General features: G+C 32.6%; 2 protein-coding genes and 1 pseudogene across 4 annotated transcripts; 2 read left to right on the top strand and 1 right to left on the bottom strand.

The window, feature by feature from the left end:
* Positions 1–39,451: 39,451 nt before the first annotated feature.
* On the top strand, positions 39,452–40,920 carry LOC150028032 (uncharacterized; annotated as a pseudogene).
* Positions 40,921–46,741: 5,821 nt separating this feature from the next.
* Positions 46,742–50,886, top strand: LOC137837574 (S-type anion channel SLAH2). 3 transcript variants are annotated; one of them, XM_068646598.2, is made up of 7 exons: positions 46,815–46,977; positions 47,099–47,694; positions 47,828–47,969; positions 48,145–48,618; positions 48,837–49,607; positions 50,113–50,144; positions 50,224–50,886. In XM_068646598.2, exons 2-7 carry the CDS (start codon positions 47,606–47,608, stop codon positions 50,600–50,602), a joined length of 1,887 nt encoding a protein of 628 aa, XP_068502699.1. In that variant the 5' UTR covers positions 46,815–46,977; positions 47,099–47,605; the 3' UTR covers positions 50,603–50,886. The 3 variants fall into 3 exon arrangements, with proteins under 3 accessions (XP_068502700.1, XP_068502699.1, XP_068502701.1); XM_068646599.2 differs by lacking the exon at positions 47,099–47,694 and having other exon boundaries at positions 46,742–46,977; XM_068646600.2 differs by lacking the exon at positions 47,099–47,694 and having other exon boundaries at positions 46,815–46,983.
* Positions 50,887–61,979: 11,093 nt separating this feature from the next.
* LOC150028031 (uncharacterized) lies at positions 61,980–62,411 on the bottom strand. The gene has a single exon (XM_090301017.1). It carries the CDS (start codon positions 62,409–62,411, stop codon positions 61,980–61,982), a length of 432 nt encoding a protein of 143 aa, XP_090157143.1.
* Positions 62,412–72,089: the final 9,678 nt, after the last annotated feature.

Here is a 72,089-nt window from a genome sequence, read left to right as displayed (position 1 = left end):
GTTAACGTCCAATTAACCACAAAATGCAAAAGCATATGTGATGGTTCACATTCTTTTAGGCACACACCCTTATTTTTAGACTACATTATCTCATTAGAAAAATATTAAATAATAATTAATTTAAAAATTAAAAACAATTAATTTTTATTTTTAATAAAAATTTATAAAATATTTTTTGAATTGGTATCTAACTTTAGTTATCAAAACTTAAAATTTAAAATATAAAAAAGTTAATAATTAAAACTGGTAATTAATATTAAATATTAATTTAAAAATTATTTTAAACTTTTATTAATAATATAAAATAATTTAAATATGAATAATTTTTTAATTTATAAAATAGTGTCTAATTTAATATTATTTATAGTCTTTAAATTAATTATTATTTAATTATTTTAGTGTTTCGTAAAAAACCTACAAATATTTAGGATTTAAGATAACTTAAACCACTATATTTACTTAAGGTATTACAAAAAATAATATAGTTAATAATTACAATATAAGAAATAAATATTGATAAAATTGGAGATTAAACTAAAATTACAGACTTTCTAAAAATAGGATACCAAATGTTTCAAGTTTAAAATAGAGACCGAATTACATGTTCATTTAGAGAGACCAAAATATGTAGGGCAAACTCACCTTATTAACACAGAACTATATAAAAAATTATAATCATTAAAGAAAATCGCACACCCCATCAAAAAACTCATAGGTCTCCCATATGGGCTTGGCCCATCACATGTATGTAACTAATTCTAGGCTGTTTCTTCCTGCACATCCATATGTTCTTCTGACACCCCATACAAAACATGAAGATACTTATTTATTTTTCTTGTGTCACCTCCATAGGAGCTTCTGGATTATATAATCTGGACACGCATTTGAAAAAAGTTTCTGGATTACATAATCCAGAAGCTAGAAAAGACTTTCAGATTATGTAATCCGGAAACTAATCATGCATCTAAAAAAATACTTCCAGATTATGTAATCCGAAAAGTAATTATGAATTTGAAAAATGACTTCCAAATTACATAATCCAAAATATTACATAGGGACATTTTTGGAAATGTGAAAATGTATGGAGGTGGGAGAAGAAGATATGGAGGTGCAGAAAAGAAAACAGTCCCTAATTCTAAACACATATCAGATGTTTCTTTATGTCAAATTTCTCTCTATACCTCATTAATTAAGTAAAATGATTAAAATATTTTATCTAATTTATCATTATTCTGTAAAGCTCTTTTCGAAATATATTCTGGAAAATTTATTCCCAACAAATACATTCTACAAAGTATATAATACGTTCCAAAAGGTTTATTCCAAAAATTCTCTTCTGGAAAACGTTTTTCTCAAAAATATATTTTATGAATTCGGTAACTTTTCAAAAACATTTCAAAAAGCATAATTTATAAATTCTTTTTAAAAATGGAAAACAGTCTTTTCCAAAATTGAGAGGGTGCAGGGAGAAATGTTTTGGGGTGCAGGAAGAACTATCCCAGATAATCGCTCACTTCACAATACACCTGATGGGCTTGGCTTACAGTCCCTTTTTGACATTGGCAATTATTTTCTGCACCATATCAATGTACCCAATTTGAGTATGACAAGACGAAAATAATTATATAAAATGGGGCACATATAAAAATTCATTCTGGATTTTTTTTTTCTGGATTCTTTTTTCTGTAACGAATTTTTTTTATTGTAGATTTTTTTTTTATCTGAAATCGAATTTTGGTTTTTTTTTCAGAATTTTATTTCCAAAACAAAATAATTTCTCCCAAATTTAAATGTATTATTTCTAATTCTGAATTTTCATTTTCAGAATATAAGATATTTTTTGAAATTTAAAACTATATTAGGTGCAGGGTGAAAAAGAATAGACGTAGGAAGAATTCTCCAAACCATTTTCATGTATTTTCTCTCTGTCCCTCTCTCTCTCTCTCTCTCTCTCTCTCTCTCTCTCTCTCTCTCTCTCTCTCTCTCTCTCTCTCTCTCTCTCTCATCTCTCTCTCTCTCTCTCTCTCTCTCTCTCTCTCTCTCTCTCTCTCTCTCTCTCTCTCTCTCTCTCACGCACTCTGATATGTTCTCTCTCTCTCTCTCTCTCTCTCTCTCTCTCTCTCTCTCTCTCTCTCTCTCTCTCTCTCTCTCTCTCTCTCACATATCAGAGTGCGTTGCTACGTGATGAAGGTTTGGTACAGTAATAAATATTAACTATAGAAAGAATACAAAATAAAGTGTTAATAGTCAAAGTAATGCATTAAAATATAAAAATTATTATCATATTTATTAAAAAGTGAACTTTAAGTTTAACTCATTCTTATAAAATCAATTTATAAGGTGAGATTTGTACTCATTTATATATTATGAAATGTCATTATCATGAGTCAATGTTAGATCTCCAACACACTTCCCTCATGTCTAAGCTATCAACTCGTGCGTGAAACTATATATTCACTACGAGGAAAACATATTAGCTGCCAAAGAAAAGTGAAAGTCTTGTAATGGACGTTATTACCATGGGCTCAACCCACACAAACCAAGGACAAAAATAAATTTTAAGAGTAGTGTGGCTAAAGAAATAGTACACCTACACTAATAATTTTAAAAATAATAACAATTAGTTAGCTTCCACATTAGTGATACAAGAAGTATCAAAAATAAATATTAAATATAAGTTTAGATCACGTTACAATTTTTTTTTTTGAAATTATAAAAAGGAGTAACATAATAATAATAAAAGTTAGCATCCAAAACATGTACTCAAACCATGAGGCAACGAATTAAACAAATAAATTTGTGAAGGCTTAAGGGACACGAAGAAATTATATTTTATTTATGTTAGCGTGGGTTTGGGTAACACGATGTTGAGGTGGAATATTTATTAGCTTAACCATTTATTTAATGTGAAAAATAAACATAAAAAGGGTCACAAATGTGTAAAATAATATCTTTGTGTAAGTTGAATCCACAATCCCTAAGGCATATCTTTCTTCTTCTCCCCCGAATCCCCACTCAAATTTTGGAAATCCTAGCATAAACCCTAGCTTGCATGTTTGAATCGGTGAGAGTTTGAAGGTGAAAGGAAGACGTTCTTGGTGAGGAGGCACGGGCACAGGCTTCGCGTGACCATGTTTCATTCTCCCACCCTCATTTTTACTTATTACGTGGAATCCCTCTGTTTTCGCTTTTTGCTATTGTTATAAGTTTTTGAAGGCAGGCAGCTTATGATCCTTGAATTTCTGGTATCTATCTCCACATTTATATTCTAAATTGCGGGAAGGTTGAAGAAATTCAAAGGCACATCTTCAATTTCAGAAAATCAAGTCTGTGAAAATATGTTCTGGAAATGTAGTAACACGAATAATTTTATCTCCATTGTGTTGCCATTGATTATCATGATTGGTCTAAACAAAATAGAGTTCTTACCCATTGACCCAATAACAAAATAGAGATCCATGACAAGCAAGCAGAAAGATAATGATAGACCTATACTTTGTTGCTCTAACCATTCTGGAATCCTAGATCCGGGCAAACAAAATATGGTGTTTCCAACCTCATGCATTTTCTAATAATCATAAATTATTCACCAATTTAGCAATATAAAGTACATTATTGTTCTTGTCGGTTGACTGGGTTGCCGGTTGACTTTAGGTTGAATACCCCCTTTCGTATCTACATCTTCTGGAACCGAGTCTGTGCCTCCTTGTCGAACCAAAATAAGGCTCCGTTGAGATAGAGGGACGCCCTACCTGTTGATTACACTTCGACGATCAAGTCAGCTAGGGCTCACCAAAAGTAACCAGTTAAGAAAGTGTATCAAAAAGCAGCGTACCTTTACTTGGAGACTTACTCTCCTTTTATTGTCGCACATGCAACATGCCACCATTCTTCCTGGAGATAAGAAAATCTTAACCGAAAATATTCTAAGTACATTAATCTTTTATCTGTAACAGAAAAAACCACCTGCCACGGGCACCAATGATCTTCAGGTGCCATTCGCAGGCCCTTTCCGTTACCAATGCATCTCCCTATTTTAATAGGGTTGTAGAAACTAGCCACGTGTAACAGATATGCAACAGAAACATGCAACAAAAAATATTTGCCATATACCCACAACAAACATGTAAAATAACAACAACATTATATTCACCGCCCCCAAACATATCTATAAGCAGGTGTATATACAAAATTACGTTATGTAACGAACCTACCGCGCACTTTGGGCCTTCCCTGAAAAAGGGCCATCTGCATAGGTCTCACCCAAGCCCAATGACCGAGCTGACCTCCCATACCTCAAAGAACCGAGTATTGGTCAGGATATAAGCCCCCAGGCTCAAGTTGAGCTTGGCTAAGTGAAGAGTCTCCTGAGTACCCTTGGCCGTTGACGTGACCATTTCTCAGAGGTAGGTGGGGCGCGACGCTCAAAACTTTGTTTCAGAAAACACTAAAACCCTTCAAACTTGCACCTTTTCCTTCTTATCGTTCAGATCTCCCCACTCGTTCCTTCTCGTTTCTCCAAGCTTTCCTTCTTTCAACCACAAAAGGTACTTTTTTTTTCTCTTCTTAACTATTTATCTTCCATAAACACATGCTCTGCCTGGGACCATACTTTTTTCACCCATTCACGCTTTTGCTTGACACTGATTAATCGCATGTTGTCGTATGAGTTCTCGTATGCATGTTGGGTTCTGTTTCACTGTTCTTTTATTGTTTTCGTCGTATGAATTTATACTTTCTTTGATTATTTCTATGTTGTGCTAGGTATGAGACATTTTTCCCTTTGCTGCATCTAATTATGTTTAGATGCAACCCTCCATGGATTATAAATCCTTGTACCCTTGGACATCGCCAAACCTTCTTATCGAAACCTCTTCCTATACCTCCCACGAAAATATAGTAACCCTTAGAAAATTTTTGAAATTTATGTATGTTTTTTGTGCAGGTATTATTCCATTCATTAATCTCACACTAATGCTCAATTTATATTATTTATTCTCATGATTTTCACAGGTTTTTTTAGTTCACATTCCACTGTCATACATTTGGTCATCTTATCTTTAGGTCCACTTACATTAATTTTCCTATTACTTTTAGTCAATTAAAACTATAAAGAAAAACTTCTATTCCAGTTTGAGATGACATCTTCCTTTATAATTAGTATAATTGAAATTAACTTTTGATTTCAATTTGCTCTGGAGATCAATTGTGCAAGTACATTAAAATTCAATTGTTATTTACTTTGATTTGGAACTTGAAACCAATTGTAGGTGTTATAATTGAACTTCCATATTGATTGCAAATTCAAATTTCGATTGCCTCACTAGTAGAAAAGACCTCATTAACGATGTTAAAAAGCCCATATAAAGACGGTTCCCGAACCTTCGTTATTGTGGGTGCCATTATAAATCAGTTGTTTATAACGACGGTTCTAGAATCGTCGTTATAAAATTACATTAACGACACGTGCTAAAAATTGTCGTTGTTATACCAAATAACAATATTTTAAAAAAAAAATACATATATAACAACGTTTTCCAATAGAACCGTCCTTATAAATGCCTTTTAAAGACGGTTCTAATGGGGAACCGTCGTTATAAGTGTATTTTTTTTAATTTTTTTTTTATTGTTATATATTTACTTACTCTAATCGTGCATAAAATATCAAATTTCCACAACAATAACACATGTAATATCATAATTTAAATATGAAAGTCAACAAAAAGTTCTATAAATATATGAAAAAGTTTTATTTTATGTCATTCTAAAGTGTTATACATGGTTACGTTAAGGTACATCCAAGTGAGTTTCTTTACATTTGCACTTGCACTTCTCCCCCCACTCAACATGTTATATCCAGAATAATCACTGAAATAATAAGATTTCATGTTAAAACACACATAATATGTAATGTAGTGTAATGTATGAGTAATAAATTTGTGAATGTTATGTAATCATAATGGTTTGATAAATCTCTAATTTATACTAGAAAACTTCATGCAAAATTTCAGAATTTTCTGACAAGTGCAGTATGAGAACTAAAACCTTAAAATACCTGAAAAAGACATAAATAATACTTAAATCCTAAAAAACAAATATCAATAAAATAATAATATTTCATTTTTTACGCGTCTCCATCTGACTTCTCTATCAAAAGTTATGACTGTTTGAAGTTTTTTCATGCTAATTTTTGGCAACTCCAAATCTATCATTTTTCTCCTAAATATCAAGACTACTCCTCCATCAAATATAAACTAAATGAAGTTCCCACAAACCCTAAACTATTAACTAATCAACACATACATTCAAATATTTATTAAAAAATTTAAAATCCTAAACCCTAAAAATACTAACCTATAGTGGAGGTGTTGGCGGTGTGTGGAGGTGCTGGCGGTGTGAGGGCGTGCGAAGGTGAAGGGTTGGCACGCTTTCTTAGCATCATCGCAAATATTATCTAATTCAAAATCCTAAATCAAAATTATCGAATAACACCCTGGACTCTTAACCAACCAACATGTTGTATTCACAAATTTATTAAAAAAGTAAAGAGTATTAAAACCCTAACCTGATGGGAAAAAGTCGCACGAATGAGTGTTGGTAAGAGTAGAACCAGCGGTGCGACAACTTTGTTCTCCTTCGATGGTAGCACGCGGCTACAGGAGGAAGGGAGGTAGGCAACACAACCCTTAAGGTTGGTCGCGTGATGAGAGCGTGAGAGGGGCGATAGGTTTGAGGCCGAGTGGTGCGGTCGGACGTGCGATGAAGGTGAAGGGAGAAGATAAGTTAGAGTGAGGAAGGTGAAGGGAATGAGAGGAAAAAGATGAAGTGAGTGAAGAGAGTGGAAGTGAAGGAAGTCCGCGCAAAAAAAAAAGCGCTCCAGGAGCCATATATAACGACGGTTCAACAAGGAACCATCGTTAAAAACACATAAATACATATATAATGATGGTTGAAGCGAGAATCGTCGTTAAAAACATCGGAGTTTTGCAAAAAACTACAAAAATGTCATCGTCTCTTTTAAAACGACTGTTCTTTACGAACCGTCTTTATAAAGGGTCGTAAAATCCATATTTTATACCAGTGCTTATTAAAAAGCATTGTAGGTGTTATACTTAAAATTCCTGTTTAATTGCAAATTGATATTTGGATTGGTTGTTCAAAATAAATTGGGGTGTTATAATTAAAATTTGGATTGGCGGTTGAAAAGAATTACATGTGTAGTAATTGAAATTGACATTTTGACTGATTGTTAGAAAATATTACAGGTCTTATAATTGAAATCACATATTTCTAATTAAAAAAGAGATAATTAAAAAGTGGATTGTAACTTTAAAACAACTTACAAGTATAATTCTTATCTAGTAGTTTTCTAAATTTAATCAATTAGTAGGTGATATTAATTTATAATTACCTTTGTCGTTTTGTTCTTTTAAAATTAGATCATTATTATGAAAGATTAAATAATTTTGCACTTCTATATTTTACTTATAAATTTGGTTACAAGATTGCTTCTTAGCAAAAGAGATTTTTTTTCATTAGTTATTATTTTTTTCTTTGCTTCAATGAGGATATTAAGAAGTGGACTTTAAGCCTAACTCAACCCCATAAAACTGACTCATTAGGTTGAGGTTTGCACCAACTTATATACAATGAAATGTCCTCATCTCTAGTCGATATGGGATCTGCAACAGAGAAGCTTCAAAACTTTGTTGATATATGTCTTCATTGTATCACTTCAAATTTGAATATGTAATATGCATGTATTCTTATTTCGATTATGTAATATACATATATTTGATAAGATATATGTTTTTTTTTTTAAAATTAACGCTTTTATATCATTTTTCTTTTATGAAACGTAAAGAAATATTTGGCAAATTGATACAACTAGATTGTGCGGGTTAAATATGTTAGTTAGATAAATTAATTTTTGAAATTATTTTACCAACATTTTTGAAAAAAATATCAAATTAAATAATAAAGTATTCGTCTACAAAAATATACATGTCACGTGTGGGGCTAAATGATTCTAGAGAAAGAGAACGCTACAAAGATTGTCATTTTATTTAATACTTTAATATATGTGTGGGTTAAGTCATCTCTAAATATTTATTTTTTCATTATTTGGTTCATGTAGTGTCCCCATAGGCAACGCTAAATTTAACTATTTAAGTTTATATTCATTATATAGCGTCCCACAAAATGATACTAACTTTATTATTTTTAATATCTTGTCTACCTTGTGTCAGCTAAATCCACACTATAGTTTTTTTTTTTGTATATAAAAACCCACACTGTAGTTTAAATAATAAATAATTTATTTTACTTTATGTAGGCTTAACGAACACTAACTTGCAAATATTTGTCTCCCACATTGTTCCCTGCTAATGCATTAGCTACCTTTTGATTAGAGTCTATTTCTATTGGGACACTAAACCCACATTAATTGTTGATTTGTGCTTAATCCCAAGTCCCACATCGGTGAGTTCATTGTTTGGGAAGGAGGTTTGAGGGTTATAAATTAAACTCTCCTCCTTCACTGTTATATATCCCAATTTGTAATATCTTCTCCCATAATAATAAAAGCGGGTTGTTTTAGCTGTGCTCGGAGATTAGGCTAAACAGGCCGAACTCCGTTAACAATTTTCGGGTGTGTTTTTTTCTCTTTATCTCTTTTATTATTCCGCTTTATTTATTCAATATTATTTGTCGGGTAGCTCTGTTAGGGTTTTGTTTTAGTGGGAAAATTACCCGTTTTTCCCAACAAGTGGTATCAAGAGCCGAAGGTTCGCCCTTGGGTTGTTTGAAATTGTTTGTAATATTGAATACAATATTTTGAGTTTGTGATGGCAAGAGGTCGTCAGCAAAGTTAGACAAAGGGGAGAAGAGGGAGGTCTAAGTCTAAAGGTCGAGCCGTTGCCAAAGATGAATGTGCTTTCTGTCATGAGAAAGGACACTGGAAGAAAGACTGTCCAAAACTGCAGAAGAAAGGGAAGGCTCCACAAGATGCAAATGTTGCAGAATGCAAAAGTGATATGGAATCAGATATCTCTTTAATTGTCTCGCTTTCAGCATCATCATATCCAGATGAGTGGATATTGGATTCAGGTTGTACCTATCATATGTGTCCCATTCGGGATTGGTTCTTTGAATTTCAAGAACTTGATGGTGGGGTTGTTTACATGGGTAATGATAATCCATGTAAGACAGCTGGGATAGGTTCAATCAAGCTGCGGAATCATGATGGATCCACCAGAATTTTGCGGGATGTACGGTACGGGCCAAAGTTGAAGAAGAATCTCATCTCATTGGGGGCTTTAGAATCTAAAGGCCTAGTTGTGACGATGCGAGATGGAATTCTTAAAGCAACTTCAGGAGCACTGGTGATGTTGAAAGGCGTGAGGAAGAACAATTTGTATTACTACCAAGGTAGTACAGTGGTGGGGACAGTAGCGGCAGCAACTTCTAGCTCTAAGAAGGATGCTGAGGCAGCAAAGTTGTGGCATATGAGGTTGGGACATGCTGGAGAGAAATCCTTGCAAATTCTTACCAAGCAGGGATTGTTGAAAGGTACGAAGGTTTGCAAACTTGAATTTTGTGAGCATTGTGTTCTGGGAAAACAACGAAGAGTGAAGTTTGACACTGCAATTCACAATACCAAGGGTATTCTGGATTATGTGCATTCAGATGTGTGGGGACCTGCCAAGACTCCGTCAATCGGAGGTAGGCATTATTTTGTCACTTTTGTGGATGATTTTTCCATGAGAGTTTGGGTGTTTACTATGAAGAACAAAAATGATGTGCTTGAAATTTTCCTTAAGTGGAAAGCTCAAGTTGAAAACTAGACAGGAAGGAAGATTAAGGTTCTCCGAACAGACAATGGAGGAGAATACAAGAGTGATCCGTTCCTGAAGGTATGCCAAGATTGTGGCATAGTTCGGCACTTCACTGTTAGAAAAACACCACAGCAGAATGGGGTGTCGGAGCGTATGAACAAGACACTTGTGGAGAAAGTTCGTTGTATGTTGTCTAATGCTGAGTTAGGTAGAGAGTTTTGGGCTGAGGCTGTGACATACGCTCAACATCTCGTCAATCGATTGCCATCATCTGCTATAGATGGCAAAACCCCGTTAGAGGTATGGTCTGGAAAACCTGCAACTGATTATGATTCTTTGCATGTTTTTGGTTCTATTACATATTATCACGTGATTGAATCGAAGTTGGATCCACGGGCAAAGAAGGCTCTTTTCATGGGCTTTAGTCTTGGAGTGAAGGGATACCGTTTGTGGTGTCTAGAGGCAAAGAAGAGGATTATCAGCAAGGATGTTACCTTTGATGAATCTTCCATGTTAAAGAAGGTAAATCCAGAAGGAGCTGATAGTACTCCGCAACAGGTGGAGTGTGCCCGAAAGCAGATGGAGTTTGAGCAGACAGTGGTGCTTCCAACACGAAATACCACAAGTGACTCTCCTATGGTAGAAGAAGAGTCAGATGGGGAAGAGGTTCCTACCCAAGAATCTCAACAGCAATCAGCGCCAATTGCAGTTAGAAGACAGAGACGAGATACTCAGAAGCCTGCTCGTTTCATGGATATGGTTGCCTATGCACTTCCAATTTTTGATGACATTCCATCCACTTACCCAAAAGCCATTCTGAGTTCAGAGAGTGGTAATTGGGCAGGTGCGATGGAAGAGGAGATGCAGTCTTTGAAGAAGAACAAGACGTGGAAGCTGGCACAATTACCAAAAGGTAAGAAGGCAATTGGGTGCAAATGGGTATTTGCAAAGAAAGAAGGATTTCCTAATAAAGAAGATGTTCGCTACAAGGCAAGGTTAGTTGCTAAAGGCTTTGCTCAGAGGGAGGGAATTGATTATAATGAGGTATTTTCTCCAGTTGTTAAACATTCCTCCATTCGAATTTTGTTGGCCTTGGTAGCACAGTTGAATTTGGAGCTAGCTCAACTTGATGTAAAGACCGCGTTCCTACACGGTGATTTAAAGGAGGAAATCTATATGACTCAACCAGAAGGATACAAGGTTGATGGTAAAGAAGATTGGGTTTGTAAACTTAGCAAATCATTGTACGGACTAAAACAATCTCCAAGACAGTGGTACAAACAATTTGATAAGTTCATGAAGGATCAGAAGTACAAGAGAAGCAAATATGATCACTGTGTGTATTTGCACAGACTTGAAGATGGTTCCTACATTTACTTACTCTTATATGTTGATGATATGCTGATTGCAGCAAAGAGCCAAGTTGAGATTAACAGGTTAAAGGCTCAGTTGAGTAAAGAGTTCGAGATGAAGGATTTGCGGGAAGCCAAGAAGATTCTCGGCATAGAGATAAACAGGGACAGGGAGAGGGGAAAACTTTGGCTGTCACAGAAGCAGTATTTGCAGAAGGTACTACAACGTTTTGGTATACACGAAGATACAAAACCTGTAAGTACCCCACTTGCTCCTCATTTGAAATTGAGTAGCCGTTTATCTCCGACGACTGATGAAGAACGAGAATACATGGCGAAAGTCCCATATGCAAATGCAGTTGGAAGCTTGATGTATGCAATGGTGTGTACAAGACCAGATATTTCACAGGCTGTGAGTGTTGTTAGCAGGTACATGCATAATCCGGGGAAGGAACATTGGCAAGCTGTGAGATGGATTCTACGGTACCTCCAAAATACCTTAGATGTTGGATTGACATTTGAGCAAGATGAATCACTTGGTCAATGCATAGTTGGATATTGTGATTCTGATTATGCAGGTGATTTGGATAAGCGACGGTCTACAACTGACTATTTGTTCACTTTAGTAAAAGCGCCAGTTAGTTGGAAGTCTACCTTGCAGTCTACAGTGGCTTTGTCTACGACAGAGGCAGAGTATATGATGATTACAGAGGCTGTGAAGGAAGCAATTTGGCTTCATGGGTTGCTTAAAGACTTGGGAGTTGGTCAGAAACAACTTGAGTTATATTCTGACAGTCAGAGTGCTATTCATTTAGCAAAGAATCAAGTCTTTCATGCACGGACGAAGCACATTGATGTTCGTTATCACTTTGTGCGTGAGATTCTCGAAGAAGAGGAGATTGTTCTCCAGAAGATTCACACTACGGAGAATCCTGCAGATATGCTCACCAAGGTGGTTACAAGGACCAAGTTTGAACACTGTTTAGACTTGGTTAATATCTTGCACATTTGAAGTTGGCGCCCGGAGGCGCAAATTTGAAGCACTGCAAAGTTTGTTTTTGTTATGTTTTGAGAAGATTTGTTTTAGGTGGGACTTGAAATTAGGACAAGGTGGAGATTTGTTGATTTTAGCTTAATCCCAAGTCCCACATCGGTGGGTTCATTGTTTGGGAAGGAGGTTTGAGGGTTATAAATTAAACTCTCCTCCTTCACTGTTATATATCCCAATTTGTAATATCTTCTCCCATAATAATAAAAGCGGGCTGTTTTAGCTGTGCTCGGAGATTAGGCTAAACAGGTCAAACTCCGTTAACAATTTTCGGGTGTGTTTTTTTCTCTTTATCTCTTTTATTATTCCGCTTTATTTATTCAATATTATTTGTCGGGTAGCTCTGTTAGGGTTTTGTTTTAGTGGGAAAATTACCCATTTTTCCCAACACTAATTACCATTTAGTGTCTCCCTTTGTCTTTGTGTGGTTTTTTTAGGAGGCTAAAATCACTATATCTTGTAGTGATTTATGGGTGGTTCGATAGCGGCCTGATAATGGATGGCCTGATAAGCCCAACAAATGATCTCGTTATGATTGACTATAAATGAATTTGATATCATATTAGGAAGTGGATTTTAAGTCTAGCTCAACCTTATAAAACCAACTTATAAGGTGAGATTTTCACATGGTTATATACTAATGTCATTATCACTAATCGATGTGGGATCTCCAACAATATCATTAAAATAGCAAGGATGACAAATCTTAGTTCCCATCCAAAAATGTCTTGGAGTTGGACATGATTGTAACACCCACTAGGCTTCCACTACAAACTCTAAAATAACACTTCTCCAATAATAGAATAGAGTATTTGTTACAACTTTTATCATCTTTGTTACAAGGTAATTTTTCCTCTTCACCAAGATTATAGACTCCAAAGGTTTTGAGAGATAGCTTTTATATATATATATATATATATATATATATACATTGGCCTAATGAAATCAAATAGAGAAAAATAGAAAAATGAAGAAGATATTATTTTATTCCTATGTCATGACATTATTATTGTTAATACTAGGAGTCTATAAGAAGAGAACACCAAACAAATATAGTTAACTTATGAATGAAACATTGAAAATTCAAATTTACTCCTAGAATCATCCACAAAACACTACATGTGTCATTGTGCATGCATAATGGAACAACACCACATACCAATAATATAAAAAAAATTGTTCAATACTTCGAAAACATTACCTTACATGAATTCATGATATCAAAATCAATTCTCCATGACATTATAGTTGCTACATACACTCACTTATATATAAAAAAAGAATGACTTGATTATAATAAGAGGAGATAAATTGATTTTTTAAATCTTTTAAAAAAAATATCTCTTTCATTAAGTTTATTTCAAAAGTATTTTTAAACTAAAAAATTAAATGTAATTATCATGAAAATAACATTGATACAAAAATGAACTGCAAGACAATTAAAAGAAGATAACTAAGAAAAGATTAATCAAAATATTTTTTACTGGTTCAAATAACAAAAACTTGTATTCAATCTCAATAATTCAACATTTGAATTGTTGGTTCCATTAATTTCTCAAAGTAATTAGAGAGAATCATCTCCTTTAGGGTTTAGGGTTTAGGGTTTAATCAATAATTTCAAGAGGATATCAACAACAAACGTTGACACTAAGAGCATATTAGTCCAACTCTTAATCACCAAGAACAAATCACTAGAATAATCCAGTTACAACAAAAAAAAAAGAACATATAAAACATTATCATAGTTTCACAACAGAAACTTCTTTATCAACAATTGCACAACCTTGATTTGAAAATCTTGAAAGCATAAATGAGTAAGAGAAAAGCTTCACATATTAAAAACTAAAATTGACGCTTTTAATCTATTATATAAGTGTTTGATTAATTATCATTTGAAAATTAGTTAAACATGTTTTTTTGTTTTAATTGATTAAACTATTCAGATTATATTTTCCAAATTTCTGTTATAATCGATTAAACAACATATAGTTGATTATTATGTTCTAAATCTCATCACAAACAGTTTGATTGATTAATAAAAATGCAATTGATTATATTTTTCCTGAAATTTTTTAAAATAGTTTTTCTCTTTCCAAAATACATTTTAACTCATTTTAAAATGGTTGTGTGCTAATCTTATGAATACCTTAGTGCGAAAGACTCAAACAACAATTACAATGAAAATCAAAGCATTTTCATCCTCAATCTTCATTATTAAAATATCATCACTTGAGGGCTGAGGCTTTCTTCAAGATCAACATTTTTAAATTCTAACTTCTCTTACCAACTCTAACTTTGTTAAGATTGGTTTGGTTCAATATTTAATTTCTTTTACACCTTTATCATGACCAATAGTTATTCATTATTAATTACATTGATCTATTACTCTTCTTCAATGTTGTCTCTCTTACCTTTTCTATCATTCTTCCAACTATTTAAACAAATTATCTTAGGACTTCATTACAACAATCACCAATTTTTTTTTTTGTAATTTATTTGTTATTATGTCTTAATTCAATGAATTCAATTTCTTTAATTATCTTCAGAGTAAGTCAGATTATTTAACACTACAAGAAAAAAAGGTTTTAATAGAGGTTATTTAGTGGAGGTTAATATAACCTTAGGAATTGATTTAATTAATGAAGGTTTTTTCTAAAACTTCAACAAAATAACGGAGGTTTTTTAACCTTAGCTAAATTCCAAAGGTTTATTCTAAAACCTCCACAAAATAACGAAGGTTTTTTTAACCTTTGTTAATTTACAAAGGTTTATTTTAAAACCTCCGCAAAATAACGGAGGTTTTTTTAACCTTTGTAAATTTTCAAAGGTTTATTTTAAAACCTCCACAAAATAACGAAGGTTTTTTTAACCTTTGTTAATTTACAAAGGTTTATTTTAAAACCTCCATAAAATAACGAAGATTTTTTTAACCATAGTTAATTTCCAAAGGTTTATTTTAAAACCTTCGTTAAATTCTAAATATTTATTCTAAAATCTCATCAAAATAATAGAGTTTTTTAATTTTTTTTAAGTGTCAAAAGTTTATTGTAAAACATCAATAAAATATTTTATATTTTCTCAATTCTTAATAAATAGATATAATTAAATTTTTTAGTGAGTTTAGCCTAAACTGGTATACATATTTAAATATGCTTTGAACTTAGGTCTTAGAGGTTGATTCATTAATTGAAGTTAGAAGGCACTTCATTAATTGAAATTATTATTCAATTCTTAAAGATTGTTTTTATGAATTCCAATAAGTAAAAGTAAGTTGTGTGTGAAGTGACATTAACTTATCACATATATACATCATCATAATTTATTTTTTGTTTACATTTGCAGTATCAAATTTTGAATAATATTTATAATAATATTAATAATAATATTTATAATAATATTAATAATAATATTTATAATAATATTTATAATAATATTAATAATAATATTTATAATAATATTAATAATAATATTAATAATAATATTTATAATAATATTTATAATAATATTTATAATAATATTAATAATAATATTAATAATAATATTTATAATAATATTTATAATAATATTAATAATAATATTTATAATAATATTAATAATAATATTTATAATAATATTAATAATAATATTTATAATAATATTAATAATAATATTTATAATAATATTAATAATAATATTTATAATAATATTAATAATAATATTTATAATAATATTAATAATAATATTAATAATAATATTAATAATAATATTTATAATAATATTAATAATAATATATATAATAATATTAATAATAATATTTATAATAATATTAATAATAATATTTATAATAATATTAATAATAATATTTATAATAATATTTATAATAATATTAATAATAATATTAATAATAATATTTATAATAATATTAATAATAATATTTATAATAATATTAATAATAATATTTATAATAATATTAATAATAATAATAGTAATAATATTAATAATAATAGTAATAATATTAATAATTATTAATAATATGAATAATATTAATAATATTAATATAATATTAATTATAATAATAATAATAATAATATTAATATAATATTGATATTAATATAAATATTAATATTAATATTAATATTAATATTATTATAATATTAATATTATTATAATATTAATATTAATATATTAATATTATTAATAATATTAATATTATTAATATTATTAATAATATTAATATTATATTATTATAATAATATTTATAATAATATTAATAATAATATTAATAATAATATTTATAATAATATTAATAATAATATTAATAATAATATTTATAATAATATTTATAATAATATTAATATTATAATAATATTAATATATATATTAATATTATATTAATATGTATAAATTATGTTAATAATAATAAGTTAAATAAAAATGATAGTATGATCAAAGAAGTTTTTTGGTCCAGTGGTTAGCCCTTTCCTGGTTATTGGAAGGACTTGTGTTCAAATCTTTGGCTGCTGCGCTTTTCTTGCAATGGTTTTTTTAAACCCCAGGAAAAAGTTTTAACCTTTGGTAATGTAAAAATAAACCCTCGTTAAAACTATTTTTTCTTGTAGTGTAAGAAAACAACGGAAACACTTGGGTTTGCTTTTGTCTAGTAGCACTATTATGAATATATTGAATGGTAGATTCTTATTTTGGCAAATTCTAAGTGCAATCATTCCAAAAGAGGATTGATTTTCTTTTCCTAGTTTTTTATGTTTCTAAGTTCAAACAATTGACATATAAGGAAGATAAAAAATTTCATCACTATCTATCAATACCAACTTACATGTAATAAGATATCCAAGATAAAATTATTCACAAGATTATAATAGGAGTTAAACATATAAATCACTTGGCCAACTCAATTAGGACAACCTCTAATATCACCTTTGTTAAACTTAGAAAAAACATACTTAATTCCAATAAATATCTCTTATAAAAGTATTTACTTTATTAATAATAAATTAATCATTACACTCTTATATCCAATTAAATTAAATTATTCAAAAATATATACTAGATCTTTAAAATAAAAACATCTTTTAAGTTCTACAATGTTATACACAACAAATGTCTCTTTAGGTCTTATAATGAAACAAATTAAAGAATTAGTTAACAATCATAATCATTGATTTTCTAATGCCACAAAACTCTAAAGAGTTTTTTGTAATGGTTGCTGATAACTTTTCTACGACAAGTGCACTATGTTATTAGAAGTAATAATTTGTCCCTAAGGATGAATATAGAACCATATGAAACAGTTGAATAATCAAGTAAAAAATTCACTAAATAGAAAACAGAATAATAAAGTTTGTTGGAGTTTGTTATGATTGCAATGATTAAGAAGAAAACAAATCAAAAAGTTTGTTGCTTTAATTGAGAAAACAGGGATTGAGATTCATCTTTCTCACTCTTTTGTATTTTGATTAGCATGATAATATTGTGTCCTTTGATTGATATTGATGCCCGTATAAAAATTATTTATATCGATTCCTCACATATAAAATTATTAAGATGTCTCCAAAATATCGATTCCTCGCATATTTATAAAAAAAATCTTATCAGTAAGATTAGACATTGATATATGTTAACATTTCAAATCTATTCTTAGCATTCAAATATGTTAAGCATTACCATTTGGGTCAGAAACTTAGAAGTACTTTATAGTCAAATCTAAATTTCTAGATCAAGGTGAACAAGCATTACTAACAAAATGATAATACCAACCATCAATCAAGAACAAAATATTATGTTTAGATATCACCTAAACACATAAGAGTTTGAATAGATTACTAGAATTAGCCACACAACTTGGTTGTTACAAACAGGGAGAGTAAGAAAAGAAGATTTTGGATGTTTCTCCTTGACGAGTGATGAGAATCACATAAAGGAGGCTTTTATTAATGAAGGAAGAGGTCATTCACCTTCACATTTAAAGTTCTTCCTTCTAGTCTTCTCAAAATTAAAAGAAAACATAAAATAAAGAGAGGATTAAGCCTAAAGCCAAAGAAGTCTACAAGCTTTCAAGAATAGGCTTCATTTAAATATCTCTCTTTATAGTTTCTTTTGTATTAAATTGTAAATAATATAAAATAGTGTTTAGGAAGGTGCTTAGAGGAAAATCAAAGAAACCTCTTTTGTAAAGCACCTTTAGGCTTTAGTTTAGAATTTTCTAGAAGGTGACTCTTCATGAGTCACTATAGGCGTTAGCTTAGGAGTCTTTTGGTTAGCTTGTGGTACAAGCTTTGTAAGCCATGACCGGCCCTTGCTCCTATAAAAGGAGGGCTTAGGTCCTTCATAATGGAGAATTGATATTTGAAGTAACAAAACTCTCCCAAATTGGTGATTGAGTGTAGTGAGAACTTGCCTTCTCCTCTTCCTAGTCTCATCTTGAGTGCCTTGGTTCTCTCAAGTTGCGGCATTGCACACTTATCTTGGAGCATTCACACTTCAAGTGGCGTGTTCATCAACCAAGAACTACAACCACATAAGTCATCTTTCTTCTCCATCTTCTCATTCCATTTCCGTGCCTATTTGAATTCCTAAACATGTCTTAGGTTCCTTTCTTGCTTTATATTCGGTGTTCTTGCTTAATTTCAAGTTTCAATTGGTTCATCTTCTTTCTCCTTTGATTTTGTTCGGTGCTTTTCAGTTTTGAAGCATTTTAATCGGTTCATTTCATTTCTTAAGCAATTTAATCGGTTCATTTGCTTTCTTGCTCTTTTTAATCGGTTCAATTGACAAGAAATGGAACTTCCATGTGAGCTTTGGTGTTTGGTGCAAGTTTTGGTGAGTTCTTGAAATATAGAACATTGATCCAATTCTATAAAAGTGCCTATTCTATCTCCAACTCAAGTTGATTCCATAAATGTCAAAGAATCATCTATATCTTGCTAGTGGAATCATATCATGTGGTATCATGAGTTTAGGTTTCTTTTTGTTTATGTTTTGAGTTGTGTTGCACTTTTAATTCAAGAACTTTCAATTCTTGTTGTTTCATTTATGTTTTTAGGATATTTTTGAGTTTTCTTGCTCTTTTCCTTTTGATATTACATTGTGTTTGTGTCATTTTAATTTTTGAATCCATACAAGTTTTGTCATAGTCATGTTTTTCCAAGAATGTCATCACTTCTTTGTAGTTCTTTTATTGTAATTTTTGTTTCTTGCTTTTGTGTAATACAGTTTTCTGAGTTTGATTCTTGATCCTTTGTGCATTTTTCTTTTTAGAATTGAGTTCATACTTGTATTTTAGACCTATACAAGTTCCTATACATCATTTCTATTATGTCTTTGCTAGTTCTTAATTCTGTTTTTCATTCCTATTAGGATTCCTCTGTTTTTAAGAAATTGTGCTTACTGTTTTGCCTTATTGCAATTGATTTACTTACTGGAAAATTTTGGATTTGTGTTCGTCAAAGTGTTATAAAAAAGTAGAAAAAAGAAGTACTTCAAAATTCAAAGTAAAAAAAATGATAAATCAAAAACAAAAAGTGTGTAATTCTGCCGAAAAAAATACGGTAATCTGGCAGCGATTTTAGAAAATTTATCTCAATTAATTGGTTTACTGTTTTTAAGTAATTCCAGTGCCATTGTTGAGCTAAGATCTTGAACTTTCTGTGGTTACAATTTCATAATCCAGTTCACTTTATATCATTCCAGATAAATCGGTGAACATCAAGCACAGTTTGCATAATTTTATTTTTTTTCAGTAGTTCTGTTTTTGTTTTCTTCATCTACTCTAGTGCTTTTCTTTAGGTATCTTTTGTGTGCCTTGTTTTTCATTGAGTACCTTATTTTCTTGCTTGTCTTTTCTTCATTACTGTTTGAGTTTGTCATACATCTTGTATTCCTTTTGTTATAGCCTTTTCTTGTTTATACCTTTTCTTGTTTGTCTTTTATTGTTTCTTTGGTTTTGTGGTGATTAGCTTTGAGATTGTGTGTTCTTGCTTTGACATATTTCATTTGAGGTTACTAAAGGCCTCAAGATCAGATTGGTAAAGGGGAGTATTCTTTCCTTGGAGTGTTTTAAGTGACACTTCACTTCGGCATTTTGATTTAGTTGTTGCTAATTTTGTTTTCTTACCTTTTTTTGTTCTTGTGTTTGCTGTTTTTCTTTTCTAATGGATACCTATTCAAGTGCTGAATCTTCAAAGCCACACTCTACTCATAGAGCTTATGTTCTTAATGAATTGAAAGAAGCAAGGAAGGTTCTTGCTCAAAAGGATGAAAAATTGCAAAGATTAGAAGCACGTTTGGCCAAGATTGAATTACAAGAAGGAGTTGTCCATTCTTTGCATGAGAGACAACCTTCTCCTAGGCATTCTTCCAAGAGCTCTTCAAATGCTCACGGCAATGGAGAGGATACTAGAAGAAGGAGGCATCATCATCCTTCCAATGAGAGAAACCATCACCGTGACCAAAGACATCACCAAGACTCCAAGTCTCACATTCCTTTTATGAAAATTCCTACCTTTAATGGGGATAGTGATCCTAATGTGTATTTAGATTGGGAAGCTAAGGTTGACCATTATTTTCATGTGTATAAGGTCCAAGATGACCATAAACTTAGGATAGTTTCTTTATCCTTTTTGGACTATGCAAAAGAATGGTGGCATAAAATTGTAATGGACATTGTATATAACAAGAGACCTCCCGTGGTTTCTTGGAATGCTTTGAAAGAGTCTATGCACGCAAGGTTTGTTCTTCCTTCTAGGAAGGAACACTTGTTGAAGTTCCAAAGGCTTCCTCAAGGACATAAGATGGTATATGAATACTTTAAAGATTTTGAAACAACTTTGACTAAAATGAATATGCATGCTAATGAAGAGTCAAAGATTAAATGGTTTGTACGTGGTTTGAGAAGAGATATTAGAGACTTTGTAGAATTAAAAGAGTATTCTTCTTTAAAGAGAGTGTTTCGCAAAGCCATCAAGGTGGAATCATATCTTTTGAAAAAAACTTTCAAAAATACTCATGATGATGATTTCTACAACTCTTCTAGGAAGGATGCAAACAAAATTTCTACTCAAATTTCTCCTTCCAATTTTTCCAAACAAACCATGTTTCCAAAAAAAGTTTCTACTACAAATCCTTCTACTCCTAAGTCACCTACTAAATCTTCAAATATCAAATGTTTTAAATGTTTAGGTTTTGGGCACATAGCTCTTCATTGTACACAAAAGCAAATCTTAAAGATAAACAAAGTAAAACAAGACTTAATTCACCCACCCACCACAAGTAAAAATGAAAAAGACAAAGAAGGCCAAATTGACATGGGTCTTATCCTTTCACATCCAAGGTGTTTTCCTTCCTTATCTTTTTCATTACCAAAGGTTCTTACTTCACCACCATCTTGGTTAAAAAATGTTAGGGATGATTTTTTCATACCTCCTAATGGTTGTCCCCATTTAAAACGCCTTTTTCCAAAATATATCATCATTCCCAAACAAATTTTTCCAACTTGGTCGATTTATAGAACCTCCTTTTCTGAAATCCCATTGTTTACAAATGCTAAGTCATGTTTTCCTTTTTCTTCCACTTTTAATTGTAAAAATAAACTGACTTTGTTATATGCAGGGATTCAGAATTCGTGGTCGAGGAGTATGATGAGAATCAAATAAAGGAGGCTTTTTTTAATGAAGGAAGAGGTCATTCACCTTCACATTTAAAGTTCTTCCTTCTAGTCTTCTCAAAATTAAAAGAAAACATAAAATAAAGAGAGGATTAAGCTTAAAGCCAAAGAAGTCTACAAGCTTTCAAGAATAGGCTTCATTTAAATATCTCTCTTTATAGTTTCTTTTGTATTAAATTGTAAACAATATAGAATAGTGTTTAGGAAGGTGCTTAGAGGAAAACCAAAGAAACCTCTTTTGTAAAGCATCTTTAGGCTTTAGTTTAGAATTTTCTAGAAGGTGACTCTTCATGAGTCACTACAGGCGTTAGCTTAGGAGTCTTTTGGTTAGCTTGTGGTACAAGCTTTGTAAGCCATGACCGGCCCTTGCTCCTATAAAATGAGGGCTTAGGTCCTTCATAATGGAGAATTGATATTTGAAGTAACAAAACTCTCCCAAATTGGTGATTGAGTGTAGTGAGAACTTGCCTTCTCCTCTTCCTAGTCTCATCTTGAGTGCCTTGGTTCTCTCAAGTGGCGACATTGCACACTTATCTTGGAGCATTCACACTTCAAGTGGCGTGTTCATCAACCAAGAACTACAACCACATAAGTCATCTTTCTTCTCCATCTTCTCATTCCATTTCCGTGCCTATTTGAATTCCTAAACATGTCTTAGGTTCCTTTCTTGCTTTATATTCGGTGTTCTTGCTTAAATTCAAGTTTCAATCGGTTCGTCTTCTTTCTCCTTTGATTTTGTTTGGTGCCTTTCAATTTTGAAGCATTTTAATCGGTTCATTTCATTTCTTAAGTAATTTAATCGGTTCATTTGCTTTCTTGCTCTTTTTAATCGGTTCAATTGACAAGAAATGGAACTTCCATGTGAGCTTTGGTGTTTGGTGCAAGTTTTGGTGAGTTCTTGGAATATAGAACATTGATCCAATTCTATAAAAGTGCCTATTCTATCTCCAACTCAAGTTGATTCCATAAAATGTCAAAGAATCATCTATATCTGACTATTGGAATCATATCAACGAGTGCCTTTTATAGGGTTTCTAACACCTCCTATTCTTCCAATTGGATTACAATTCACTCAATGGTGTTTTCCTCTCAATCTTGCTTGTCTATGGTTTTGCCTCAAGACTCCTATTTAACCCAATTGGCTTCAGCTAAGTGACTTCTCGCTTGGGCGTTATTGGTCTTGCCTAGGCGAGTTGCACGAAAAAAGGTCCAACACTTTTGGAGAAAACTCGCTTGGGCGAGATCCTCTGGGGGCGTCTGGCTTAGGTGAATTTGGGCGAGCTTTGGTGAGTGCAGATACTTTCTAACTTTGTAGATTCTTCTTTTGCCCAATCATCTTCATTCTTCCCTAGAATCCTTAAATTAACACAAATTTGGGAATAAATCGTTCTTAATCAAATTAAAATAAAAAAATATGTAAAAATGTATAAATTCATAAATTAGGGGTTATTTTATGTTTATTTTATCAATTGATACCCATAAGGACCTATATTTTAATATGAAATATTACTTAAATCTGGCACTTATCAGTTGCCTTGATGCAGAAAGCTTGGTATATGAAGTTGATTTCAATCTTTACCACTTTCAAAGCATCTACTGTTGTTTGATTGAACAACTAAGTGACTTGTGTTCATGGAAACTGAAGATTCACTACGTGAAATGAAGCTATCCTCTAGAAAAGTTAAAGCAGAAACAAAGTAAAATAAAACACTCAATGAAATTGATAAACACCATACAATTCATACAACATAGAATTTTATGAAGAATAAGATGGTTTATATAGAAAAACGAATGAATGTGTGATTTCATTTAGGTCTTTAAAAAATGTTTTGAAACAAATAATAAGAAGAAAAACATTTGGAATATGTCAAGTTGACTTATCCAAATATAGTATAATAGTATTACAAGAACAAGAGAAAAAAAAACATTAGGAATATGTTATACGTTGATTTCACACCCACAATTCAATTCGTGCAATTTGTAATACGTTGATTTTACAGATTATGGTCTAGTCCCATTGTCCTTCAATTTCTATCTATCTTCTATCCCTTTAATGATCTTAGTCCTTACCATTTTTTATTTATAGCCATGTACTAGAAGTTCTTCCCACAGGAAAAGCTCTTTTATCCATATAAACCTCCATTCATAAGTCTCATACCCACTTAAACTAGCAAGTATGCAGAAAAAACTTACTCTAGCACCTTATGAACTACCTTCTTCCAAACCTAACCACATCATCTAACCCGCAAACACAAAACCACAAACCACACAACAACTCCACCACTTTACATAAAAGAAACATTGGTTCTAATTGCTTAACTTCAGATGGTGTGGTGCCTTTGTACTTAAAGCCTTTTGTACTCTCTTTCTTGCATGTCATTTCACTATTCCAACCTGCTATCATTCCCTGCACCTGCATGGACTTTAAGCATACATCTCTTGCCCTGGCTACTTAGTACATACCATTCCATATGAGATTGCCAATCCCCTCAACTCGTCAGCTTGCCAAGACCTACAAAACCACACCCCTCTCAACCGCCATCTGCTCCACACACCTGATACTTTTTGATTGATTTCATGCATATCAGCGAGTCAAGGCACCAATGTGAGTAAGAAAAAATGCTAAATGTACTTTCGAAGTTACCCAGTTCAATTGCACCACTGTGAAAATTTCAATATGGTCTATTCTACTTCTTTTATAAATTTTCTTATTCTTATATTTCCACAATTATCCTACAACTGCTAACCACACACAACCCCAAATCTAATTTACAACTTCATTGACATTGCTCATCTTAAAATGTAAGAAATTCCTTTTTGGCTCCCAATGATTTATCGATGTCAACCCTACCCACTCATAACACTTAGACCAAACAAGCCAAGCAACTCTACAAGTAAAAAATAGGTGATACATTTTTTCCTCTTCCTCCCCACACATACTACATATGTTGTTTACCATACTTGTTTCCCTTCTCTCGAAATTTTCTTTAGACGCAATCTTATCTTCTATAACCCTCCAAGCTATGATATGAGATGATGGTTGGACCTTTATCCTCCCAAAACCCTCATATAGAGCTACACCATCCCCTTGAACTTCTTTTGTAGAATTTTGTATGTAGATTTTATCGTAATTCATATTGTCTCGCTTTCTTTCCAAGCCCATGTATCCTACTTTTCCACATTAATACTCTTACCTTCCATAAGTTGTACCAATTGTTGCACCTGATTCCTTTCCCATTCAAACAAGTTCCTTCTCCATCCTATCTTCCATGACCACTCGTTATTATTATTCCACCCCTCATTGTCATAGCTTGGATTCCTTATAAGAACAAATAGAAAAAAACCTTAGAAATTTATCCTTTAGAACCTCGTTGCCCACCCATTTATCCTCCCAAAGACTTATCTCCATCCTGTTCCCAACCTTCCCAATGAAGTTAGCCTCAAACTTACCTTTCCAACCCTCAAAATTCCAAACCTCCTTTTGATCCCTCCACCAGAGTGAATCTAATATGTTATTCCTTTGAGTCTTTAGATTCCTCCAACCTCCATACTTTGATTCTAAAACCTCTTTCCACAATCCTTTCTTATCAGTGCCCAATCGCCATATCCACTTTCCTAATAAAGCAACATTGAATCGTCTTAACTCTATCATTCCTAGCCCTCCTAGTTCCCTTGAATCACAAATCTTTTTCCACGAAGTCCACACAATTTTTCTTCCTTCTAAGTCCCAGCCCCACAAGAAATTTCTATGTCATATTTTATATGTCGTTATATAGAGAAGGTATAACTCGTTATACATATTTTCAAAACTTGGCAGGGCTACAATAGGTGTTTATGAGTGCATAATGTTTTTATTCTGGTTTTTTGTTCAATTGTATAATTTCTTTTTTGGAAGGTATGTACATATTATAGTTTTTATTCCCATCTAGATCTTGTTCACTCATTGTTCACTACAAGAAAATCATGAAATAGAAACCAATTTTTAGAAACAAAAAATAATTAGTTGCTATAGTGACTAAATTAGAGACCATTTTAGACATTAAAAAAAAATTGGTTTCTAAATTGGTGTCTAATTAGCAACCAGGGTTTTAGCTACCAATTATTTAGATTCTAAATTTGGTAGCAAAAACCTTGGTTGGTAATTAGACATCAATCTAAAAACCATTTAATAGTAATAGAAACTAATTTAGAAACCAAAATTTTTTAAGTCTCTAAAATGATCTCTAATTTAGTTACTATAACAACTAATTATTTTTTGTTTCTAAAAATTGGTTTCTATTTCATGATTTTGTTGTAGTGGTTGTTATCTATGTCCATCATAAAACACTAGTTTTAGGATATGATTTTTGTACAAGGGTTGGAGCATCCCTTAAATCTATTTTGTGTTTTAATTTTTTCATTGTTGATAAAAATATATATTTTCAAAATTGTCCTATCCATATCATTTATCTAGCCAAAACTTTGAATTAATTCCCTCGCCAACTTTTCTATTTGCAAACATATCAAATGATCTCATTTTACTATCTCTTCTGCTACATTTTTATGTCTCTCCAACTTGAGTGATGTTCATGCTCCACATGTTGACGGTATAATCTTTTTCTAAATAGAATTATCATTCTGTTGGAAGTTCCACCTTAACTTATTCAGATTTGTTACCTGTCAACTTTCTAGACACTCCAAAGAAGGATAAATAAAACAAAGATTGTATTAACAAAATTGAACTTATCAAGTACATCCTCCCTACAAAGGATAATCAATTGTATTTCTAGGAAGATAGTTATTTTATAAATTTGTTGATGACTGACTATCATGTTTTCTTCCCCCCCAATGGGCAAACCAATATATATATATATATATATATATATATATATATATATATATATATATATATATATATATAAAAGTTGAGAATCTTATAGTTATTAAAAATATCCTAACATCCTGAGAAGAAACGTGAAACATGCTTATGAAACCATATTTATTAAAACTAACAACCTACAACGAAAAAAAAAATAAAGAAAAATTTGTGCTTACCATATACTATTTTTATTTAGAAAAATAAAAAAATAGCGTTTCTCATACAAATTTCTATATAAAACTTCAACGATTACAGGTCAAACGTGCACCATAATCAAAATGAAAGTTATCTTCCCTTAACACGACTTCAATCCTTCAGTAAATTTATTCAAACTAAAGTTTTACATACTAAACACAACTTTGATGTAAAAAAAATCATATTTCACAACTTTTATATAACTTCTAATGTTAAAGTTGAAATGGTATTTTTTAACAACGATTTCTTTATTATAAAATGATAAATCACTATTTATTATATGTTTATATAATTTTTTAAAAATATCTATTATGATAAATTGGGATAAAAATAGAATGTAAAATTTTCCGTTCTATGAACGTTCTGGAAACTTAGATATGGTACAGCTATATGAGTTCATGAGATCCCAGAAATTTAGATACATTGCATTTTTTGGTACCACGCCAACTCATTACAGATCACATGGCGTGTCACAAATTAAAACTACAACTTTTAGCCTATCATTGCTTACAAAATTTATTGCAAATAAATGTCACATCTCATTGTTTTATTTAGAGTAGGTTGGGGCTGCAATGTACCTTCCTCAGCCAGCTTTGGTGCTATCGATTCACACCACTCATTATCAAGTTTTCCATTTTACCTTTTTCTAAAACAAAATGTTGTTATATCCAAAATTGGCATTATTCAAATTAATAATTTCAAAAATTTCAGTATTTTTTTATTCGCATATTTAATAAATGTGTACTTTAGTTTTCATAGTTAATATTATATATATATATATATATATGTATATATATATATTAATATCAGTTTACTTATAAATATTTAATTAAATAATTATATTAATTTAAAACATGAAATTCAATACAGACTAGTTTTTTAAAGTTGAAATACTGTTTTAATATTTTTTTTAATAATATATATGTAATGAAATATCAATTAATTCCATTTTTGCTAAAAGATTTAATTAATCATTTTAATTAATCTTCCTGTTTAGTTATATTTAATCTATAATGTATCATTCCGACCAAGAGTATCTGACAATCATGCCAAACTCTATTATATTCCTTGGTTGTAGGAAATTCACCCCACATGACAATATAAAAGAAATTGAAGTGTTATTGCGTTCAACTTTTGACATTAGTGCTTTATTATTGTAATACTATAAACTTACTCTATCAGTTATTTAACATTATTTTTTATTAAATAACAAAAAGTAAGCAGCTTTATTCAACTAAAGTAAAAATAGAATAATGTTTCTGTTATATATATTATTAGTATGTTTAGATAAAAAAAAATGTAAACACCTTTCAGAAGAGCAAAATAAAAATAAAAATCATATTAATGTGTACAATTTTTCTTGAATTTATACAAGCTAATTTTAACCCAAAACAACTCACTTTTCTTTCTTCTATTATGAATGTATTTATTGATATATAAACTTCTCCAAACAAAAACGTGTTTCAATTATAGATATATATATATATATATATATATATATATATATATATATATATATATATATATATATATATATATATAACACAGTGGAAACATATTTTTCGGTGAAAAAGAATAAAGCATTAGCTAAAGAAACATTAAACACAGCTAAGAGTGATGTCCAGTGGTGGGAGAACGACCACAAAGACATCCAACATGAAAGATTAGAGACGAATTGAAAAAGACAAAAGTCAAACTGAATGTGAAAATGAAGATGTGAAGGATATATAGATAAGAAAATTTACATTTTATTACACTTTATTTTTAAAAGCTTGGAGTGTATTATAGAAAATAAAGTGGGCTAGTTGGTGCATTTGCCTTGTATTATTTATTTATTCATTCGTTTTTGTTCTCGTTGACAGTGGTTTTTTAAAAGTTTATCTTTTTATAGACAGATTTTCTAGAAGTTATCATCACCTTAATTTCAGGTATATACATTAAACAGTTTTTGTATGGATGAAGATTAGTTTCCATGGACATGCATGCTATCTAAAGAATCCTTGATTTTTATTTAATTGGTTTTGTTGTAATATTATGAATTTGAGTAGTTTAAAATTTAGTTATTAAAATGTGAGTTGGTGACATCTAAAATTCCGTGCTAAACATGTCTTCCCTTTAAGATAAAATTGTGAGGTTCAAACCTAAAACCCTCCGTTCAAACCTTAGCAACAATTGCAACCGTGTCTTTGCTGTATTGATAAAGACAGCACAATGTGAAAATCGAAACCGTGCTAATCCTTTGACTTTGGCTGCTGGTGCTGACTTCACACTAGCTAAACACTTTTACATGCTTTGTCAATAGCTATTACCATAAAATTTTCATTATTTAAACGTCAAATAGTTGGCATATTAGGTATGAGATGATATATAAATATTTTAGCTTCTACTCTTTGTTTTTGTAACATGCATGCATCATATCTAATTAAAGGTGTAAAATAGATTTGTGGATAGGCTTGAAAAATGTGATTTAAATTAAAAAGATTCTTTAGTTCGTTTGGTATATATAACTTATACTGATTTAGGTTGACGTTTAAGGTTTAGTTTTATGGTTTGAATGAAAAATAACTATCGTAACTATCAAATATTATGGATACATTCAATTTAACACATGCCTATTGTTTATATATAATCAGATTGGAGAAATATGCTCCATATAATTCATTACTCTATATTATGTCTATCTATCAATAATTACACCAAATTATTGTCTTATTTTTACTACATATATTATACATTGATACACTTTCTATATACATCTACATAGAAAATATAATAATTCCAATACTCCCCCTCAAGTTGGTGAGTAAATATATTTGCTAACTGACAATGCGAAGAGACATGTGATGGAATTATCATCCCATCTTGCAACTTTTTCCATATGATGTGATAGTCTACCTCGATATGCTTCATACGCATGAAATACAGGATTTGTTGCAATATCGAGTGTCGTTTAGTTATCACAATACAAAGGTGTAGGCATGGTAATTAGGACCTTCATGTCTCATAGGATATAATGTAACCATGTTAGCTCCAGACAAGCATTTTCCTTGACTCGATATTCTGCTTCGACAGATGACCTTGACAAGTTGGTTTGTTTCTTAGACTTCCAGGATACCAATGAATTTCCCAGGAAAATGCAATAGTCGCTAACTGTTCTTCGAGTAATACGACATCCTCTCCAATCTGAATCGCAATAGGCTTTCAAATTAAGATAATTATCAGAGGTAAGTAATAATCCTTGCCCGAGTGTCCCCTTGATGTACTTCATAACCCGTGACGTTGCATCCCAGTGTGTTTTGCGAGGCTCTTGCATAAACTGGCTTAAAGTTCTAACCGAGTAGACGATATTTGGCCTTGTGACGATGAGGTAAATGAGTCTTCCAGCTAAACTGCGATATTTAGTTGGGTCATGTAATAAATCACCATCAGTAAGAGTGAATTTTAAATTTTTCTCCATGGGGAACTTCTCCGGTTTTGACCCAGTTAGACCTATATCGTCTAAAATGTCCAACATATATTTTCTTTGAGACATAAAAATCCCATGTGTAGACCAAGAAAATTCAATTCCCATAAAATATTTTAAGGTGCCAAGATCCTTGATTCAAAATGTTGGAGCAAAAATTCCTTGAGATGCTTGATTTCGACATCATGATTTCCTATTAAAAAGTGTATCATCGACATAGAACAAGACAACTATAAAAGAGGATCCAACAATCTTCATAAACAAAGAATAGTATGCTTTTGATTGAATATATCCTCCCTTTTGAGTAACCTTAGAGAAAGTAGCAAACTAGTTTTGAGACGCTTGTTTTAATCTGTACAAGGACTTATGAAGTTGACAAACCAAATTTTCTTCTTGTCGGCGAAATCCAGGAGGAAGCTCCATATAAACAGTTTAATGAAGGTCACACCATGCAAAAATGCATTTTTTGCGTCTAATTGGTAAGTGAACCAGTTTCTAGCAACTGTAATAGTCAAAAAGACAACGTAATGTCATACGTTTAGCAATAGGAGACAAAGTCACAATATACCCTTCCACTTGCGTGTAGCCTTTGGCGACTAAGCATGCCTTATATCGTTCAGTGCTTCCATCAGACCTGTATTTTATTATATAAACCCATCAGCATCCTATGGGTTTGTGTCTAGCTGGTAATGAAACAATGTTCCAGGTGTTGTATTCTGTCAATGCTGATAACTCAGATTCCATGGCTTCCTTCCAGTGGGGAGAAAGAATGGTCTGATCATATGATAAAGGCTCTCTATGTGTAGAAATGTTAGCTAAAAAATTGCAGTGAGCAAAAGATAAGTTGGAATAAGAAATAAAATGAGAAATGGGGTATCGTGTACCTGGGAGAGAACCTTGGCTAGGAGTGGACTGATTGGAGCGAGGTGGCAGCAAGTAATCTTTATTCCATGTAGGGGATGTTTGAGATGTGTAGAATGTCGAAGTGGTTGTACAGAAATATCAGGGGATAAATTAGGCACAAGAGATTCAGTGGTCATAGGTTCGGGAATAGGCTCAATGGGTATAGGTTTCGTAATGGGCTCAATGGGTATGAGTTCAGTAATGTGCTCAATGAAGTTGGTGAAGCCGATTGTGAGTTTGGTAGTGTGGTAGGAAATGTAGAATTTTAACGGTCTAAGTCAGGGACCAAATTTGGTAAGACAGAAGAGTGTGAAGGTGATGTTGTTTCATGAAAAGGAAAAATGATTTCGTGAAAAACCACATCCCTACTGACAAAAATAGTGTTGTCTTAAAGATCATATAATTTGTAGCCTTTATGATTAGGTGGATATCCAATAAAGACGCACTGTCGAGCGTGGGGATCAAATTTGTGTTTGGGATGATTCACTGTTGCATAACATAGGCTGCCAAAAATACGTAAATGTGTAACAGATGGAACTTGGTTGTATAATAGTTGCAAGGGTGTTTTATCTGAAAAAATGGGGGAAGGTAAGCGGTTAATGAGGTAAATCGCAGTTAAAACACAATCTCCCTAAACACGAATAGGTAAATTAGAGTGATAAAGAAGAGATCTTGCAACTGTGAGGACATGACGGTGCTTGCGCTTAATCACCTCGTTTTGTTGGGGGTGTAGACACATGTACGTTGACATTCAATACCGTGATTAAGAAAAATTGACGCATAAAAAGAAATTTTGTACCATTATCTATTCGGACAGCTTTAACACGAATGTGGAATTGTGTATATGCAAATGTTATAAATGTTAAAATTGAAGGCCTTAAACAAGAGGGGGGGGGGGGGGGGGTTGAATTGTTTTCAAACGTTTTAAGAAAGTTTTGAAGGTATGAAGAAAGTCAAAGAAGAATCACAGCCAAAGGAATCAAAGAACAGAAGATAGAAAACAATATTAGTTGAATTCCATAAATTCAACCGATTGTTTTTATCAGTAGAGTGTAAAAACAACTAAAAACATATATACAAGAGTTAAGGGAGAAAAAGAATCACACAAACAATTTTATATTGGTTCACTCTTATACCAAGAGCTACATCTAGTTCCCAGAAACCTCTAGGTATCCACTAAGTAATAAAAAACCAGATTACAAACACACAACCACCAAAGAAGTGATCTTGATCCCCTCAAGAACATACACTTCCTTTGGCACACCACAAACACACCACATATCATAACACCCTCTGACTCTGTGAACACCAGTACTTACAGAATTACAAATCAAGAAGAAATAAGATTGATCACACCTGGTACAAATCAAATCAAAGTACATAACAAGTCCTACTTCACTCTTAGGGCTTGTTTGCTTTTGGGGGTGGCACTATAGGCGCAGACGGATGTTGGGTGCCACCCCCGTTTGGATCTGTAGATGAGTGAGGGTGAGGGTGAGGGTGAGTGGAAAGGAGAGTGGTTTTTGGTTCATCTATGATATGAGGAGATAGGAGAGTGAGAAGGGTGGAAAGCCACGTAGGATTCCTTCATTTACCATGCTGCCCTTTATTCACGTTACGCACAGTAACTCTTTCTGCCACGATGAACCATTATATAAGTGCCTTCGAAGACCACCATATCTACACCACTTCGAATACCACCATATCTACACCATATATACATCTGGCTAGCCTTGACAGAGAAAGAGTTGCATTGATATAGTGCTTGGAGAGGGTCTTTAGTGAGAATAAAGGTAGGAGAGTGAGTTTGGTGGTTCATGTGTGCCTTGGGTTATGTTTTTTTATTTCAGTTTGAACCTAATCGATTATTTCAGCTTCATGTTTGCTCACATAATCGGTTATCTGGAAATTTTTGGCAACCATAATCGATTATGGGTCATGTGTTATTTTGACCATAATCGATTATGAAACTAACATAATCGATTATGTTAGTTTTTGCACTACAAGCATAATCGATTATGTCTGTGGATAATCGATTATGTGGCTTTTTGAAGGGAACTGATAATCAAAGGTTTAGAGAAGAAAATGATAGAAAATGATAAAATTATACTTATATTTAAAATTATATTTAATTATTTTTTTGAATTTTACATTTTTTTATTTTATTTATAAATAAAATTTTAAATTATTCTAATTAACTAAAATATGCACAAAATTAATAATTATTGTAGATAGTTATTAGTGTTTAAAAATTAAATTGTTTATAAGAAATAGCTTTTTATTTGTAAATAATAGTTTTAGGGTTTAGGATTAGTTAATATTTTTTTGATTGGACATAAATTCATATTTCATTTTTATATTTTATTTTTTTAATTAATTTCAATTTTATATTATTTTTTAAGTTATAATTGAAACTTACAATTATTTTAATTATGAAAATTATGTATAAAAGTAATAATCATTTTTTTACACATGGACAAAAAAGTATACTTTATTATTATATATAATGTAATAGAAATTAAATAATATAATACTAATTATTTTAATTAACTTAAATATCCTTTAAACTAATTAATATTTTATTTTCCTATTTATTTATATAAGGGTAAATTTGTAATTTTATAATTTACACTATTCAAAATATATTAAAATACTCTCACAACTATCACATCATTCACACTTTTCAATAAATTTTCTTCACACATCCACTCTAACATCTCCCAATCCAAACACCCTCAACTTTCTCCACACTTTCTTCACACTTCCACTCACCCACACCCTCAACTTTCCACTCACCCACAACCTCTAATCCAAACACACCCTTAGAGAAATATCCAAAGCCTTAAGAAATCTTGGAGAAAACTTGATTTGAAAAACTGATCTTGTAACCTTAATGCTAGGAGCGTATAACAGGACATTTATACTCCAATTAGCAGTTGAAAACATTTATTGTAAAAGCCAAATCAGTTTCAAATAATTTAAAGCGGATTTAACAAACTTAATAAAATTTTAAGACAGTTAAAAAAATAGTCAGTTGGTTTGTCGAAATAACAGATTGAATTGGTTTGATAGCAAAGTCAACCAAATTCAAATCTTCCAAAACTAGTTGCAAAAACCTTAAGTATGAAACAATCGATTGAAACGATAAAATAACTGGTTGTTTTTCTGCTTCTTCATAAAACACTATTTTCAAAAAGATTTGAATTAAACTAACTTTGGATTCAAACTACCCCAGAATACACACAACTAAGCTAAAAACAACCTTCAAGCAATCCATGTAGATTTGGAGTCATCAAAGCTCTTCTTCGACAATAAAAGATTGTAGTAGACGTTGAGTATCTAATTTGTGTTGTATAAAAACTACCCAAGTGCATCTAGTGAAATCATCGAATATGGTTAAAAAAAATTGTGCATTTGCATAAGTAATATCTCAATGTAACAAATCAAATAGACGTTGTGTATTTATTGCACTGGAACTAAAAGGCATTCTTGTTTGTTTAGCAATAGGACAAATATTGCAGTTATTATGAGTAGAGATGTTAAAAGAAAATAATAAAGATGCCAATTTTAAATGGGATGAAGACGGATGACCAAACCTCATATGCCAGAGATCCATGTTGCTGGAAAAAAGAAAAGAGTCAGACAATTTTTTTAAAGTTTTCATGTAATAAAGACCACCTCGTTGTTCACCTGAGCCAATTATCCTCCCCGTAGCCAGATCCTGCAGGAAACAACCATTTGGAAGTAAGACAATACAACAATTTAAAGCTTTAGTGAGTTTACTTGTTGAAATAAGATTTAAACAAAAAGAAGGGACACATAAAACATGCTCTAATTTGATATCCCTATTAAATTAGATGGTCCCTTTGGACGTGATTGGGGTTGTTGATCCTGCAGAAAGGTTTACTAAAGAAACTGGTGATGAAGTTGAATTAATAAATAGTTTTGCATTTGAAACAATATGATTAGTTGTCCCACTGTCCAAAATGCATGGTTTTGTGAAGACAAAATTTACTGAAGTATTAAACTTCATGAGAAAACCTGTTGCATTTGCATAAACATAATGGTTACTCGAATTAATCATCGAAAATTGTTGTTGTGTCTCTTCCTGTATAATTAATGAATATGTCTGTCAAATGTTAAACAAGACATCATCAAAATATTAGGTCGGACACCTTTACAGGTGTCATTGAGACCCATAAGAAATTGCACTAAACGGTCTTCTTCCTTCTTATCATTGTGTGCTTTCATTTGATTACAAGGCGATGATGAACGATATGTGTCTAACTCGTCCCAAAGGCTTTCTATTTGTATGTAATATGACGAAACAAACATCATACCTTGATTAATTGTGGCAATGACTTTCTGTATATGAAAACTTGCATGAGTCATTGATTTGCTCCTTGTTGTGATACAATCCAAGCCAACAAGGAGATTACCAAGGACTCACATGACCATTCACACTATGAGAAGTCATCTCAACTTTCAAGTGAAGACCCCATCAAGGATCTAGTCGACCTCACCAGAAAAAGAAATGGGCAAAGACCAGAACATCAAATGTTCTTCCTGCTAGTCTTCTTAAGAATTAAACAAGTTGTTAATAAATTGGGCTCACTCTAGAGGTCCAAATAGCAAGATAGGCTAGAGTAGGTTCATATATCATAATAGGGGAGGTGTGCTTATCACTTTAGCTTGTTTTTTTACCTAGTTTATAGAAGAACAAGCCTAAGGTGTGGTTTTGACTTAGTCAAACCCTAAAGGCAGCCCCATTTTTAAGTTTCCCATCCTACCCTTGCTTCTCGTTTTCCAAGGCAACATCTCCTATAAATAGGGTGTCATACTCCTTGTATTTTTCATGTTGAATTTGAATAGAAAAGTTACTTTACATAATTTATGTGAGGTGTTTGTAAGACTTGTTTCCTCTTAGCATTAGGTCTCATCTTGAGTGATTTGAGAGCTCTCAAGTGGCAGCCATCAACAATTATCCTGGAGGAAAAACCACACTTCAAGTGGCGTGATTCATTCTCAATCCCTCACATAAGCATTCCATTCCTTCATCTCTTCCATTTTTCCATTACTCCATTTATCTTCGTGTTCTTATGTTCTTATTTTCCTCTATTGTCAATTAGTTTTCCATCATGCTTTTATGTTTCCTTCCATGTTCATTTAATTTCTACCTTTCATCATCAATCACCATATACTTGTATTTTTCCTTTGTCCTCTAGAAGTGAACCTTCATACATACTTAACCACTTGGTTATGTTCGTGGATCTTCTTTAGGTTCTCACCATATAATTGATAACAAACTCAATCCTAAGTAAAGTGTCACATCTAAATTCTTTGAGTTGATTTGGCACTTTAATTTTCATGCACCTTTACATTCAAGAAAATTTAAATTCTTGCCTTTACATTCAAGCAAATTTAAATTCAGCCATTACTTTCTTGTCTTTACTTTTTGGCATTTTTATTCATTAGCACTTCTTTTTGTTTTTTGAATGTTTATGTTATGTCCATTTTTGTTCTTACTCTTTTTGCTTGAGTCATATGTTCATAGTGTTTCTAGGAGTCCTTAATTTCTTTTACTTACTTGCTTTTAGTTGTGAAGGTATAAAAGTAACTAGAATTTGTTTGAGTAGAAGTAGATTTAAGTTCCAAATATAGTTTCAAGTGTTCATTTAATTTGAATCCGAAACTTTTTGTGATAATTGGAGGTAAATGAAAATATGCATGACAAAAATTATGGACATTTTATTTCCATAAACCAAAAACAAGTATAAAAAAAGGAAGGAGAGAAGTTGCACAAATTCTTTGTTCCAATCTTTTCAAAAGCAACATTTCAAAATAGTGGGTTCATTTTATTTGCCAAATTGATTTCAACATTGTGGACAAGTTCTAAAGAAAAGAAAGCTTCATTGTTAAATGTTTAGTAAGTGTCTTAGAGTCTTTTTTATGGAAGAGGCCCCAACACCAATCCATTGAAAGGCCACCAAAATATCAAATTGAGGCAACCACTAGAGTTATGGTCAAAGAGGGGTCAAGATGACACATTCTACATGTCATAAACTCTAGTGTAGAATAGTTTTTACAATTTTTGTCAAAAGTAGCATAGTTTAATTCTTTTGTAAATGTGTTGAAACATGCAAAGTGGTACTTAGAAGGTTAATCTTCATAAACTTCCCCTTTCCATGTAGAGTTGGCCTCAGCACTCTCAAATCCTACTTATCATGCACCTTCAAGGTCACCACCACTCCTAGGAGAACCTTGTTCCATCTCCAATTCATGAAGCTTCCACAAATCACCTTCAAAACCGAAAAGAGGAGGACACAAATCCATCATTTGGTATCAGAGCTATGGTTCTTCAAGAGCTAAGTGTGCCTTCTTCTTTTCATTTTAATTTTTGTGTTTGATTCTGGATTCCTTGTTGTTCATCACTTCCATATTGTTTTGCTGTTTTTTTTAATTTTCGTTTTGAATTGGTGTGCTGTTTGGAAATTCCAATCGGTGCATCTTGTTCAATTGTTCTTGAGCAATCCTTGTGCAATTTTGTGTAGGAATCCATATAGAATTGTGTTGTTGTGCTGTTTTTAGTTTATTTAAGTCTTATTTGAAATTCTATTCAGTTCATTATATGTGTCTTGAGTCATTTTAATTTCTGAATCCAATTATGTTTTATCTAAGTCATGTTTCTCCTAATTTGTCATCAATTCCATGTAGTGCTGAATTTGTCGATAATTTTGATTTCTTGATTTGATTTGAGTCCAAATTTATAATTATGTGTTTGTTGATCCTTTGGTGCATTTTTCTTTTAGTTTGAGTTCATATTTGTATGTTAGATCCATACAAATTCATATACATTCACTCCATTGTGTTTTTGAAGTTCTTCATTCTGTTTTTAAATTCCAGAATTAGGATTACTCTGTTTTTCAAATTTTGTGTTGGCTGTTTTTTGTTATGAGTTTCAAATACATTGAAGAAAAATTATGAAAATCTGGATCTATACAGTTTGATGTGTTAGAAAATCAAGAAAAAAAAAGAATCAGATCAAAAGACAAAATAGAGAAAAAAATGATAAATAAAACAAAAAAAGTGTGCATCGTGGCGCCAAAATATACGGTAGTTGGACAATAATTTTGAAAGATTTATCACAATTATTTGGTGCATGATTTTGGTGTGATTCCAGCGCCAAAAGTTTGCCAAGACCTTGAATCATTTGTGGTTAAAATTTTAGAATCAAATTCAAAATAGCCAGCTCAATTCTAATCAATTCTAGTGCCTTTCTTTAGGTTCCATTTCTGTGTCATCCTTTGCTGAGTGCCTATTTTTTTTATTGTTTGTCCAATATCATTCAATACTCCTTCTAAGTTGTGTCATATAATCCAAATCCATTTGCTGTTGTCCTATTTTAAAATTTGAATTGTTTCTTGCTTTCATTTCTTGACCTCTAAAATTGATTGGAGAACAAAAATTCAATTGGTGCTTGTTAAGTGGAATTAACCTTGTGGTGAGTCTATCCCTACTTAGTAGGTACTGTTTTGAACATTTTAATTGGCTAACCATAAGAGGTTAAGGCAAGGAGCTGCAGCAAATATAACTACAAACACATACACATCAAGGAAGATCAACCACAAGCCAAGGAGTGCATAGTTTAGGAAATCTGAATTTTATATTGTGCAATTCAATTTCTTTGTATTTCTTTGAGTTGTAATTACATTCAACCTTGATTAATTAGTGGATTAATTGCGTGTAGACGGTGAGTGTGTCTTCAATGGCTCCAAGTGTCTAGAAGCCTCACCTTAGGAATCGTCTAGTTTAAAGCTTTGTAGTTAGCAATCTTTAATTTGTGCTTAGTTAATTGCTTTACTTTAATTACTTGTTTTGTATTGTCAAACTTGATTTGCATTGCTTAATTGCTTTGCATTGTTGTCCTTTGCATAAAAATTGACTTTTCATTCCTAATTGTGATCTAAGTAAATTACTTAGAAAAAGAATTGTGTGAAGTCTTGAGGGATACGTTTTGGCAAGGAAAGACTTGGTACTTAAGAGATCTTAGTGATCCACAACTCTTTCCTGGAAAGCTACCTTCATTACTTTCCTTTTTCTTTCTTGAGGTAAAATACTTTTAACACAAAGCTTTAGTCATGTCAAATCACTCTTCTAAATCTAGTGAAAGTGATATAAAGTCTATTAAATCTCTTTTAAAACAATTAGCCAAGGACTTTCAATCATTCTCATATAGACAATTGGAACATGAGGTACAAATCAAAGAGTTGAAAATGACTAAAGAAAAGGATGAAAGCTCTCAAAAATCTAAAAAAATATGTTCACATGCATCTAGTTATCACAATCATGAATCTTTTGGGGAAGAAAGTCTTAGGATAAATGAATATTATCAACCACCCCCTAGGAGAACTAGAAGAGAAAGAAAAGAACAAGAGAGCCCGAGAGAGGTTAGGGTAGATCTACCTCATTTTCATGGAAAAGAAAACGTAGAAGTCTATTTAGATTGGGAAATGAAGGTAGAACAATTATTTGCTTGCCATAGAGTAAGTGAAGAGAGGAAAGTACCCTTAGCCACTCTAAGTTTCCAAGGCAACGCTATGTATTGGTGGACGATCCTTGAAAGAGAGAGACGCCTTCATAAGGACCCTCCCATAGAATATTGGAATGAACTTAGGGGAGCCTTACGACGTCGCCATATTCCCTCCTATTATAATAGGGAGTTAATGGACAAGCTCCAAAGACTCCAACAAAGAACCATGAGTGTAGATGAGTATAGGCAAAAGATGGAACTATATATGATGAGAGGCTCCATTAGGGAGAATGAGTCCACCACCATAGCTAGATTTTTAAGTGGGATAAATCTTGAAATAAGAGACAGAGTTGAACTTCTACCTTACCAAGACTTGAATGACTTGGTTCAACTATGTATCAAAGTTGAACAACAAAATTTAAGGAAAACTTCAAGTTGTAAGGAAAGTTCATGGTCCAACTCCTACCCAAGAAGAGAATTTGAAAGGGAGGAGAGTACACTTAAGGAAACACCAAAAGAGACTCCCAAAAATATAAGTAAAGATATGCTCACTCCACCCATTCGCACTAGGGATGTTAAGTGTTTCAAATGTTTTGGAAGAGGCATTTGCAAGCTCAATGCCCAAACCAAAGAACCTTGTTCTTAAGAGGCATAGATGAGTATACAAGTTATGATGAAGCACCTAGTGGAAAAGAAGAGGGGGAGGATAATGAGAGAGTATATCCTTTAAAGGGGGAATTAATGATGATCCAAAGATCCCTCAACAACCAATCTAGTATGAACCAAGAGACACAAAGAGAGAACATTTTTCATACAAGATGTAAAGTTTTTGAACATGTTTGTTCTCTCATTGTGGGTAGTGGCTCTTGCTACAATTGTTGTAGCACTAGAATAGTTGAAAAGCTAAATCTATAATTAATACCTCATCCTAAACCTTATAAACTTCAATGGATCAAGGAAGGTGGGGAATTAGTTGTAGATAAGCAAGTGAAAGTCGAGTAGTCTATGGGAAACTATAAAGACAAAGTTTTATGTGATATAGTTCCCATGGAAGCTTGTCATATTTTGTTGGGTTGACCTTGACAATTTGATAAAAAAAACTATGCACAATGGTCTTACCAACGAGATTACTTTCACTCACAAAGAAAAGAAGTTTATACTTCATCCTTTATTACCTTCACAAGTGGTAGAGGATCATGTGCAAATGAAAAAAAAAAAGAGGAAGAAAAAATAATAAAAATAGAAAACCAAGGAAAAGCCCTTGGGGAGAAAAAAGAGTGGGAGAAGAGTGTTCTCTCCCACAAGGTCATTCAACAAGAAGAAACAATTAAAAACACATTTGAAAATATGATTCTTGTTGAACAACCTTCAAGTCTTATAAAAGGAACACATAGAAAAATTCTTAAAGAGGTTAATTTAGGACAAGGGAAGCAAAACTTAGAAAAGAAAATTATGTACTCCTCTCTAAAGAAATCATGTGACAAGTTGCCAAAAACAATAGAAAAACAAGAAGGGCAACTTAATAAAATTGATTTTTATACAACAGCTCAAACTAACATATTTGCTTTGTTTGATAAATCCCATAAATGGACGTTTGATCTGGGAGGACGAGCATGGTTGTCAAAGCAAGAGGCTGCTATCCGAGATCGACCTGTGGATCTGAGGATAGATTTTCTCAAGAAAGAGGAGATGATGGACACCATCCAACCATATACATCCACCTACTAATGACGAGGATGAAGCCTTGGATTTGAGGAAAAATCCTTTTCAAGAGGGAGGGGATGATGGAAGAGGCCTAAGCACCAATCCATTGAAAGGCCACCAAAATATCAAATTGAGGCAACCACTAGAGTTATGGTCAAAGAGGGGTCAAGAGGACACATTCTACATGTCATAAACTCTAGTGTAGAATAGTTTTTACAATTTTTGTCAAAAGTAGCATAGTTTAATTCTTTTGTAAATATGTTGAAACATGCAAAGTGGTACTTAGAAGGTTAACCTAAGTTCAATTAGAAATTCTTATTTCTAATTGAACCTAGGTCCAACCCACATTTAACCTAGAGTGAGTGAAAGGTTCTAGAGTTTCTAGCACATGGAAGCATTCTAGAATCTACCTCACATGGGCTGAAATAGGCGCCACCTCACATGTGCCAACACTTTTGAATTTCCCTCCAATTCTCTTTTCATTTTCAGCCCACTCTTGCTATATATAGAGGAGCTTGAGTCATGTAAATTCAAGATTAATACATGAGTGAATTGCTGCCAAAATTGTGCCAATATCACTCTTTGCCCAAAACCTCCTAGGTTAGGCTCTTAATCTTCATAAACTTCCCCTTTCCAAGTAGAGTTGGCATCACCACTCTCAAATCCTACCTATCATGCACCTTCAAGGTCACCACCACTCCTAGGAGGACCTTATTCCATCTCCAATTCATGAAGCTTCCGCAAATCACCTTCAAAACCGAAAAGAGAAGGACACAAATTCATCACTTTTTGTGTGCTTTTCTTGCTTGTCTTTCTTTAAAGTTTTGTCATCATCTCTTCTTTCCAACTTGGTTTAACTTCTTTGTTTTGAGCTTTTCTTGCTTGTCTTTTAAAATTCTTTTAAGTTTTGTTGTGGTTCTTTAGAGATCAAGTGTTAAGGGATTTGTCCTTTTTCATTTGAGAGATTGCAATACCAAGATAGTCCTTTGTTGAGAGAATTTTATTTTTGAGTTCTTTGTTCAATTCTCTTCTTTGCTACACAAAAGAGTGACACAAGTGAGAAGAGGGTTATTAACTTTTCTTTCACTAATTGTTTGTTCTCTTTGTGCAATTTTTTATGGCTAATCTTTCTTCGGAGGAATAATTCAAACCTCAATCTCCCCCAAAGGCCTTTCTTATGGGTGAGCTTGCGGCAACCAAAAGAGCATTAGCCCAAAAAGAAGAATACATGCGGAAATTGGAAGAGAGATTGCAAAGGCTTGAAACGGCATAAACAAGACAACCAAGAGGAAGGAGGTGGGAGCAAAGGAGATCCTCAAGGAGTTACTCCCATTATGGTAGCCAAGAAGAAGAGTAAGAGTGGAGGATGCACCAATATGATGAAAGGCGCCACCCATACCAACAATCCAAGCCCTCTTTCCCTTTTATTAAATTGCCAAGTTTTAATGGAGAAAGTGGTCCCAATGTATATCTAGGATGGCAAGCTAAGGTAGAACAAATTTTCAATGTGTATGAGGTCCAAGATGATCAAAAGGTTGGGTTAGCTTCCCTAGAATTTTTAGACTATGCCATGCAATGGTGGCACAAAGTTGTGATGGACATTGGGCTAAACAAGAGGCCAACCGTGGTCTCTTGGGACGATTTAAAATTATGCATGCGCGCACGGTTTGTTCCTCCTCATTATAGGAAGGAACTCTTGTTGAAGCTCCAACGGCTTCAACAAGGACCTAGAAGTGTAGATGAGTACTTTAAAGATCTTGAAACTACTTTGACTAAAATTGACATGCATGAAAATAAGGAGTCAAAGATAGCTAGATTTGTAAGTGATTTAAGAAGAGAAATCCAAGATGTCGTAGAACTTTATGAATTGGATTTAAAATCCATATCCACTTTAACTAGATCAAATTTATTTGGATTTTTTCCAATTTATTTAAATTGGATTAAATCTAGATTAAATTCACTTTATCAATTAGATTAAATCCATTTCGATCTGGACACGGGCTAATCTGACTCGACATGAGCCTAAGCTGACTGGACCTGAACCTGGACCGACTTAGCTAGATCTATACTCGGGCCCATTCGGCTAAACCTGGACCCGAGCCCACTTAGCTAGACTTGGACCCGGGCCGAATCGGGTCGACTTGGACCCAGGCCGACTCGCGTCGACTTGGACTCGGGCAGATTACGCTTGATCTGGTACCAAGAAGGCTCAACTCGACATGGGTCCGAGTCAACTCGACTCGATATGAACCCAGGCCAACTCAACTCAACATGGGCCCAGACTGACTCAACTCGACATGGGCCTAGGCCGACTCAACTCTACTTGGGCCTATGGGACATGGGCCTGAGCCCACTAGGCCTAACATGAGCTTGAATCGACTCGACCTGACCTAGTCTCGGTAGCGACTCAACCAAGGCTTTGGCCCATTTGGCTCGACATGGGCCTAGGCCGACTCAGCTGGACATGGGCTCGGATCGACTCGACTCGACATGGGCCCGGGTCGACACAACTCGACATCGACCCAGCTAACTCGACTCGACATGGGCAGGGCCGAATCGGCTCGACATGGGTAGGACTGATTCGGCTCGAAATCAGCCAGGACCGACTACGCTCGACATGGGCCAGGATCGACTCGACTTGACATGGGCCTGGACCAACTCGACTTAACACCGATCAGGACTAACTCGACTTGACAATGGCCGAGATCGACCCGGCTCGACATGGGCTCGGGCCGACTCGACTAGTCATGGGCCCAGGCCGACTCGGCTACACATCAACTCGGGCCGACTCAGCTTGACAATGGATTAAACCGACTCAACTTGACATCGACCCAGGCCGAGTCGGCTTAACATGGGCCTTGGTCGACTTGGCTCAACATGGGTTTGGACCGACTCGGCTCGACATGGACCCAGACCAACTCGGATCAACATGGGCCCGAGCCGACTCAGCTCGACATGGGCCCGATTCAACTTTTTGTGCATGGGCTCGATACGAACTCAACCTTGTCCGGGTGCCGACTTGACTTGGTCTCTAGCCCAATCAGATCAACTTCGGGCAGGGTTTACTCGGATCAACTTTGGCCTGGGCCAACTCTGCTCAACTTTTGCCTGGGCTGACTCGGCTCAAGTTTGTCCCAGGCCGACTCGGCTCAAATTTGTCTCGGGCCAACTCGGCTCGACATGGACTTGGGCTGACTTTGCTCGACCTGAGCCCGAATTGACTCGGCTCAACCTAGGTTGGGGCGAAGTGAAAATCAAACCCAAAATTCATTTTGGATAATCCAAAAATCTATCCAATATCTAATTCATATCCAAGTAAATGGATTGGACTTAAAATCCAAATATATGGATTTGGATTTGAGATAAATCCATTTAAATGAATTAAAAGTAATATGGATTTGGATAATTATAGATTGAGTTTGGCAATTTGATTTTTTTGCCCACCCTTAATTTCTATGTATGTTTCCATGTTGTTTGGAGTTGTAGTTTGTTTGAAAGCCAACTTGCAACTAGTGGTGGCTTTCTGTACTACTTAAGTAGAGTATATTGCACTTAAAGAAAGGGTTAAAAACATTTTATGGTTGAAAGAAATGATAGAAGTGTTGGGATTTAAGTAAGATTGTGTGATTATTCATTGCGATAGTCAAAGTGCCATAAATTTAGAGATATTATTGAGTATTGGGAGATTAGGATTATGAAGATATCTTTAGAGGAATTTTTTTGGATGTTTTTACAAACTCTACAAATATTAAGATTCCAACGTTACTTAGAGAAGATTAATTTTTCCTTTGAGAACGGATGTGGATGGTATGGAAGCTCTTCCATGATTTATAGTTAAAATGGAAAATTGTGATGTTTTGACTCTAAAATCATTATAGTCTTATGAAGAGTGCAGAAAACCATCTACTATCTAGTAATCTTAAAAGTTTAGATAGATTGTTTACTATTACCCTTATATTCTTGTAGGCGATACTTTGTCTTAATGCTTTTCTATTTTTTTCCTAGTTCTATATATAGAGAAACATGTGAACCTCTATAGAAGTATGAAATATTCATTTGTGTATAGATTTCTTTATAATAAAGTTTTTTTTTTCACTCTTGTGATTGTTATGTGAAGCTAATACTTTGTAATTAGAGGTGGTGAAACAAGACTGTCCGACCTATCATTAGCTAAAAAAACAATATTGGGTGAGTTAATCACCATGATTAGGTGGGTTGAAGTCTTGACCCATCCTACACAAGAGGTCAACTTGCCAAATTTTTTTATGATTTTGTTATTTTTTATTTAATAAATATAAAATGTAAATATTTTATAAGTCTTTAATTGGTTAATTAATATATTTAATTAGAGAAATTAAAAGCATTATATATTATCTTTAGAGGTTAAATTCCTCCATTATAATTATTAATTGGAACTTAATTTGTAAGTATTTTAACTTACAATATTATAATATATTTGCATTCTTCAAAAGTTAATATTTTAAATTATTTTTTTCATTTGTAATTTTTAATTTAAAAATAAATTACCAATTAGATAAAAATATCAACCCAAACTAGTACTAGTGAAGGACTAGCATAGAAGTCCGTTTTACAACCCCTTTTTGGATTTAGACAATCCTATTTGAGTTGTTAATGAATAGTAACTTTTCTTCCCGGGAAGTAATGTAGCAACATACATGACTCAAACTTGTAATTATTAATTAAACAAGAATAACTTAGTACCATTTACACATTCCGTGGTTAACACACTATTTTAGACACAACCTTCCTTATAAACTAATTAAAATTTATTGAAAGCCTATGAAATGGTGTAACGTTCACTCTATAATTATGAGTAACAACTATAATTTTGCATGTTCAAGTAAATTTTACCCAAAATTATAGAAAAGAAATTGTATTACAACGTGTAGTACAATCTCTTTTCACAGTTTCATCATCATTCATCATTCCGGAACGCACCATTGTATTCAATTGTAGGACAACTACGTAACTACTCCATAGTTTTTTTTTTTTTATTATATCTTGTCAAACACAGTTGTTCATCACTTCATTCATCAAATAAGTTGGTATTTCAAAGTTTGTATCTTCTAACCTGTCCTACTATATTTTATGCTGTTTTGTCCTCTTCCTCGGATGCGTCTTTTTCAAACAAATAAGAAGCTGTGATTATAAAAAATGTGGACCTTTCAAGGTTACGGAGGCAAAGTACACTTGGCCTACCTTGGTCTTGGACCATATATAATCATCTTTTCTAATTCTATGACTTCAAGCCACATCTTTTTCCATCTTCATTTTTTTAAGCATATGCTGCATTTTCTCTGCTGAATTCAAATTTTGTTCATATTCAAATTCCATCTTTTTGATTATCAGCTTACTAGGACTTTGTCCAAGCTTTCTAAAAATCAGTCCTGTGGCAGAGAAGAGAAAAGGGTAAAGGTTACTTCTCCATTATCCTGCTATATATGTATTATGTGAATATAGTTTCACTAATCCAAACTTCAAGTCTGCCATGTGTTTGAGGTTGCATTAGCCTTTGATTTCTTTTCTGCAGAGATTGATCTGATTTTCATGTCACCATTATATGGAATATGGATCCATGGCCAATACGGATTAAATTAATAGCTGGGGCTGCTGCATTTATGGCTTCGTCCAAACAAAATTAATGTTAACAGTGTTTTGGAGAAGATGGAAGGGACTCAGATTTGACACTCTGCAGTCATTATCCAATAATGCTTATTGATTTTCATTCACTCTCTTTGTTTTGTCTATTTTCTGTGGGGAGGGAAAAAGGACCTTTCCTTGTTTTATTAATTTAGCAGACAAGCACCATTCAGAAGAGGGAAGGCTTTTAAATTAGAGAAAAAGATATGCATATTCACTGATTTTGAATGAGCACATACTTAGAAATTCAGTTCGGATTTGCTGTGTCTGGCAGGAACGTAGTTTCAATGAAAAGAATAAGTACTCTGTGAACTAAGTGGATGAATGTTATCATCTTATTGAATGTAAAGGGTTGTCTTTGTCTCTGTAATGAGAGCAAAGATATAAGTGATGGGCGATGCATAATTCTATGTCAACCAATACCGTCTATTCATTTTGCTCATCTAATTTAGATCTGGATTTGACCAGTTCCACTTGTTCCTACATGTATGGTTCTATGCTCACCAATGAGATTCTCCTAATTGGTGGCAAAGCTTTATGTTATATTTGATTGAATCTTATCTGATGTAACTTTTCATGCATTAGTAAAAAGGGAGTCTAACATATATATCTTTCTCAGGTCTAGTATGGAAAACAACACAAACATTGAAATTGTAGAACAAGGCTCTCCAGAAGTTCCATCACTTATTAAGTATATATCATCAAGTGAAGTTGCTGGCTTTGATACTTCTGACTTTCAGTTTCCCAGCCCATCCACCAAAGTAAGACTCTTTCAGTATTTCACCAGCAAAATTATAAACACATTCCAAAATTTGAGTTTCTTTTCTGGCATATAGGATTTAGAGTGCCTGTGTGTTTGGTAATTTACAATATAGCTCTATTATGTAAAAAATTTGAGAGATTAGTAAAATCGAAGTGCTTCCATGTTTGCAATAGGGAAGTGGAGCAATCTCACAAGGAAGACAGAATAATGCACCTGTAGTCATCAATCATCAAAGGAAGTATTCTATTAGCATGCCACTTTCTTCTGAAGAAGTGGAGCTTCCACCACTGGACACCAAAACAAATCGTATTCCTGTTTCCTCTTCTGAATCAGGACCTGCTACCTCTAACCATCCCCAAGCATCAAAATGTTACTCTCAACCAATGCCGAAAGGCCATGTGCTACAAGAGGCAGCTAATAGAGAGAACATAAACAACCATCCTGGCATCAAAGCATTCAAGGACAAGAGGTTTGACTCTTTTAAAACATGGTCTGGAACACTTGAGAGACAATTAACAATTCTACGAGGAAAGTCACCCAGAGCAACTGCACAAGATGGTAACGACAACCCCAGGAGCACTGAGAGGCCTTTACCAGTCGATCGGTATTTCGATGCCTTGGAAGGTCCAGAGTTAGAAACTCTCAGGGTATGTGATTACTTTCTTCTATCAATTCATATGCAGTTGTGTGATATAACTTGAATATAATCCATATGGGGTGTCTAAGTCTCATGTTGAATGGTATGAGATGCTCAATGAAGTACTTGAGTGACTATTATCCTCCTAAACAATTTCTGGCGTGGTTGCTTTTGCTTATTAGTTATTGAAGATTATAACATATTTTGTTTTCCTACCTCATCAAACAGGCTTCAGAAGAGACAGTGCTTCCTCAGGACAGACAATGGCCATTTCTTCTTCGGTTTCCTATTTCATGCTTTGGTGTTTGCCTTGGAGTTACCAGCCAAGCAATTCTTTGGAAAGCACTTGCTACATCTCCATCCACTCAATTTCTTCACATAAGCCTCAAAATCAACTTAATCTTATGGATCATATCCATTGCTCTTGTTGCCATAATTTTCACCACCTATCTTCTCAAAATGATTTTCTACTTTGAAGCAGTTCGTCGTGAGTACTACCATCCAATCCGTGTTAACTTCTTCTTTGCACCATGGATAGCTCTCTTGTTCTTAGCTCTCGGGGTTCCCCCATCAGTGACCAAAGACTTGCACCATGCCCTTTGGTACATTCTAATGATACCAATATTCTGTCTTGAAATTAAGATCTATGGACAGTGGATGTCAGGGGGTCAAAGGAGGCTCTCGAAGGTGGCCAATCCTTCAAATCATTTATCAGTTGTTGGAAACTTTGTGGGGGCTTTACTAGGAGCATCTATGGGTCTTAAAGAAGGGCCTATTTTCTTTTTTGCTATTGGACTCGCCCACTACATAGTCCTGTTTGTAACTCTCTATCAGAGACTTCCAACAAATGAGACCCTCCCAAAAGAGCTCCATCCTGTATTTTTTCTGTTTGTTGCAGCACCAAGTGTTGCTTCCATGGCATGGGCCAACATTCAGGGTTCTTTTGATAATGCATCACGGATTGCTTATTTCATTGCCCTCTTCCTTTATTTCTCACTGGTAACTCTTTTACCTTTTTAAAGTTAGCATTATTTATACTTACTCCCTTTCTTATTTTAAAGATACTGTGTGTACTATTAGTACATAAAGAAAAGGTGATGAACGTTTATTTTTTTTAAAGAAAATGCAAATATTTATGTACTGTGATTGTAAAAAATTTTGTTATTTACTGATCAGAAATTATTGTCGACATAATTGTTAGGATAGTAACTATAAAAGAAAAACTTTTTTTGACAAACTTGTTATGCATAACAGTGATTAGATGATAGTATAAAAACTCTATATATGCTTAAACTAGTTTCTCATTTCTAAATATGTAGGATTTAAGTATAACTTTCACAAATTTCAAGAAAACTCAATGTAATTAGCCTTTTAAAATACTCAAATTTGTATAGCTTTCATATGTATTCTTGAACAGGGCATTCTATAATTTTCATGTACAACACTTGATAGAATTTTTATATCAAAATTTCTTAGTACTTAGTACATTCATATGCTTTTGCAGGCTGTCAGGATCAATTTCTTCAGAGGATTCACGTATGTTTCATATCCTGTTCCTCTTATATTACTCCATTGAATTATCAGATAAACTCTTTTTGATGTTATTGTTCTGCAGATTTTCGCTTGCATGGTGGGCCTATACTTTTCCAATGACCGGTGCAGCAATTGCAACAATAAGATACTCAAACCAGGTCACAAATGGGGTTACAAAGACACTCTGTGTCATACTGAGTATCATCTCCACACTCATAGTAGTAGCACTACTTGTATCAACTATATTGCATGCCTTTGTGTTCAAAAACCTCTTTCCCAATGACCTTGTTATTGCCATCAGTGACAGAAAGAGAAGGCCACAAAGAAAGTGGCTAGGTCTATACAGAAGCCATGAGTCCAAAGAGATTGAAAATTACTTGAAATTTGTGAACCAGGATAAATTTGATTTAGAAGCTTCAACCCCCCTACCAAATGTTACAGAGGATTCACCATCTATATGAGGATATTTGCTTTGTTACTATAGTAATGTGTGTCCTTCAAAAGACAGAATATAATATTCTGAGTTTCTTCCCTGATAATCTTCATCAGCCAAACATGTGAGGAGCAGAAGTAGGAGTTTTGACTGTTCCAGTGACCATGTATTGTGGAATACGAAGGTTTGTGCAGGAAGAGCAGTTTATTGTAGAACCCTTTCCCTCCAATAAAGAATTGTGTTACTATGAGTAGATAATCAGTATCATTGAGACAAGAAATGAATAGCACAAATGTGGTGTGTTTTGTACCATCTTCGGATACAAAATTAAGAAGATCTTTTTGAAAATTTTTGCAGTTCAAAAAATATTATATTTTACATAAAAAAATTCTTAAACAAATTTATATCTTGGGTACATTTTTCTATTGTAAAAAAGTTATAGGCAATTTTCTCTCTAGTTCCAACCTTATCACTCTGTCTTGCGAAATATTATGTCCCTAAGTCCTTTGCTCTTTAATGCTTTGTTTGTTTCTAAGAAAAGATTGAGAGGAAAGAAAGACGATAGCAACTAAGACTGAAAAAGTGAAATATGATTTAAAATTAGCAAAATTTAGTCACTTAAACTTTCTATATAACAATGAAAAAATTATGAAGAACTATTATAGCTTTCAGAAATAATCGAATTATAACTTTTATATAATTGATTATTATTTTAATATTTACGTTTTTTAAAATAAAATAAGTATATTAAATTAAAAAAATATTAAATTTTATTTTAGTTATATTTTTTAAAAATATTTTTTATTTTAAATTATTTAAAAAAAATATTTTATAAATCACATTTTAAATATATTCATTATACTATATCAATCAAATCATATATAATTTTTTCACTTATTTTTATTCATTTTTTCTCAATTTAAATAACATCATTTTTTAATCTTTTTCCCATAGTTTTTTCCTCATCCACTCCCTTCAATTCACTCTTTAATCCAAACACACATAAGGGTATCCTCGGATGTATGAGGATTTCAGAGCAAAGTGAGTGTGTTTAAATTATGGTATATTAGAGTGAATGTGTGAGAATATTTTTTTGAAATCTGTAAGTGATATGATAGTTGTGAGAATTTTTTATTTTTTTTAAAGGTGTAAAATATAAGTTTACAAATTTACACTTATCTTTAAAATATTTGAATAATAAAATATGAAGTATTTTTTTAAAATTTAAGTTAATTAAAATTTTGTAAATTATTTTCAATACCATTGAATAATTATTTTTTAAACAAACATGAATTTCTTATTATCATGAAATTTTTTATAAAAATAATAAATTTGTGAGTGATTAAGATTAAAAATTTATTTTTATATTTGAAAAAAAAACTAATTAATTAATTTATATATTTATTTTTTTAATTAATAATAAGATGATATAAATTTATTTTTGATATGAATAAATATATTTATTTTATTATATTATAATTTTATTTCTATTAATAAATAATTATTATTATAATATTATTAAATATTTGATATAAATAGAATAAAATAAATTTAATTATTTTTAATAATTTTATTTAATTTATGTTTATTATCATTATTTTAAAAAATTATTTTAACTAAATTATCATTTATAAATTTATCATTATTTTATAAATTAATTTTTATTATTATTATTTAAATAATTAAATATTTATATTATTAATATTAATAATATTTTTTATTATTATAAATATATAAATATTTTTATATTACTATTATTATTTCATTATTATATTATATTATTGTAATTAATTGTATTATAAAATTTATATGCATAATCATTATGTATAATATATTATCAAATTTATATACTATACTATGCATAATCAATCAATTATATATATAATTTTTATAATATAATTAATTTTTTATTTTATTTTTATTAATATATATATATAATATTTTTTATTTTATTATAAATATATATAATATTTTTATTTTTATTATAAATATACTTAATATTTGTGTTTTATAATATGATTTTTTTTGTTATTTTTTTTTTCCTTCAGCTTGTCAAAATATTGAATAAATAAGATAAATAATTAATGTTGATGTGTTTTTCCGTGGTATTTCCGCATGTAAGGTAAGAAGGACATGATTTCCACTGCTCACAAAAATATTCTTCCTCATACTTCGGCATACATCAATATATCTAAATAATTGATATGACTTATATATATATGTTCATAGAATAATTTTTAGATTAAATTAGGTGTTTAAAATCAACTTTTTCAATTTTATACTTTTCTTTTCTCAAGAATATTTAGTTTAGTACTCTGATTTTCATAATAAGTTTAATATTATCCTTTGGTCCAAGTTGAGACAAACACGTTTATAGCATTTCGAAACGTGTCACTTTTACACTTTATCATGGTTTAAAAGTGCCACCAACGGTCGATGCAAGCACTAAAAATTAGTGTTGACGTATTAAAATCTAATAAAAAATTATGATACCTTTGAAATCGTCAAAATATGAAAAGGTGCAAAATTGATACATTTAAACTGGTTTATAATGCTGTTTGTTTCAATTTGGACAAAAGAGTTGCGTGATCCATCTTTTAAAATTAGAGGAATTAATTAATTAAAACTTTCTTTTATTACACTATTTAATTTGTTTACTTTGAAATAAATTTTGTGTATATTGTTTTTATATTTTATAGGGTTTACTACGAAGTAAATAACTTCCTTCTCTTTCTTACGGTCTTTCGGTATCTTGTTGAAAGTTTGGGCTTCTGGCTATTAGGCTAGTTGACTTGGATTCTTACTTGGTTGAATTGATTTGGACTTTCTCTCAGCTAGGTGGACTTGGGTTTTCTCTCGACTAAATGGACTTGGACTCTCTTTTATAGTGCTCGTTATTGGGCTTTATTAATTTTATTGGACTTTTACTTTTTATACCTTACAATTACTAAATGTATTTTTAATGTTTTGAGCATATTCATTGGGCTTTGATACCGTATTAAAACTGTTTTATTATTCCTTTATCTTTTTCTCATTTTATTGATCTTTAATATGATAACGGTCTTTTGGTCTCTCGACCTTTCGACCATGTATTTTGGAATGACAAAATGTCGATAAGAATTCTCATAATTTTTTATTTTTTTTAATAATGTTACCATTTTTGTATTTATAATATCTTTTACATTAAATGCAACTGTACGAAAAATTGTGTTGATTCGCATGCGTGATGATTAATATTGGCATTGATTTGAAGTGTCTCTCAACCTTGGCCATAGGATGCATTTGAATCTAGCGATTAAGAAATTGCATCGTTTCGTTTGCCAAAGATTATTTACTTCTATAAATAGATTTTCCTTCATGACAATGACCCACTGCTTTTGTTGTGGACGAGAAGTATTTTTGCAAGATTTTTAAGAAGGTATTATGTCTTCTTCAAGCTGTATTTCCGGTTTTGATGGGGATTCATAGTTTTCGAGCACAAGTGATCAAGTTGCCGAGAGAGTAGTTGAAGAGATTGGTAGGAATGTTCATTACGCTTCATCTACAACTATATCAGTTTCAAGAAATAAAGCTTCTTTCGGTTTGCCTTCAAGTGAAGATTCTCTTGATATAGAAGCTGAACATCGGGCCGAAAGGGCGAAAGAAAATTGGAGTTTAAGATGAGTTTATAAATCGATTGATTATAGAGTTCGAGAGTATTTTTCACGGTATCGTTGGTCTTCAACTCTTCGTAGTTTTTTGTCAAAATATTTCCATTTACTCCCCTTAAGACACTGAAGATGTTATATCTTTTTGACATTGTTGGGCTATTGACAATGCTTGTCATGGTCGTGAAAGTGAGTCTTGTGATTTTTATTTTTATTTCTACGAGTGTCTGTTTATCGACATTCATGTTCGGTTTCCCCTGGATGAACTCCAAATGGGTGTTCTTCGTCTTTTGAATGTAGCTCCCACCCAACTGCATCATAATAGTTGAGTTTCACTACAAGCCTTTCAGATCGTTTGTAAATATCTTTCTTTAACTCCTACTCTTGAAGTTTTTTTTTACTTTTATATCTCTCGGCCTGACAAGCGTTCCGGTTGGTTATCCTTGATTAGTTAGTCTAAGACTTGCTTATTATCACCTTTTACTTCTTCTTATACAAATTTTAAAGGAGGATTTTTTTTAAAATTCTTATAGAAGAAGCTGGGAGAAAATATTTTTATGATGGAGATGTTCCAAAATTTCCTTTTTATTAGACTAACATTCCTTTAAAATTCAACTTTTGGTCGCGCCATTCAATGAAGCCGATGTTGAACAAGTAGCTTTGATGTCTCCAAATCCAAGAGGAATACTTGAAGACCTTGTTGTTGGTTGTGTGTGTGTCTAGTAGTCTTTGAACTGTTAATTCACTCTTTAAGATGATCCAAGGTTAATTGAATCTTAATCTCTTTGAAAAAATATGTGTTTTCTAAAGAGTGTGAAATTTCAACATATTGAAATGTCGATTCAACCGATTGTTTAACACTTAGTTGTTTTTAAAATGAGTTTGGACAGCTTGACTTTGTTGTCAAGCTGATTCAATTGATTGATTCGTGAATTCAATCGATTGTTTTTCTAAAAACCTTAACAGAATTTTCTTAAGTTGGTTGAACTGTTTTTTAATGGTCCTAACAGCTTTTGGTTTTTGATTTAAATGCTTTGACCATTTGATTGGAGTATAAAAAGGTTGTTTTATGCTTCTATTCTTGAACTAAGAAAGAGAGATTAATCAAAATCACTTTTCAAGATTTCAAAGAGCTTTTGGATCATCTCAAGTGTTGAATAGGATTGGGTCTTGTATTCTGAACTTTAATCTTTGGATAATCCAAGTGTATTTTGTTTCTTTCTTTTCTTGAACATTGTATTTCTGTGTGATTTAGTGTGGTGCAGTTTCAGAGGGTTGTTCTGAAAATTGTGTGGTTTGCCAAGGAGTTGCGTGTGTTCTTGAGGGGTTCAAGATCATCACTCTTGGTGTGTGGTTTGTAATCTAGGTTTGATTACATAATGATTTCTCAGTGGTTAGCTGAGGACTGGATGTAGCTCTTGGTTAAGAGTGAACCAATATTAACATCTTATGTGAATCTCTCTATCCCTACACTCATTAAACTGTTTTATCTTTGTTTTTTAAAACTGCTAGTATAAACAACCAGTTGTTTCGTAAAAACAACATGTTGATTTTCTTAATCAAACTTAAAAACAGTTTTCTACTTGGCTAAACGAGTATTTAATTCATTGTTTCTTCATAGCTTTTTCACTATACCTTCAATACTTGCAAAAAATTCCCAAAAATTCACCTTCCTCTTGTTTAAGGCCTCTAATTCTAACAGCCAAAATGTTTGCAAGTCCTTTCAATTTTAGATCACTTATCCCAGAAGCTTCCTACTCATAGTTTGCTACGAATCTACCTCTCCCCCAAACTGGAAAGTAACTTCAACGGTATGCATTTTTTCTAATATTCTTGTTTTTATAACTGGATTTTAACATTGCTATGTTTTCTCTTGAATTGTAGGTTTGATGGCTTTTGTTCATCCAAAAGGTAAAGCTTATTTTCAAAAGCTTATGAATAGACTGAGTGGTTCTACTCCTGAACCGAGAGCAAAAGTTGAAGTTGTAACACCTATCACTCGTGTTAATCCTATTCCTGCAACCACTCATCTTGAACCTCAAAAGAAATCTAGGAAAAGAGATAAGAGTGGTCGACACTCTCATTCATCACCTAGGCGTCATCGTCATGGTGCTGACGATTCTTCACAACCTCTTTCTGAAAGTCTCTTTGGTCCTTCTATGAGGCTTTTAGAATCTGTTAGTTTTAATTTAAGTGGACCAAAAACACAAGTCTTTCATTCAACAACAATTCCTTCATTAGCGCATGCAACTATTGAACTTTCTATTGGTCTTTGTTGATTTGTAAAAGATTGAAAGAAAAGATCAGGAATGGTATCTCTTCTACTGAGCATGAAAATCTGGAAAGACGCTTTAATCTTCTCTTGATACGAACACGACTTTGCTAGCTCAAGTTAAAGAAATTTTGGATGTTCACTCTCGTTGTGATGTCGAAAAAGAAGCTTTGAAGGATGAAATCACAGCCTTGATTGCTGAAAGACTTTCTTTGCAAACCGAAAATGAAAATTTGAAAAAAGTTTTGAATGATTTGTCCTCTTCTAAGCAAGTTGATGCCGAAAAAATAGTTCTGTTAGAGAAAGAGTTAGATGAAGCTTAGAGTTTTGTAATAGAGCAACACAAGCTTGTTTCTTCAAAAGCTCTTCAATAGGCCAAGTATTTTTACAAAATTTCACTTAATAAAGGAAAATTTGATGTTCAAAAGGATTTTCACATAAAGAAATTCCTTATGAAGAAGAAGGTGAAGGTGATGTCGCCAACGTTGAAGATGATATTGTAGATATTTAACTAGCTTAGTTTTTTCTTTTTTGTGTGTCTTTTGACCATTAGTTTTCGATTTTTGTTAATTGGTTTGACTTTATTTGTCAAACATTTGTAATGTTGGTTCAGGCATTTAGACTTGTCCGTTTTAATATTAATGGTTTCTTTATTACTATTTTGCCTTCACCAAACAAGTAATATTGTTCAAATACTTAAAAAGAAGTTAACTTACTTGAACTTCCGGCTTGCGAAATAAAGAATTATGAAAATTATCAGAATTTTAAGCCAACAACTTAAGAAATATTTTCAGTTTAGCGAAATGAATATAAAGTAGTCTATTCGCCAAGTAATGGAATGGATCTTTTGATGTGAGTTTATTTTAGATTTAGCCATTTTAGATGTGACACTTTACTTAGGATTGAGATTTTATCAATTATATGGTGAGAACTCAAAGAAGATCCCCACTAGACACGAACATGGAAGATCCCCAAGTTATTAAGTAAGTGTGAAAGTTCACTTCTAGAGGGCAAATGAAAAGTACAAGTATATGGTGATTGATGATGAAGGGCGGAAATTAAATGAACATGGAAGAAAACATAAAAGCATGATGGAAACCGAATTGACAATGGAAGACAATAAGAATATAAGAACACAAAGATAAATGGAGTAATGGAAAAAAATGGAAGAGATGAAGGAAGGAAAATGCTTAGGAGATAGAAGAGAGTTGATCATGCCACTTGGAGTGTGGTCTTCCTCCAAGGCAAGTGAGATGGCTGCCACTTGAGAGGTCTCCAATCACTCAAGATGAGACCTAATGTTAAGAGGAAACAAGCCTCACAAACACCTCACACAATTTGTGCATTGTAACTTTTCTAATCAAATTCAACATGTAAATACATGGAGTAAGACACCCTATTTATAGGAGATGGTGCCTTGGAAAACAAGAAGCAAGGGTAGGATGTTAAATGTGTGAGGGGCTGCCTTTAGGGTTTGACTAAGTCAAAACCACACCTTAGGCCACTTCTTCTAGAAACTAGGTAAAAAACAAGCTAAAATGATAATTACACCCCCTATTATGCTAAAGGCACCTATTCTAGCCTATCTTGCTATTTGGACCCCTAAAGTAAGCCCATTTTATTTACAACTTGTTTTATTCTTAAGAAGACCAGAAGGAAGAACATTTGATGTTCTCATCTTTGTCTATTTCTCCTTTTGGTGAGGTCTGTTAGATCCTTGGTGGGGTCTTCACTTAAAAGTTGAGATGACTTCGCAAAGTGTGAATGGTAATTTGAGTCCTTGGTCATCTCCTTGTTGGCTTGGATTGTATCATCTTTGGTGAAAAACTTCTTACATTGAAACCTTTTTGTATAGTAAGATGGATATCTCTCGGGACAGATTCACTTTGTTGAAAACTATTGAACTTAAAGCTTTGATGTCTCCAAATCCAAGAAGATTGATTGAAGACTAGGTTGGTGCTTGTGGGCATGGGTTCTAGGTAGATTAGAATTTGTCAATCCACTCTTAGCTTAATCCAAAAATGAATCAATCAAGTTCTTTCAAAAGAAAAGTGTTTTTCAAAGTAGTGAAAAACAACCTGTTGATTTATCGTTTCAATCGGTTGTTTTACACTTAGTGGTTTTGAAAAGGATTTGGAAAAGTTGAAATTGTTTGACCTCACAGTCAAGACCAATTCAATCGATTGAATCGATTTGTCAATTGATTGTTTTTTAAAATTCTTAACAGAATTGGTTAAGTCTGGTAAATTTGTTTTGCATGATTCTAAACTGTTTCGGGCCCTGATTAAAAGTCTTAAACAGATATTTTTTAGGCCATAAAACTAGTGTTTACATCTCTGAAAAAGGAAGAGAGATCAAATTACTAGAAAGATTAAAGGTTTCCAAGATTGCAAGATTGCTTAAGGCTTTGCTTTGGTTAAGAGTGGAATAGGAACTGCTGTAATCCTTTTGTATCAGGTGTGATCTTTCCTGTTCTTACTTGTAATTCATTTCATATTTTGTTAAACTTGTAAGGTACTGGTGTCTACAATCAAAGGGTATTCTGACTTGTAGTGTTTGTGTATCAAAGAGGGTGTAGTATTTGTGTATCAAAGAGGGTGTAGTATTTGTGTATCAAAGAGGTTGTGTGTTCTTGAAGGGTTCAAGATCACCTCTTTGGTGTTTGTGTGTTGTAAGTTGTGGTTGATTACTTAGTGGAATACCCAGGGGTTTCTAGGGACTAGATGTAGCTCTTGGTGTAAGAGTAAACCGGTATAAACATTGTGTATGAATGTCTCTATCCCTCATTCCTTAAAACTATTTGAACTGTGTTTTTACAAATTGCTGATAAAAACAATCGGTTGATTCGCATAAACAACCGGTTGATTTTCTGGAATCAATTAAAAACAATTTTGTTTCTTGGTTGATCTGATTGCTTGTTCTATGCTTCTTCATTAATCTTCATTCGTGTCCAGTATTTTCGAAAATCTTTCATTAAACAATTCACCCCCTTCTTGTTTAAAGCCTTTAATTCTAACAAAAACATCATAAGTTGAGAGCTTTTTGTATAATGAAGAAGGATTTCTCTCGAGAGGGATTCACTTTGATGAAAATTTCCTAAGTCAAAAGCTTTTTCTATAATGAAGATGGATTTCTCTCAGAAGGGATTCACTTTGGTGACAACTTCCTAAGTAGGGAGTTTTTTTATTTATTTAAGATGACTTTCTCTCAAGGGGATTCACTTTGGTGAAAACTTCCTAAGCTAAGAGCTTTTTATTTATTGAAGATGGATTTCTCTCGAGAGGGGTTCACTTGGGTGAAAACTTCCTAAGTCGAGAGCTTTTTATTTATTGAGCAAGAAGTTTCTCTCGGGTGGGATTCACTTTAGTGCAGACTTCCTAGGCTAAGAACTTTTATTCGAGAAGAATTTTCTCTCGGAGGGATTCACTTTGGTGAAAACGTTGGGTTCAATAGTGTCAAAGTTCAAGAGGGGGGGTGAATTGACCTTTTAAAACTTTCGCACAGATTCAAATTTTATTACAGTACACAAAAATAAATCGATTTATTTAGTAATGAACAGATTTATTTTTACACTGTTTATGTATTCAAAACGATTATACCTGCTAAGTAATTCTTGAAGTTATGCAGATTGATTTGCAAGCTATACACACACTGATTTTAAGAGGATATTATGAAAAACAAAATCAGTGACCTCCAACTTTTTAAGCAAGTGATAAAGGTTCAATTACTAGCTTGACAATCAATTGGGTAACCTATCACAATTAAACTGTTCCAGTTGTATTTAACAGATCATATATCTTCTTAACAGAACCAAACTAATTTTCCAAAAAATAAGAACAGAATGAACAAGCCTAGAGAGAACAGATTTATTTTTAATTGAAACAGATTCAATTTCTGACAGATTAACAGATAAGCAAGAACCGAGTGCATGGATGAAGAGAAATTGAACACACAACAATTATACTGATTCACTCAAATGAGCTACATCCAGTCTCACCTAATCCAAGGTGAAATCCACTAAACAAACGTACCAAACACATTTACACAGCCACTGTTCTTGAACCCTACAAGAATCTTGGCACACTTGCTGAAAAACACTATTTCAGCACACACACTCTTCAAGAAACACTATCAAGAAGAGTTTACAATCACACTTTACAAGAATTTGAAATATGAAACGAATACACCTGATAGAGAATGCAAAAATCTGCCTTAGACCAGTAGAACAGATTGCTCACACAGTAGCAGCACCTCTAACCAAGTCTTAGAGTCAACTAAGAACAAGCACAATTTGTGATTTGGAAAATCTTTTAAGAACACATGCTAATCCTTTGAAAATCCTTATTTCTCTACTGTAAACTTGTTTTATCAATTGTATGATTAATTTTTAAACGCAGGAACAAACTCTCCTTTTATAGAAAAACATCTTATAACAGATTTTCAAAAAAAAGTTAAAGCTGTTATAAAAATAACAGATTGAAAATAAAATGAACAGATTTATTTTCAAAGGCAGATAGAGAATTTGTTATGTGAAGGAGACTTAGTCAAACACCCTGGTGTAAGGATAAAACGTAAAAATCCTTTTAAGGTAAACATGGCACCAGACAAAAAAGAATCTATTCATTACATATGAACAGATTTATTTTCAAAACGATAACAAAAACTTCTTAACAATTGAAACACAGTCGTTTTGATGGAATGAAGAATTTGTTAAAATACTTGATGCCCAAAACATGATTTTCAAAAACACTTAATCAAGGCATCAGCATAAGAAAATAATCTATTCATTTAGACAAGAACAGATTCATTTTTTATGCAGTAAGGAAATTGTTGCAAAACATGTGAAAAACAGTTTCATAAAACTTGTGTTTGCTCTTATCACATGGTCAGAGGTTAAGAGGTGAGTTACCTAGCAAAAAGCCTACTCTAAACTATACCTAAGACATTCTTAAAGCAAATGTAAATACAAATGAAATTTACACAAATGGCTTCATCAAACACATGTCTTGAAGGGGCAGCAACCATCTTCAACAAAAACTTCTTAGACCGAGAGCTTTAAATTAATAAAGACAAATTTCTCTTGGGAGGGATTCACTTTGGTGAAAACTTCCATGACCGAGAGCTTGTAGTTTTTCATTCATTTGCCTTGAGTAAGAAAGTAAGAATATAATTTTGTAAGTTACTTCATTTGATGTGATACCATCTCAAGAGGGATTCACTTGGAGTGAAAAACTTCCTTAACCAAGAGGCAGTATGTACATTGATTGATTGTCTTCAAACAAGATTTACAACTTTTAATTGAAATAGAACTTCAAATGACTTGCATTCCATGTTCTCGGAATTACTTTTCCATCCAATTGTTCAAGTCTGTAAGCATCGTTTTGTAGGTTTTCAATCACTCTAAATGGTCCTTCCCAATTTGATGCAAACTTTCCTTGAGTTGGATCTTTTCTTGCTTTCGTCCTCATTTTCCACACTAAATCTCCTTAATTAAAAGTTCTTGGTTTGACTTTAGCATTGAATCTTTTTGCTGCTCTTTGTTTTACAGCTTCTTCTCTAATCTTTGCCTTCTCTCGGAGTTCTTCTAGTAAATATAAGTCTTCTCTGAGACATTCATCATTTATTCCCAAATTTTCAATTTGTCTTCGTAGTGTTGACTCTCCCACTTCTACCGGCATCATTGCATCAGCTTCATATGTAAGATTGAATGGAGTTTCTCTAGTTGATGTTTCCGATGTACATTTGTAGGCCCATAATAATTCTGGTAGTTTTTCTATCCATAATGCTTTAGCATTTCCAAGTCTTCTTCTTAATTGACTGGGTATGACTTTTTTGGCGGACTCTGCTTGTCCATTTTTTTGTAGGTGTTCAACTGAGCTTGTTATCAGCTTGATTCTCAAATCTGCATAGAATTCCATAAGTTTTTTTTATCAGCCATTGTTAGTTATCATGGTATGTGGTATACTAAATCTACAAAAAATATTTCTCCAAACAAAAGTTTGGACTTGTTGGGTTGTTATTCTTGTCATTGCTTCTGCTTCTATCAATTTTGTGAAATAATCTATTGCCATAATTAAAAAATTTGTTTGACCTCGTCCCGGGGGAAATGGACCCAAGATATCCATTCCCCATTTTGCAAATGGCCATGGTGAAATGATTCCTTGTAACTCTTGAGATGGTATATGATTGAGATTGTTGAATTCTTGAAATTTCTTACAAGACCTTACAAATGCATTGCAATCTTCTCGTACTGTTGGCCAATAATATTCGGCACGTAAGACCTTTGTTGCCATCGTTCGAGCACCACAATGTAATCAACAAAGTCCTTCATGTAACTCTTAGGGGATGTATTTGGCTTGTCCTTGTGAAAGGCATTTCAACAATGGGGTTGAATGTTCTCTTTTGTATAGATAATCTCTTATCATAACAAACTTTGCCTCTTTTCTTGCAATATTTACATCATTCTCGACACCTTGCTTTTGATTTTTTTATAAATTCTCTGTAAATTTTAATCCAATCATCTTTAGTTGTAGTCGTTGTCAAACACTTTTCTACCCCAACTGTCGAACTATTCATGGTTTGTTGTATGATTGAATTATGTTGAGTTTGTTGTTTGTAACTGGCTAACTTGGACAAAGAATCTGCTATTGAGTTATGTTCTCTGGAAATATGTTCAATGTCTACTTTGCTGAACTTTTGCATTATATTTATAACTTTATGATAATATTGTAACAACTAAAGATCTTTTAATTGGTACTCCCTTTTTATGTGTTCCACAGTCAATTGAGAATTCCTTTTACAAATGATCTTGATGGCTCCCATATCTCTGGCAAGAATTAAACCTGCAATTAAAGCTTCATATTACGCTTGATTATTCGAGTTTTGAACTTAAATCTTAAAGATAATTCAAGTTGAAAATGTCTCGGTCCTTCCAATACTATTCCTACTCCGCTTCCTTTTTTATTCGATGATCCATCTACATATAAAATTCATGTTTCTTCTTCAAACGGTGTTGTCGACAACTCGATGATGAAATCTACAAGTGATTATACTTTGATTGTTCCTCTCAGTTCATATCTTATTCCAAAAGATACACTTATACACTTATACTTTGATTGTTCCTCTAGCTTCCTTTGCATTTTCTTTGATTTCCTCACATAAATTCTACAAACTTTCCTCCTTTCACAGCGAAAACACACTTATCTGGATTCAACCTTATATCATACTTTCTTATTTTTGTAAACACTTCCTCGAAATCTTTAGCATGATTTTCAACTTCACATGACTTGATAATCATCTCATCTACATAAACCTCCATATTTCTCCCAATTTGCTCTTTAAACACCTTATCCATCAATCTTTGATATGTTGTCCCCGCATTTTTCAATCTAAAAGGCATGGCTTTATAAAAATAATTAGCTACCTTTGTAGTAAAATTTGTTTTCAGTATATCAGGTCCATACATATGTATCTAATTATACCCAGAATAGGCATCAAGAAAACTCAACATTGCTTGACCAGATGCTCCATCTACTAATCGCTCAATACTGGGTAACGAATATGAATCTTTCGGACAAGCCTTGTTTAGATCCGTATAATCAATGCACATTCTCCACTTTCCACTTGACTTCTTTACCAACACCACATTCGCCAACCATGTGGTATATTGAATTTCTTGGATAAACCCAGATTATAACAACTTCTCAGTTTCTTCCAAAGTCGCTCTTCTCTTCTCTTCACCATCCTCCTTCTCTTTTGTGATATCGGCTTAGCTTCTCCACACAAAGACAACTTGTGGGATTAATTCTAAGTATATATGTAACACTCCATGCAAACAAATTCTTTTTTTTTCTAGATTTTAACCAATTCTTTCATCAAATCTTCAAGTATACTCCCCCTAATATAAGTGTAATGTTTCTCGTCTTCTCCTAGTTAGATCAATATTGTTTCTTCTTATGGCTCTATTCTTTCTTCATTATGCATTCTCATATCTAAATCAAACATTGCTATTAAATTTCTTTCTTCTTCTCTACTTCTTATTATTCTCGGTTCCTGAACCATTTTAAGGCTTGCCATATAACATTCCTTTGTTGCTCGTTAATCAACATAAATAGTTGTGATTTCTCCTGTTTTCAGTTGGAAACTTCATAGCTAAGTGTGTGGTGTTGACACTATAGCTCATAATTTGTTTAATAGGACCTCCCCAACAAAATATTATATCAAGTGTTTGCCTCCACAACTAGGTATCTAATCTTGATTGTTTTCCTCACATTTCCCATTCCAAACGTGGTCTTTAAATCTATATACCCCTTTGTATCTACCCTCTCACTCAAAAAGCCAATTATCTGGTCTCGGTGTGGCGTAATATCTTCTTTCCCCAAATTTAATTTTTGAAATGTCTCCCAGAACAGAATATCAACAAAACTTCCTTGATCTACCAAAGTTTTCATAATCGCATACTCTGTTATTTCCACCGTAATCACCATGGGATCATCTTGATCTGGATCAATTGCTTGAAAGTCATTAGTAAACATGATTGGCGACATACTTCTTTATTTAAAAACTAAATGTACTGTCCGAACATTTCTCAAGTGTTTCTTTCTAGAAGACGATAGCAAGTCCTCTTGAAATTGTAACAATAAATTCTCTAACAGGCCTTCCTAAACTTCGCTCTTGGCTTTTTCTCCTTTGAGGACTTTGACAATTCCTCTGATTCTCTTCTCTTCTTTCTACCCTTTATTCCATTCTTTCATCTCTTCTATCATATCTCTCTTCTCTCTATTCCCATACCTTCTCTTCATATGCTATGGACTTCTCCCCCTTCTAGACATTCATTTGTCTCTTACAAAACACTTTAATTATCTAACTTAGACCAGTTCTTTTATTCGGTCTTTCAATGCTATACATTCTTTTGTGTGATGACCATGATTTATTTGATATTGACAATGTTTGCTTTGATCAGCTCTTTCTGGCGTTCGAGCCTTTCTAGGTGTTGGTATTATCTCTGTCGTCAACGCTTCTTGTAATATTCGAGCTCAGTTAGTACTCAAAGGTGTATATTGCGGGAATTTTGGTCCATGAGGCCCTTCTTTTATCCTTCTATATTGCTAACCTCTTTCTCTCTTAGTTTGTTTCTAAAATTTCAACCGTTTGCTCTCACTTGATTTCTAAAATCCCTCAACTCCTCCATCTGCATAAACTTTGCAGCTCATTGTCTAACTAATCGAGATTAGTAGCTGGTTTCTTACAAAGGCCATCGACAAAAGGTCCCGACCTTAATGTCGTGATCATATGATGCATTGTCACTTCCGGACTTAGATTGCATATACTCAGTGCAAACTTTCCAAATCGTTCCATGAACAACCTAAGCGCTTCTCCTTTTTTTTGCCTTATATTGACTGGGCAATTGAAGTCAAATGGTGTGGTCGATTTGTAGCAAATTGTGCTCCAAATTTCTCAACAACTGTATCAAAATAGTCTATGGATAATGGAGGCAAACGAGTAAACCAACTTAACGCCGCTCCCCTTAATGTTGTTGGAATACCTGACAAAGAATGACATCATTCCATGTATACAAGCTGATTTATGTTGTGTAAATTGCTATATGCTCATCAGGATCTGTACTTCCATCATACTTTTCCATGGTTGGATTCTTCCAGTTATCAGGCAATGATGTTTCTATAATCGCTTTCGAGAAGGGATGTTTTCTGATAGATGTTTCAAAAAATGTGTTTGATGTTTCTTGTCGCCTTTTTTGTGTTGCTTTAAAACTTGTCTCATTATATGTACTTTGATGAATAAGTCTCCTAGGTTCAACAATTTCTAAAGAAGTTGTATTTAAAACTGTTTCTTCATTTAACTTTTACTTCATATACGAGTTTTCGGCTCTTAACATACTCATCTTTTCTTCATTGTTTTTCTTTAAAGTTTCAAATTCCTCCTACAATATCATCAACATAGTCATTGACACAACATTTGTGTTATCTTCCATCCCTCCTACCTAACCTTCTCTTCTACTTGCCATTCTTCAATCTTCAGTTAAATTACCTCGAGTCGTTACAATCATATCTATAATCATACTTTTTATCTTTGTTATTTTAATAAAACAAAAAGTTGCTTAATTTTTTTTAAATAATGTTGTTGAATATTTTAAATATAAACCCGTGTCTGGCATGGGTTGACATCTACTTACTTTTTAAATGTTGAACCAACAACATAAAATGTGAGTGAAATGTTGTATTTGTGGTATATTATTTATTCATTTGTTTTCTTCTCCTGCTTGACTTTGACTTTTTTTTCATGGCTTTCTCATAATCCACTGTTAAGAAATTAATTATGTTCTACTAAGTCGGGACTGATGATCTCATTTAGAATACCTGTAAACATACTATTGGGATAATATTTATTGATAACTAATCACTGTTAAAATCGGTAGATTATATTAATTAAAGTTTTTTAATCACATTTTTTTATACATAAAACTCGAACCCTATTGAAAATCAACTATGTGTTTGAGATAATAATTTAAATCTAGATTGCTTTATTAAAAATTAAGTCCTTGAACTTTAAAAAAGTGTAATCTATGATTATTTTTCAATATTTTATTTTCATTTTTCAGCTCCATGCTTACCATCGTTTTCATTTGATTAAAATTAATGATTTTAAAGTTGTTTCTCCGGCAAGAATACCCAATAAAAAAATCAGTTTTTTTTTATGCGGTACATAACATGCTTTCTTCGTAGTTTGTACTTTGAATGTCAAAGTTTTTTCTAAATATTTTTAAAATATTATTACAATCAAATCATTAAATATTACTTGATTTAAAAATAAAAAAATTAATTATTATATTAATTAAGTTAATATTATTTTATAAATAAAAACTATTAGTATCTCAAATAATTTATGTTATTAACAAAAAATTAGAAAATATTTACTAAATTAGTATGTAACGTTAATTATTAAGATTTTAGTTATTAATTATTTTATATTTTAAATTAATATTTAATTAAATTAATTTAAAATTTAAAATAATTATTAAATAAAATATTACACTAATTATTACATAAAAATTAATTTTAAAAAAAATAATTAATTATTATATTGACTAAATTAGATATTATTAATTATATATTAATAATTTGTTAGTATATAAAATAATATGTAATTTAATTAATATAATAATTAATTACTTTTGTCAGTGAAATTAGTTTCTATTTTTAATGATTTTTTAGTAATGAAGAAAAGAAAATTTGAAAAAGTCTTTTGCATCCTGAAAATGAAATTTTGGAACGAAAGTGGAAAAAAAAAATCTCAATTCTAAAAAGGTAAATTTAAAATACAAATAATACATTATAAAAATTGGATTCTTGGAAAAAAAATCGAAATAATAGTTTGGAAAAGAGATTTCAAAAGACAATCTGAAAACATTCTAAGAATTCCAGAAAGTTGTTCAGGAAACAAATCTAAAAACTAAAGAGGACACTTTTATTATTTTACATCAGTAATAGGGAGCAGATTAGAATTGATTGTGTGCAGAAAGCAAAATCCTTCTTTTATCAGTTATTAAAAATTTTGTGGGGTTTGCAAAGAGCTTCTATGGAAGCTTCTTCCTGCATCCCACATTTTTATTCCTGCACCCCTACATTCTTTGAAATATCGAAAATATCCTTTCACAGTTTTGGGTAATTCCAGAATGAGGCTCCGTTAGCAAAAATGTTTCCAGAATTAGGAAATCTGGAAGACAAAACATATTCTGAAATATCCTTTCCGGAACACATTTTTTTTATTTGGAATTAATAAAATGTTTTCCAAAAAATATTCCGGAAAGAACAATCTGAAAATCATTTTTAAAAGGGTTAAATAGTCTTCTTAAAAAATGATGGGGTGCAGGAAGAAGTTTGTTAGCGTGCAGGAAGAAACAACCAGCTTCTATTGGCCTAAATGAAGGGCCCATTTTCTTCTATTCTGTTGGGCTGGCCCAGTACATAGTCTTGTTTGTAACAAATGATACCCTTCCAAAAGAGCTGCATCGTGTGGTCTTTCTGTTTGTTGCAGCACGGCTGCTTCTTCCTGCACCTCCATACCTTCTTCTCTCACCTCCATAGATTTTCGTATTTCCAAAAATACCCCTCTGTAATATTCCGGATTACATAATCCAGAAGTCATTTTTCAAATTTGTAATCAGCTTCCGGATTATATAATCCAGAAGTCTTTTTTCATATGCATGATTACTTTCCGGATTATGTAATCCGGAAGTCTTTTTTCAAATGCGTTTCCGGATTACATAATCTGGAAGCTATTATATGGGAATGGCGTAAGAAGGATAAAATTTTATTTTCATGTTGTGTATGAAGGTGCCAGAAGAAGATATGGAGGTGCAGGAAGAAACAGTCTTGCAGCACCTATGGCATCGGCCAACGTTCAGGGTTCTTTTGATTATGGATCACGGGTTACATATTTCATTGCCCTCTTCCTTTATTTCTCATTAGTACTTTTTTCCCCTCTCTTTTTTCCCTTCTATTTGATATATAAATGATATAATTATAAACTTCGCATTAATTATACTTACACGTAACCCTTTGCTAATTTAAAGGTATTGTACATTTTGTACTTAAACCTAGGTGATGGACATGCATTTTTTCAAGAAAATGAAACATATTAGGTTTGTGGTTGGAATCCAACCGTTGGAAGATAGTATAAAAACCAAAAACCCTATACACTTTTGATGAATAAAATATTTACTTAAATAGGAATTAGGAATAAATTGCACTAGTCGCAAGAGAACTAAACGGAATTAGGCCTTTGAAATATATATGCATAATCATCGTTGTTTAGGTTTCATATATCTGTATTCTTAAACAAGGCCTTGTATAAGTTTCACATGCAACACTTGCTAGATTTCTGACATCAAAATTACCCAGTACATAGTAGTTTCATATGCTTTTGCAGAATCAACTTTTTCAGAGCACTCACGAATATTACATCTCACGTATTCTTATATATTTTTACTTTATACAGTTACACTATTGAATTTTCTGACAAAGATATTTGAATGTTATTGTTATTCTGCTGATTCTCGCTTGCATGGTGGATGCTTTTCCAATGACTGCTGCAGACAATGGCATCCCTATATACTCAAATAATGTCAGAAATGCAGTTTCAAAGACAGTATGTACTATACTTACACTCATCTCTACACTCATAGTAACAAACAACACTGCTTGTATCAACTTTTCATGGCTTTGTCTATAAAGACCTCTTCCCCAATGATCTTGCCATTGCCATAACATAGAAAGAGAAGGCTACAAAAGAATAGGCTTGGAGCCATGATCACTTCAGAGAGATTGAAAATTATTTGAAGTTTGCGAACTAGGATAAAGTTGATTTAGAAGCTTCTACACCTAACCAAATGGCACAGATGAATCACCATCGATCTAGCAGAGGATAATCTTCATTGGTCAAACATGTAAGGAGAGCGATTATTATTGGGCTTACACTACAAGAAAATCATTAAATAGAAACTAATTTTAAATACAAAAACTAATTAGTTGCTATAATGATCAAATTAGAGACCATTTTAGAGACTAAAAAAAAATTTGGTTTCTAAATTAGTTTCTATTATTGTTAAGTAATTTATAAATTGATATATAATTAACTACCAAGGTTTTAACTACCAATTTCATTTAAGAGGGCGACTTTACCTCAAAATTGCCTTCTTAAAACAAAGCACTTTGTTTAAGAATGTGACTCTACCAAATAGTTACCCTCTTAAATGAAGTTAATTTCAAAAATTTCATCGCGTTTTCAATAACAGCATGTGAAGGTAGAAACGCCCTAAATGTGGGATTGTCGTTTTGATATTTTGTAGTAGTGAAGGTTGACGATTTCAACAAGAACGAGAACAAGCTTTTGTAATCTTAAGCAATCATTAGCCTAATATTTGTGAGAAAGAACAATGTTTGTATTCATGGCTATCTCGAAGTGTGTCCCCAATATTGCATTTTTCATAGAACGTTAACTCTCTTTTAGTGAGCAAAATCCTATGATCGTTTAGATCACATCCTTTGAAATTAAAGTGGTTTAACCAAGAGTGACTAAGTCTAAAGAATATTGCAATCTTAGCAAAAATGACTATGTTCCAAATAATACTCAGGTTTAGCTAAGAGTGGTTGCATTCCAAAGAATACTCAATCTTAGCTAGAAGTGCATGCCTTCCAAAGAATACCAGATCTTAGCTAGAAGTGGTTGTGATGGTGGTTGGCTCTATTTCCGAATTGTTCTTCTTAGAGAATTGAAGAGGTTGGCGGAAGCAAATGGATGTTGTGGAACAAGGAGGCTCCAATGGAGTTATGGTATCCTTGAAGGAGTAGGATAGGTAGGGAGAGTGAATGGTTGGGCCATATCACTTGGTGAAAGGTGAAAGAGAAGATCAAAGGTGTCTAACCTAGAGAGACTAGACAAGGGAGTAGAAGCTTGCGAATTTGGCAACATTTACTCATAAATCTGATCTTAGTAATTCATGAGCCAAGCACCTCAATTTATAGGAGAGAGGGCTGAACAGTTTGGAGCCAAATTTTGAAAATTCAAAATAAAACTCTCAAATGAAAAGGTGTCATGTGGAATCATGCCTTCCATGTTTAGCTCACATCTTCCATGCTAAATCCTCTCCACTCCTAGGTTGCCATGTGGACGTCCATGTGCTCCATGCCAAGGTAATTTTCGTCCTCCAATATACCCTAGACGTTTTAGGGTTACATTGGGCTCAAAGAAGACCAGTTGTTACACTAACTAGTCACTTTGAACCCTAACTAGACATATTTTACTATTGGCCCAAATACAAGCCCAAAAACCTATGTTACTTGGCCCAAATATTTGGTCCAATTATTTCATACTACTAGGCCCAAGACATGACCCATGAAATCCTAAACAACTTTATACAATGGCTTCTTCTTCCTCCACCCCCATGTTTTTCTTCCTGCACCCCCACAATTGTAAATATTCCAACATTAACCTTGACCTATAATTTGAAAAGGGGCACCGTTCTGCATTTCCACTGTCATTGTTCATCTTTATTCTTGAGTATCAACTTCTGTGGAGGGTCTTTGTAATTGTTCAGAGCAAGGTGGAGGAGTACACAACGTTGCTGAAGTGTTGTTTGGGTTATAGAGGTAAGAGTTAAGTTTTTTTTAGGAGCACGGTGGTTATGGGGATTTCGGGGTTACTAGATATCGGTATTCGGTAATATATTCTGGATTCATGAATCCAAAATTGATTAAATTGTGTGTTCTGGATTAGGGGGTGTTCCGGAAGGTAAAAGGTCATAAATTTTTGTTTTCCGGAGTGCTGAATCCAGAAGCCTAAATTGCATTACTGATTGGCGGATCTAGAATTGTTTTTTGTGTTATGGATTCCTGAATCCGAAATGCATCACTTGCATTATGGATTGTTGGATCCGGAATTATTTTTTTGACTTATGGATTCATGGATCCGGAATGCAATGATTTTGTTTCATTTTTTATTTATTTGTAGAAGCATGGACAGTAGTGAAGAATTTGAACAAGAATTATATGATGGGGTTGATGTGTGGGATGATGATG

The sequence above is a fragment of the Phaseolus vulgaris genome, chromosome 4, assembly GCF_051622355.1.
Source record: "Phaseolus vulgaris cultivar YP4 chromosome 4, ASM5162235v1, whole genome shotgun sequence".
NCBI classification, from domain to species: Eukaryota; Viridiplantae; Streptophyta; class Magnoliopsida; order Fabales; family Fabaceae; genus Phaseolus; species Phaseolus vulgaris.
The sequence above is the reverse complement of the archived record's forward strand: the minus strand, read 5'-3'. Positions and strand labels throughout refer to the sequence as shown.

Bases quoted from the DNA above. Each gene is read 5' to 3' on its own strand.
- LOC150028031 (XM_090301017.1), bottom strand. From the start codon at position 62,411: ATGGAATTCTATGCAGATTTGAGAATCAAGCTGATAACAAGCTCAGTT.
- LOC137837574 (XM_068646598.2), top strand. From the start codon at position 47,606: ATGCATAATTCTATGTCAACCAATACCGTCTATTCATTTTGCTCATCT. The intron at 47,695-47,827 runs GTATGGTTCTAT...TATCTTTCTCAG, and splicing joins AGTTCCACTTGTTCCTACAT to GTCTAGTATGGAAAACAACA. The intron at 47,970-48,144 runs GTAAGACTCTTT...TGTTTGCAATAG, and splicing joins TTCCCAGCCCATCCACCAAA to GGAAGTGGAGCAATCTCACA.